The sequence below is a fragment of the Falco rusticolus genome, chromosome 14, assembly GCF_015220075.1.
Source record: "Falco rusticolus isolate bFalRus1 chromosome 14, bFalRus1.pri, whole genome shotgun sequence".
NCBI lineage: Eukaryota > Metazoa > Chordata > Aves > Falconiformes > Falconidae > Falco > Falco rusticolus.
This window is the reverse complement of record NC_051200.1, coordinates 22,684,037-22,754,325: the sequence shown is the minus strand read 5'-3', so window position 1 is coordinate 22,754,325 and position 70,289 is coordinate 22,684,037. Positions and strand designations below refer to the sequence as shown.

The window sequence follows — 70,289 nt, the reverse complement described above, 5'->3', positions numbered from 1 at the left end:
ATAAATAACAATAAAAGACCTGTTTGCCTCAGCCTTACAAGGAAGTGCAAGTTGGAAGCCATCAGCTGAAGATCCAGGAGCCCAGACGCTTCGCAGAGCAGCAGGGGGTGGAGGGGAGGTTGAAACCCCCAGTAACACTAATTACACCAATCACAAAGCTGCAAGGGGCTCAGGAGCTGTCACAATCTTCCAGGGGCTCCTCCAGGTCTCTCAGCCTCCTCACCACACGCCACAGCATGCTCTCACCCCAGGCTCCTGGTGAGCTTGGAGATTTGCCATGCAAGCTCCTGGCTGGGGCTGCTAGCTCTCCCTGGGGACCTGGGAACCCACAGGGGTGGCAGGACCTCGAGGCACAGACTGGGAGCCAGACTCACTGGCAGAAGGACTGATGGCCCCATGGTACAGATGGGGACTGTGTCATGAGACATCTGTGCAGGAGCATCCTGCTCATCACCTCGCACAAGGGATGTCGGCAGGGTCTGTCTCCATGTTTACAGGCTCATTGAGGTCCCAAGCTGCTGGGGACATGGGACAGCAATGTCCCACCATCACCCATCCTTGCCAGCCACCGGAATCCTCTGCCAAGGAGAGAATCAGCAGTGCTGCAGGCAGGGCTCTGTCCTTCCCACGCTGCCCCTGCCTTCTCACTCCCTCTTGAGAGAGGGGTCTGAGCAGGGAGGGAAGGAGAGGCTCAACTCCCCGGCAAAGGCAGGGTGACCCTGTCCTGGGGCACAATTGCCCCCAGATCCCCCCCTGACAGTGGCAAGCAGGACCTGGACCCCCTCTACCCTGGTGCATATGCGAGAAGATGGGTGGGGAGAAGGAATCCAACCTGCTCCAAACCAGGCTGACTCCCGTTGTCTTCCAGGTGGCCGAGCTGCCAGCCAAGGAGGATGCTGAGAGCTGCAGGACCCTTCTGCTCCTCCCGGAAAGAAACCACAGTTTCACACCAGGTGTGAGCATTTGGAGGCCGGAGAGGAGAGCTGCTGGGGCTTGCTGTGCCGGCAGCACCCAGTGCTGTCCCCCTGTCCCTGCAGTGAGGGACGTCAGCCGATTGCCATTTCTGTCCCCTGCCAGCTGATGGCTTGTCCCATGGCCAGCGGGACAGAGCTGCGCTGCTGCCTCCAATTAATATTTTATGCCTGCAGCTCAGCCAAGCCTGACCAGGCATTCAAGAGAGAGATCTTCAGCTGGCCACAAGCATCTCCCCCATTGCTCCAAGTTCCTGAATCACCTGCTCGGCTCCTGCTGTCAGCTTGGGGCTGGAGGAGAGCAGACGTGGGGACAGGGAGGATGCAAAGGGCTGTAAATACTCTCCCATACCTGGAATGACTCAGAAGCATCTCTGCCCTGAGTGCCCAGGCACCCCGGTCATGAGGACTGCTCTCTGCCTGGCTCCGGGGCCCCTCCGGACCTTCCCGGCTGGCAGAGGGAAACTGTGCCTGGGCTCGCTGGGACTCAGCACGCCATCAGTGCTAACAATAGTGAGGAAGAGTTGGCTCCCACTGGCGCCGCAAATCCTGGGCAGCCCGGCTCACCACCCACAGCACAAAAGCAATTAAAAGTTGCACACAGAGGCCACTGTGAAGAATGAGGGCACGTAGCCATGTCACTGCTGCAGCATTCACGCCTGTCACACCAGCGGAGCCAGTCCCGGGGGACACAGCTGCCCTGGAGGTGCTGGGGAGTGCTGAGGATGTGCTGGTCTGGTGGGGACGAGGCGTGGGCAACAGTCAGGAGTGGGTACAAAGCGGGTCGTGTAACCCAGGCACAAGCAGAGCTTCCTCCTCCACCACCACCTCCATCAGCCACGGCTCAGGTGGTCCCAGCCTATAAGGCCAGTGACCGACAGAGAATCCTCAGTGACCGCCACAGCATCCTCGTGGAAAGCCCCACAGAGAGGAGCAGAAAGCAAAGCAGCCAAGCAAGATGATGCACACCAATTTGCAACCCGGGTGCAGGAAGCCCTCTCTGTGCAGCATGGGCCCTGGCACAACCCGGGGCGTGTGTCTGTGCAGGGGGGGCCCAGTCCCCGCAGTGCCTCGGCCCCCCGCCTCCCCACCGCAGCCCCATTGTATAACATGGCTGGGCCGTCAGGCTGCATCTCGTCAGTCCGTGCGTCCACGTCGCCCCCCCGGGAGCCGGCGGCAGCAGCTGCCAGCACGCATTAGGCAGCGCTGCCTGTGCCCGTCGAGGCAGGCAGGGTGCAGGCAGGGGCAGAGCGGGGAGAAGGGGGTCAGGCTTGGCTCACATGGGAGCCCCTTGTTTTCTCCCCAGGGAGCATCACTCTGCCACCCACCCTGCCACCAGCCTGGCCCCAGGGGTGCCGGTGGGGAAGGGGGGCACTGGGAAGCCCACCAAGGAGAGAGGGCGAGTCAGTGGTGGAGTGGGGCACATCCCTAGGGACTCCCATCCCCACGGCCAATGCTGTCTCCCTTGCCAGCTTTGCTACTACAGCATCTTCCCAGCCAGGAGGTTTCACACGTGGTGGGGGGTAAAACGCCACTCGCCTGAGCCCCCCAGCCACCCTGCACCAGCCCCCACTCCCCAGCACCGCTGCTGCTCACCACCCCCACCCTGGGGCTCAGCACTGCCAGGTGAGAGCTCCTCTGCCACAGAGGACACGCATCCCACCGCCCTCCAAACACCAGCCAACCCCCCAGGGGGCTGTCGGTGGGAGGCGATGCTCCGAACCCCTTCTTCTGATAAATACCAGGCGGTAATGAGCCACCACGGAACAGCACAGCAGAAAATCCCACTGCAACAAGAACTGTGAAAATAACTGACCTGGGGTTTCCTTCAGCAACCAAATAATAAAAAAACCAAATAATTTTGAGTAACCCAGAGCAAACAAGACACACCACAAAAGCAAACGCTGTTGTCTCCACAAGGGTAAACAAACAAATGCACATTAAATAGAGCCAAAGGAAAAGCAAAGGAAAAAAGGGGAAGGGAGAATTATCTTTTAAAAAATGTTCCATATACCTTCACCTGATCTCCCAGTTTTTACTCCAAAGGCAAAGCCAAAATATTTTATTTTAAACATGTCAGTGTGAGACATTTTTATATTTTTAAAAATCCATTATTTTGGCAACAAACCCAGAATGTATGAATACTTTAGGCTGGTCCAAAACTGCATATTTTTGTTGAGCAAAGCATTCATCGGAAATGTTTCACCCTGCTCTGTTAGAAACAAAAGCGGGTGCAGTGAAGCCGCTTCCATCGTCCATGTTGGAAGGGGGAGGAGATGGGCAAAGCAGCCCCAGTGCTGGGCAGTAAATTGGCTGTTTGCAGCCCATTGCACTTCTCTGAGCGAGGAGGTGGGTAGTGACACAGTAAAGGGGGCTGGTAGGAAATTTTAATATATATGATTTATACAGCAGAAGCATTTATTTAAAAACCTGCAGGCGAGGGAGGGAGGAGGGAGGCAGAAGGATCGCTTTGCCGACGGCTGGTTGCTGGTGAGGAGGCTGAGAGCTGGGGAGAGCCAAGCACCCCACAGAGACCCTCTGCTGCTGCTGCCCCAGCACCTCCCAGCTGTTGGGGTGATGCTGGGAGCAATCCCAGCTGCCTGGTCCTGCTCCAGAGACCTGGCAGACGAAGCCCAGGCAGCTGAATAGCCTGCTCGCTCCCACCAGCATCCTACCCGCAGCACATGATGCTGCCGTGCTGGAGGGGACCCACAGGCTGTGGTGAACCACCGAAATGCCCAGCCTGGCTGGCCTTTGCGATGGCATTCAGCACCAGCTTTGTGCCGCTGCCTGAGCTGGAGGGAGGCTGTGGGCAGGAGATGACTGGAATGTGGCAATGCTGCAGGAGGATGGAGGGGGGACACCCCATCCACAGTCAGAACAGCCCTGGTGCTGAGTCAGGATGCTGCAAAGCGTCCAGCTAACCCATGCCAGCTGCAAGTCAGGGGCCTCCATCTTCCCTTGCTTTGCAAATGTTACTCCCCCTGGGGCTCACAAAACCCCCTCTGTGCATCCAGCCACGGTACAGCAGGGTGGTGGGGGCATAGGCCAGCACCCACCTCTCTGCCCACACCGCGCTGGGCACGGGGACCTCCCCGCGGGCCCCAGCCGCATGGCGTGCATGGCTGCGTTCCCTGAAAGGCCCTTTCTCTCCCATTCACACTGGCCATGGCAGGATTCACCCGGTCACTGCTGTGCACAGGCCCTCCCCACCACGCACGCATCCAGGCTTGCACACAAGCCAGCAGTGCCGTGGGGAAGAGCAGAGGGAGCACGGGAAGAAGCAACACCAGAGCATCTCACCAAGGCAGGGCACACTGGGAAACCCACCGCCGCTCCGGGGAAGCCTTTTTGACTGCTGCCAAGCCCCCTGTGTCATGCCCAGCTGAATGATGGGGCTGCCAACATGCAAAGTGCATTCATGGGTTGGAGCAAAGCCCTGCAGCCCCTCCCAGCCTGCACAAGGGTCCTGCTCCCGCAAACCCACCTCCAGCAGCTGGGACTGCCTGGTAAGGTGCAAACCTGACTCTGGCAACATATAAACCCTGTAGGACACAGAACAAAATCCATCTTCCCGACCTCAAGGCTTCACTCCCTTTGCCTGAGCTGTGAGATGCTTACTGCCTGGGCATATTATTGGGGTGCAGGATGAGCTCCCCAGCCCTCAGCTGCCCTGTGGCTCCCAGGCACTGCACACCCCACAGACACCCATCGCTTTGCACCACTTGGCATCCCCTCCAAGGATGGCAGGGCTCATCTTTCCCTTTATTAAGAGCTAATTATGCCTCTATTAGTTTGGGGAAGGATAGTGGTGATGTTTGTAAAATCAGCATTCATTAACCCTTTCACCCCAGCCTGGGATTAATTTCCTGCTGACCCTGTGCTGGGCGATGCGCGCCCAGGGGAGCGCGGCCAGCCGCAGACAGTGGGGCTTTGTTCGGCCGCGCAGGCTGCGGCTGTTGACGGAGTATCGCCTTTCGTGTCGAGCGCTCCAGCCCCACTCCCGGCGTCCAAGAGCAGCAAAGCCCAGCAGGCACCGGGATTATTATTGGAAGTCCGGGGAGGGCAAGGAGACGCATCAGGTTTTGGCAAGGCTACGGCCATGGGTTCGTGGGAGGGACCTCACCGGTGGGAGGGTGGGAGTGGGTGGTGTGGGGAGGGGGAAGGGCAGGGCTGGGGGCAGCAGCGGGACCCACACCTTCCCCCCCTTGGCTGTCCAGACCTGCCTTCTCCCGCTGGGACGAAGCTCAGCCCTTCCCATGCATCCCCTGGAAAACCTCTTCCCTTGCAGCACAGCTCTGGCTTTATGGCTCAGCCCTCTCCATGATCCAGTCACTGGCTCCTCGAGGTTCCTCCCCAGGCTGGCCTGTTAAGCACATAATTAATGGCCAACACCTTATTACATTAAGCAGTAGGATGCCAAAGTTCATCACACATCTTTCTTGCAGGCTGCTTTCTCATTTAGAGCCAGTCCAAAGCAATGCAGGGACAGGAGCTGCCATCCTTGCAAGGTCCTGCAACGCTGGCACAGAACTGGCACAGCACCGGCACACAGAGTGAGCTGCGCACCTGCCAAGGTCACACAAAAGATGGAACAGGGCTGCCCACAGGTAATGGCTGAAAAGCTGTGGCCAGGGTGCCGCTGGCATGCACTGAGACATCTCTCCTTGGGAGAGCATGCCAGGTGGCTTCCTCCACTGCCCTGTGCCATGCCCTGCACTCGCCATCACTGCTCAGGGCCGTGGCTGCTGCCGGCACTGTCTGGCATTCATCTATCAGTTTCTCCATGGTCCCAAGGCAGCGAGGAAGATTGCCCAAGGGGAAGCTCCAGTGTTGATGAGCGATGCAGCGCTGGCCTGCAGCCTGTACAGGCAGCTCTGAGGATCAGCGTTTTGGGATGCTGCAGGCATGGAGCTGGGTATCACTGCCCAGGAGCTGCAGGTTCAGCGGTGGGAGGGCACGGCCCCCAGCCCCTGCTCCTTGGCCAGCTCCAGTGCCCACAGCTGAGCACCAGGACCACAGCTGGTCTTGCAAGAGCATCATCCCAGGGCCAGCCAGGGAAACGGCACCTTCTTTCTCAAGAGGAAGCCTGCGCCCAGATTTTCCCATCCAAGGTATGAGGGAGCCCCAGCTTTGCTCATGGAGAGGGGCCACATCCACAGCCAGCAAAGCCCCTGGGGGTCCCAAGGGGACAGTGGCCACAGGAGCCACCCTGGCTCCTAAGAGCCAAGCCCCCAGGCAGGGCAGCAGGCAGCACTGGGCACAAGCCACCTGCCAGCAGCCCAGACAGTCCCTGCCACGGGGCCAGGGCAGCAGGAAGCCTCCTGGTGCTTTTCTCTCATTAATGCAAAGGAAAATAAATGCTGCAAGCAGCTGCCTTTTTGCTCCTGGCTCCGGCCGACATGCTGCAGTTTTACCCACAGGTTCATCTCCTCAGATTTTTCCCTGTATCCCTCCCCCACCTCCACCCTCACCACCGTGGCATTGCATTGCTGTAAGATGGGAAGGACAAAGACACCACGGAGAGGAGGAGAAGCCCACCTCCAGCTGGGCCATGTCCCAGGCAACGAGAGAAGCCTCTTGGCTCCTGCTGCTGGGCAGGGCTGGCACACCACGGGCATCCCATCCCCTGCCCCACACCTCAGGGCTGGCCCCACACCAGCCCCCCAGCAGCATTCAGGGCTTTTTCCACCCCATGCCAGACACCAGCTGGGCCACATCCCCACCTGAGGTCTCCTGTCTCTGTCTCCCCCCTCAGCGTGGGTGGAAGTGAGCAAAGCCCCCCCCCCCCAGCCCCTGCTCTTTTGAATTGTCGGCTCTCTTTTCTTTCTGGCTCAGCTACCTTACAAAGACCCCAGAGCCACAGCAAGAGCCAATTTCCAGCAGGAACCTGGCGCTGGGCTCACTCAGGAGGATTACACCAGGCTGCAGGAATTAGAGGCGGGGGGAGCCCGGCTGAAACCGAAGCCTCTCTCAGCCCTTCCCAGCCAGGGCAGGGAGTGTAGGTTGAAGGCTGGAGGCGATGGCTGGGACGGGGACAGGGGCTGCAGGAGACCTACCAGGCATTGCCCTAGCACAGGGCTCTTTGTCATGGCTCTGCCCAAACTGCATCCCTGTGCTCTGGGTGCTGGCCTTGGGGGATGCAGGAGGTGGCAGGAAAGGCTCACCCACATCTCCCTATGGGGTGGGATGAAGTGATGGGTGCATGGCTCACACCACCGCCCCAGGACACATCCACCCTGCAGTCACAGTCACAGTCCTTATTCCCCTGTGCCCCTGGGGATAGGTCACTGCCACGCAGGTAGAAGTGCAGAGCAACCAAATAGATGCAGCAACCACCGCTGGCTGGCTGAGGGGCTGGATCCACCCCCACCCCGGCTCACAGGGCGGCCGCAGTGTGACATTTCATGTTTACCTCTCATCCTCTGTCAAGACAAGAGAAAGGAAAATCTCTCTTGTTTCCTTCAGACCCTGCTCCAGCAGCCAGGGGACCCTCTCCAAGGGTTGTGTTTCAGTAACATTAAAACCTTGCACATAATTAATTTATGTTTGCTGTAGTGCAAAACTTGTATTCATTCCTTTTTAATGAATGAAAAACTACTGGATTTATCCCGAAGCTCCCTGTTTTGCTGGGCCTCATGCTGCTGGAAGCAAACTCCCTTCCTTGTTTCTCCCCAGCGTTCCAGCACGCTCCCAAGGGTCCTTTGCCTTTCCCAGCCCTGCTGTCCCTGCAGCCCATCCCTTTCCTCATGGTTGCCCTACCAGGGTGCTGGCAACCTGGGGGGACATGCATGGGAGCCGCTGCATGGCTGTGTGTGTCCCAGCTGGCTAGCTCTTCCCTCCCCATGCACAGGCTCCCCACCGGGATACATCCAGGGAAAAGCCATTTCAGGATGCTGGAAGCCCTGGCAGGGAAACACGGCTGCAGCCATCACCCTGGCATCGGGCCTGCCTGTGGAGAAAAAAACCTTGGCAGCATGTGACGCTTTTCGTAGAGCACTTGAGATCAGCTGGTTTTAGCTACAGAAAACTGCCGGTCTTTTGTGTCGAGCCTGGGCTGGGCTTTTCCTCGTCCCAGATTTGCTCTGCCTTGGGGCACAGATGGCCTGACTATCGCGAAGGATGGTGCTGCTTGCTGGCTGCTGCACAGCAGCACCGAGCAAGAACTGGATCCCAACTCAGTGCCCTGCCAGCGTGAACCATGCTCTCTTCTTCCTCTTTCTCTGCCTCGTCCTCCTCCTCCTCCCCTCCCATGCAGCACCTAGTGCAGAGCAAGCCCGGAGCAGTGGCCAGCCCCAGGACAGGGACCGCTGTCCCACACGCCCCGGCACCTTCCCTGCTGCCCACACGACAGGCCGGTGACAAACAGCCCCCCAGTGCATTGCCGTTATTGCTCTCCTTATGGAGCCCGCGGGACTCATTGCATACCACGACAGCCTAATGGATCTTCCAGGCTCCTCTCCGTGTGAGCGTGGAAACCAGGTGCAGCCGAGTCTGTGGATGCCGCAGAAACCGTGGCTGTGAGAAAAGCCCATCGCCTCAACCAGGGGAACCTGTTAGTTATTTTGGATATACTACAGGGAAAACAAGGATAAACTTCCCAATCCTCATTGCAGCAGCTGGCCCAGCCAAGGTTTATTAAAAGGGATTGCTGTTATATAGTCTCTTACAGGATGGGGTTTCTCAGATGTTCCCCTTGGAGTGGAAACGCTGGAAGGAGGAGGCTGAGCAGGCTGGGAAGGGCCGGGAAAAGGCTGCAGCAAGTGAGGGTGATGGAGTGTGATAACGGAAAGAGAACTTGGAGCATCCATGAGAACTGGGGCTCCACCATGCTGCTTACCCTTGACCCAGCTGAGAATCAAGGCAGCAGAGCTGAGGCCGGGATGAGCAAAGGGCTGGAGGCACTGGTGCTCCAGCTCCATCCCTGCTGCCTCCCGGGGCCGGCTGACCGCATGCATGTGCAGCAGAAACTGCTGCTCAGGGCCTTGCAGGGAAAGGGAAGCTCCAGGGGAAGCGACACCTTGGCAGTACTGGAAATAGCAGGGCGAAGAGCAGCGGGGAGGGTGGGTGCAGTTGTGAGAGCACCCTGCAAAGCACCAGTGCCACCAGCACAGCACCAGTGCATGGAGCTGCTGCTGCAGGCTTAGTCCCCCCAGTGCTGCTGCCTCCCCTGCTTGCACCCCCCCAGCATGCCGGGACAAACTGGGTGATTCTCAGGAGACGCCTACATAAACGGAGAGATCAGAATACACCAAAAACATCTGAAAAGCATCAAGTCTCTCTCTGCGGTCTGCTTTCCATTCAGGGAGGTTGCTGCCAGGTTACATGGACCCGCTGGTATGCGAGTCTGTGGCTACGAGGCCAGAGGTGGCCCGGGAAGCCTCCGCTCTGATCTCCCCATCCGTAACAGCCCAGCCCTCCTCGGCAGCACAGGGATGCTGCGGGGTGTGCGGCCGGAGAGGTGATGCTGCAGCCCTGGTGCCAGGAGCTGTGCCCCACGCAAGCGTCGGCCCCGCACCCGGCAGCCTCAGACGGTGCCCTGGGCACCCTGGGGGCCACCCGGGCTGTGCCTGCCCGGGCTGCGGCTGCATGGCAGCTCCTGCATCCTGCTGAGCCTTGTCGCAAACCGGGGCTGGGACCTGATCACCTGCCACCCAGGTGCTTTGAACCTCCCGTCATTTAACCAGGTTGTACAGGTGCTTCCCATGTAGGCTCCCCCCTCCATGGCACACGGCAAGCTCACATGGGGTGCCACCCTGGCCGTGCCACCCAGCAGGCCAGCTCCTGCACCAGGGCCACGGTGCACCCCAGCATCCAGCCTCCCCGCAGCCACCACGCAGCCGTCACACGCGCTCCGGCTCTGCTGACCTGGCAGCTGCTTCAGATCCAAGTGGGATCTGGCCAAGGGTGAGTTAATAAACTTGACAGAAAGCTCCTTTATGTTAAATAATTAAAATAACTTCTCCGGTCCTGATGGACATCCAAAAACATCAGCAGCTTTGCAGCTTTAATGAACTTTCCAGATCTGGAGGCTCCTGGGTGAGATCCCACCGATCCCCCTGGCTGCCAGCCGGCCTTGGGGAGCAGAGCTGCCGCATGCTCGTGTGCCCTCAGCTCCCATGTCCCTGTGGGCACTGGCACCTGTGGCTTCACCGCCTCTCTCCCCACCACCAGCAACAGCAATGATGGTCCCCAGCAACGCCCCTCCCAGCCCGGCTGCTTTTGCAGGACGTTGAACCAGGGTGCGAGCAGAAGGGGAGTGTGGCAGCTCCCCGAGCCCCATGCAACTGGGACGATGCAGCTCCATTGCATCCATGCCCCATGGGACCCTGCTCTGCAGCAGCCTTGGGACACACACAGGTAGGGGCACCAGGGGACGTCCCACGGGTTTGACAGGGTCTGTCCCACCAGGCCTTGATGTGGGTGTCCCTGAGCCCTTGCTGGGTCCCCAGCTGGGCCCAGCCGGAGCAGCCCTGGAGCCGGGGGGAACCCGCTGCATTCCTGCTCCCTGGCCGGGTGCTGGGTTACAGGAACCTGTTAAAGTGCTTTTCTTTTTCTCTGGCAGGTCCGAGCAAGTTTGGCACTTACAGTTTTACCCTTTGGGCATCAGGGACCAGAGAAGCTGTTTAAAATTAAAAGCATTATTTAATTCACTCTGGGATCAAAGCACGCAGAGAAGGATGATTTTCAAACCAGCAAACCACATATAAGCACGTCTGTCACACCCAAAGGCCCACTCCCCTCACCCTGACCCCGATCCCAAGCAGCCCCTGCTTGCTCCTGCAGACGTCTTGGCATGGTCCCTGCGGCTTGGGCTGCACCCAAGCACCTCTGAAACAGCCTGCTGCATTTGATCTCCTCGGCCCACCTTGTCTCTCACCCCTCACATGTTGGCCAAGAAGAAGTCCATTCCCCACCCTCTCTTGGTGCCTCAACCTCACTTTTCCTCTGAGACCCCATAAACCTGATGCATCCCTTCACACATCTCTGCAGTAACCATGCAATCCAGCATCTGCAACCCCTGATGGGACAACCTGGACTGATGCAGACGTGTTTTACACCAGGCGGGCTGAGCTTACAGTCCTCTGTCCTCTCCTGGAGGAGGCTTGATCGTTGTAGCAGGTTGCTAAAAGCCTTCCTCTACTCTGGACTGGAGGCTGGCGAGGCTGTGGTGCCCCAGCCTCCGCACCATCATGCCGGTCCCCTGGGATCCACAGGGAGGGAGCACCCAGAGACTGCAGCCTCTGCCCAGGACCTCAGCAGCCAGCACTCACACTCTCACATTGCCTCGAGCCCAGCTTGACGCGGAAGCAACGCAACCCCTTCCCCATACTTCTGCTCCATCCCCAGCCTGCATCCCACCTCCCATGTCCTGTGTCCTGCACCCAGCATCCTGCATCCTCCATCCTGCATCCCACATCACATCCCACATTCTACATCTCAGATTCACATCAGCAATGAGGACGACACGGAACTGCTCCATCACTGCCCTTTGCCCAAGACCTTCCTTCTTCAGCCGTCCCAGACTCCCCAAGTTGCCTCCATGCTACCTGCTGTCCTGGGCTGCCCAACTACTGTCCCTGGGAAGGGCCATCTTCAGAGGAGGCATCAGCTGTCACCAAGGGGCTGCACTCACCAGAACAGGCAGAGAGGGCAGAGGCGCGGTCCTATCCCTGCAGCAAAGAGATGTCCAAAGTCCAGCAAAATCAGAAATCCAGGCTCTGGGCTGAGCAACATGGCTGGACAGACTCTCACCAAGCGTTCCCCATCCACTCCCCACTTCTCATTCAGTGTCCTGCGTTGCGTGGTACTTTATAGCGAGGCAAAATGCCATAGGAAAGCTGGTTATAAAAAGCAAGAGCAATGACTGTGGTGGAGCCCATTTTGGAGCCAGCAAAAGCACCATCTGTTAAGGATTTATTACCATCCCATTTCCTAAAATTACTTTTTAATAACTTATCAAATGAAGGTACATTGAGGAGTGACTAAATAAGTATCAATCACCAGATGGGACGAACATGACTGCCTTGAGCCGTCCACAAAGAGCTCCTGTGAGGCTCTGCCTGCTCCCCAGGGCAGAGGCAGTCCCTCGAGCTCCCGGGGGATGGGGGCCACCGGGCACCCCACGAGCCCAGGGACCGTGCTGGCACAGTGGCTGGGCAGGCAGCTCTGCTCCCAGGAGCAAGGCAGGGGGCATGCACCCAGGGGAGCTGATGGCCTCGGAGGAACCTCCAGCTGCAGGGACAGAGCCACAGAATCGTAAACTCACTGAGGTTGGAAAAAGAGCTTTAAGATCATCAAATGCAACTGTATCCGTTGAGTATCCAACCATATCCATCCGTATCCAGCCCTAGGTCCATCCAGTCACTGGGGCCATGTGAGATGCTGAAACTATTGGACAAAAATCTCCAAATTTTTAAAGCTGACCAAAACGAACCCAACAGCTCCCTCCGACACCAGCAGAAAAAGCCGGCGATGAACTGTGTGAACTAACTTGTCCCAGATCTCTTCAGACCAGGCTGCAATTTCAACAGACAACCTGGGGCAGCAAAAAAGCACACAGGACACAGCCAGCTTTCCATAGGAAAAAAACCCTTTTATTTAACAATATATCAGGTTCCATCATGGCTCCATGGAGTTCAGATGCCACAGAGCTGGTTACCGATGCCGATGATATGCTACTGGGCGGGAGAGCCAGGGAGAAGGCAAAAGGAATCAAAAAGAGGAACATGACACCAAGAAAGAAAAGTCTGCAGCGCCGGGGAGCACGGCCGACGGGACCCCGATGCCCAGCACTGCCAGAGCCCTACCGGGAGCCAAGGACGATCAACCAGCGTGGGATTGCGGAGTCCCACTCTGGGATATGCCCCTGAAGCAGCCTGGGGACCAGCCACCCCCCGAAGAGGTCCTGGCACCGAGGGTCCTCATTCCCTCCGTGCCACAGCTGAAGCCCCAGCGTCCCCGTGCACCACCGAGCTGTGAGGTGCCCAAACTGCTCCTGCTGCCCACCAGCGGCGATTCCCAGCCCTTGGCCGAAGTCCCCATCCCACGTGCCCTGCACCGGCAGCGGGACCAGCTGCATCCGGGCTCCAAGTCCAAATCCACCTCTCAGAGGACGGACAAGAGAAATCCAGCAGCCCGGATGGTCCAGTGGTGCCAGCACCGTAGCAAGGGCAGCCAGGCACGGGGTTGGGGCAGCAGCCCCACGGCTGGTTGATCGCGCGATGCTGAGCCGCCCAGGAACGCTGGGACTTTCCCCACCTCGGGATGCGGGACCACGGCGAGGGTGCGGATGCGACACTGTGGGATGTAGATGTGGTCACAGCTCTGAAATGTGGGAGCGTGTGTGCTGGTGCGCAGCGCAGCCGGGACGGAGGGAGGGAGGACCAGCCCTGCTCCAGCACCTCCAACCCCCCCAGGGCAGCAGAGGCTGTGGCAGCCCCCAGTCACTCCCTGCTGATATAATGCGGATTCTCAGATAACTGCCCGGGCTCCTGTGGGCAACTGAAACTACAAGGAGCTTCCAGCTGCCTTCCAGCTGCCAGGCATGACGGTGACACCAGAGATGGCTTCAGTGGGTACGGCCACCTCCCTGAGGGCAGGGACCCTTGGCACAAAATGTGGGGGCTGCTGGAGAGGAGCGAGCCACCCCGAGCCAGGCACCAAGCAGAGATTGGGCTACGGGGTGCTTGTCATTGGCAACTGGAAAATAGGGATAACGGGCAAAAAGGATCTGCAACAAGAGCAGCTCCACAGGTCTGGAAAAGCGGATCAGGATCTCAGGATGCTGCACCGAGTTATACATCCTGAGGTTTGGGTGGTTTTTTGGTTAAAGATTACAAAAAGGAGATAAATTTGGTGCTCCTTTAGCTCACCCCATGTTACCAAGTCTCTTGCCCGTGACCAGGCCGGGGCTGAAAGCTCTGCCCAGACCCAGGGCAGCCAGAAACTCGCTGGGAATTAGCCAGGTCCAACCCTGTGGCGGGCACAGAGCCGGTGCTCCCGGCCTCGCTCTCTGCTTGGCGCCCGGCAGATCCTGCATTATATTGAGGGCACGGCCCCTACCCTGACCTGACCCCCCCCAGGGGCGGCCAAGCCCCTCCACAGCCATTCTGCCCGGTGGCACCTGCACACCAGCACAGCCCCACGGGGCAGCTCCAGGGCTGAGCACAGTATGACAATGTTTTACACCCGTTCTTGTGGTTTTTTTTCTTTTTTTTTTTTTTTTTTAGTTCTTGTTTGTTTTTCTAAGAAAAAGCAACCAGAAAATAATTCAGAGTTTATACAAAACATCTTTACATTATTTCTTCCAAAAAAGACTAGTATTTACACAAACAAAAGGAGGGGGGGGGACGGGAGGGGGAGGGGGCCAAAAAAAAAAAAAAAAAAAAAAAAAAAGAAAAAAACAACCAAACTTCAATGCTTTCAATGAAAAGAACCAAATGGACACACTCCATTTCAGGACCCAGCAGACCGAGGTGCTCAGCAAAAACCAAGAGTTCAGATTTCACCCTTTCTTCACATATTTACAAGGTTTCTCAGCTGCCCCCAGCAACAGGAGTGGAGCTGACGGGGCCGCGGAGCTGCAGCCCAGCTGGGGACAGCCACCATGCCAGGGGAGCCACCATGGGAAGCAACCCAGCGCCATCAGTTTGATTCTGGTACAACCCAAGGCCAGAATCTGCCCCTTCTCCTCCAAAACCAAACCAAAACTCAATCATGCCCCAACTGCCTCCTCAACGCCAGCTGCCGCTCCCTGGGCTGCGGGAAGAATCTCCCAGTTGATAAAGCATCTTCCACCGCCACCGTCACCGCTGCCACCACCGCCCAGCTGGGGCTGTGCCCATTTTGGGAACTGCAGGTCAGGACTTGGCAGATGGAAAAGGGCACCAGTGAGGGAAAGGGGGATTTTCTTTAAGACAACGTTTTCCGTGATTTTTGAAAGCAGACCCCAGTGCCCGGCAGGGAGCATAGGGTCCCAGCTGGGGTGGCTCCCGGCCCTTCAGCAGCAGCCCAGGGTGGGCAGTGCTGGCACAAATGCTGCGGAGAGGGGGCTGAAAGGTGCTGCACAGGGGGGCTGTGGCAGTGGGGGCCGGGGGAGCAGGGACGAGAGCCGGGCAGGGGGTGCACCGGCTGTGACTCTTCTCTCCCAGGGACAGTAGCTGGTTTTGGGCACAGGAAGCCATCCTCGCCTTGGGATGCTGAGGGCGGGAGGAGAGCCTGGGCAGCCTGCTCCTCTCCAGCGCAAACTCCTGCCTTTAAAAAAAAACAACAAACAAAAACCAACAATGCGACTCCAAGGGATGCTCCCATCCCACTGAGGACCACAGCCAAACCCCCAGCACAGCACCCGAGCTGCTGGGTTTCACTGTCCCCTGCTCTGCCCCTCCTGCCGCCCCTGCCCACTCCTCATCAAGGCACTTTTGCAGAGCAGCTCTCTCGCTCTTTGGGCACTTCCTAGCGCGGGTTTCGGGGCCCTGGCGACAGGTGAGGACAAACCGGGCCAGGCAGCCCCGTGCCACTGCAAACCTACCGCTGGCAGCATGGCGAGCCACCTTGGCAGAGCAGCACCACCTGCCCCACGCTTGCTCCCTGAGCAAAAGCAGCTACTTCTGAAAGGAAAAGAAAGCGAGGAAGGAGAGGGTGGCCGCCGGCCCCCTGGCTGGGACAGCCCGAGGACAGGCAGGTGGCACGACACCGTCAGCCCCACCACGCTCACTGGCATCACCTACAGCGCTGGTGGGTCCTCCTGGGAAGAGGGATCTGAGAATGATCCCACCAGAGGAGCGCAAGGCTCAACCCCTTCCAGTTTTGGGCAGGAGATGGGCAAGGCAAGGGCAGAGCGAGCCCAGGCTACGCGACCCCCGGGAGGGGGCACAGCGGGGGGATGTTCCTGTGCCGGGAGCACCGTGGGCAGGGGCAGGCGCTGCTGGGGGCCGGTCCCCAAAGGCAGGTCCCGCAGATGGACACCAGGTTGTCCTGGTAAATCAGGCGGGTGGAGAAGCCTTCGGCTCAGCTCCCAGCCAAGCCAAGCCTGGTGCCACGGCCAGCCCGAGGTACACCTCACCTCCCAGGGGCCTTCCAGCCTGGCACCCCCAGCCCCCCAGCAGGAGCTGCGGGTCGGGAACATTTGTTTTCCAGTTTTCCTTTCCAAGGACTGCCACCCGCAGCATCACCAGCCGGGGAATGGGACTGGGGGCTGCAGCTACCCTCTGCCCTTCCGCCCCCCTCCGCTTCAGTTCCAGCAGGCTCAGCCCCAGCCTGGTGGAACCCCTCAGTAAAGGCTTTTCTCTGCAGTGGGACCCCCTCGGAGGTCAGGAAGAGCTGCCGGGACAAGGCTGCTGCTCCGCATGGGGCAGGAGGAGCACCCGGACTCTCGCGCACTGAATGCTTCAGACATGGTATAGATATTTTTTTTTTTCTTTCTTTCTTTTTATAAAGAGACTAAAACAAGAGTCAACAGCTACGAACACAAAAGTTTAAAAGGGCAGCGGCGGGAGCAGCGGGGTCTGCCCCACGGCCGGCGGGCCGGTGTGCTGGAAGGAGGCGGCGGGCCGGAGTCCCGCCCGGAATTCACAAAAATAAAATTGTTACAAAAAATTAAAATAATTATAATAATAATAATAGTAGTAGTAGTAAATCGGGTTTGCCAGCTTCCTCCCTGCACAGTTGTCTGCATCTTGGCACCTAGGCAAAGCATCCTCCTCCTCCCCCCACGGCTGCTCACTCCTCCTTGGACCGCGGCTCCTCGCCACGGCCCCAGCGTCGGTCCAGGCTCCGGGACCCAAGTGGCGGCCGATGCGGCGCCAGGCACACGGGCACTTCACGCAAGGACATAGGGGTGACGAAGGGAAATCCCAAAATGAAAAGGGGAAGTGGAGTCTCCAGGTTTGCCGGCGGAGTCCAAGTGAGCACGGAAGGCACGGCACCCACCCCCTGGCCGGCCACAGTCTGGAGAAGAAGAGGAGGATGCTGAAGGCTCACCCTCGAGTCTCGGGATTACAAAAGCTGAGAACTACAAAACTAAATACAAAGGGGAGGATCAGCACACGAGCGTGCGAGCGAGCCATCCGCTCTCCAGCGCCGGACCCTGCTGCTCCCCGCGCCGTGCCGTGGGGTTCGTTTCGCTTCCTCCCTGCCGGCGCCAGACCGCCCGTGGGGAGACCCGGGGGGTGGCTGCCCCCCACACTCGGCACTCCCGTGCTCCTGCATCGGCGGCTTGCCCAGGCTGCTCCTCACACCTTGTAGTAAATGTTGGCTGGGCTCTGGGGGGGCATCTCCTGGACAATGTAGACGGGGTGCCCGTAGTCCCCGCTCACCTTCTCATAGTGTGGGCAGTAGTTGTTCTCTGTAGTCCGTAAGGGGATGATGATGTCGCTGGGCTCAGAGCCCGCGTTCCCGCTGCATTTCGGGCTGGCCAAGGTGCTGAGGGACAAGGCTGCAGCTCGCTGCTGCGTGTGCTTCCGGTGCCGCTTGCGGATCTTGATCAGGAGGACGACGAGGAAGATGATGATGAGGATGAAGATGACGCAGCCGGCACCGATCGCTGCAAAGACAGCCACCTTGGAGCTCAAGAAGCCGTCGCTGGGACCTTGGGTCTCCTGGCCGTCCTGGTTGACAGAGCCTGCAAGGCAAGGGGAGGCGGCGTCAGACCCTGGCAGGCAGCCTGCGCCCCTTCTCTGCAGGGGGCTCTGCGCAGCTGGTTCTGTGCTCCATCCACGCACAGATCACATCTGAGGGCAAGCCATCCACTGGAGCCCCTCTCTGCCCCCAAAGTCTGGTACAGCACCTTCCCCTGGTGCTGCCTGGGGAGGGGAGCAGCCTCTTCACCTCCAAGGGGACAGCAGCATTGCCCCACCTTCCCACTCCAGTTAGACCCACACATTCCATTCAGGCCAGCCCACAGGCACTGGGCAGGAACCCTGGGCACCCACAGAGGAGGGACCGTGCACCCTCTCCCCCACCCTATATTGCTGCTCCCCTTTCCCATCTCCCAGGCAATGGAGCAGAGCGCTGCTTGCGTCCGGGTGATGACCAGCTTGGACCCTGGGAGCCTTCGCTCTCCGCAACAGACCTGGATGCCCTGGTGAAAGTGGGTTCTGATACCCGGAGCCCCGTGATATCCGATTACTGACCCCCGAGCTGGGGAAGCCCCAGCCCCCCAAGGGGAGAGCACTTGGCTGGCCATGCCGGGCGAGAAGAAAGAGCAACTCTTCCCTACATCATCTGATTTCACTTTCCTCTCAGCAGGGTCAGGAACTCAGGAAATCACCTTCAAAGGGCTTTCACACTGGCTCAGCTCAAAAACTCGAGGACCTCACCTCCCCCAAGCCATCTCAGATGTACTCGGAAGAACAGATGGGCAGTGAGGAGGAGGAGGAGAGTGCTGAAACAGCACTTCCCTGCAAAGCTCCTGCCAGGACATACCGGAGCTGGGAAAACAAACCCGAGCTGCTCTGCATCGCAGCCTGGCTGTCTGCACCATGTCCCAAGCAGTCCATAGCCAGAAGGTGCAGGGCTGAGGTGAGGAGATGCTGTGAGCAGCGGGGTTGGCAGGAACAGGCGCAACGCTTATGGGAACCCATCTGGATCCTTGCTCTGGAGCCCCCAGTATCCCCAGCATCCATGTAACAAGCCCAGCTCACAGACGCTCTGCCGGCAGCAGCTGCCTGCCACCCTCCTAACCCTGCAGAGCCCCCATCCCTCTCCTGGGGTGTTGTCCCCAGCGAAACTCACCTGGCTTGCCGGGCTCCTCCACGGCAGGGACCTTGCTGCGTGGGCTCTGCGTGATGATTTTCACGGTGTTGTCGGACTCCTTGCTTGGCCGACTCGTTGTCAGCTGCTCTGGAATTACTGCATTCGGATCTGCAGAGAGGGAAGGGACGGATGAGAAGCCTCAATTCATCTTGGGACAACAGCAGCTCACCCCTCTGCCTAAAGAACAACTGCCCCCGAAATCCCAGCTGGCCCCCCTCCCGGGGCGCAAGGGAGGTGCAGGAGCAACTGGGGATGCCAAGAGCAGCAGAGCGAGGCTGAGCTACTTCAGGGCTTGTGGGCAGCAGCTTCCCCACCTGACCACCCCCCCCTCCCCACTTTTATGTTTTCTGAGTTCCCGTGCACAGGTTGGGGCAAATTTCTTGCACGGGCAGCAGGAGGAAGGGAAGGGAAGGCAGCCTGCCAAGGCTGTAGCACTGCTTCTTCTGTTTATTATAAATATTGGCCTCAAAATGAAAAAACAATAATGAAAAGCAGCCACCAGGAGCTGTGCATCCGAGTCGGGGGCCAAAATGAGCTGGGAGCATTGCTGGGGCTGGGAGGCACCAGGCAGCTGGGGATGGGAGGTGTCGCGGGGCCACCTCCAGACTCTGCCACAGCAGCACCATCGGCAGCAATGATGTCTGTCCCTTGGTGTTTGTCCCATCCCCACTGCTGACCAGTGTTCTCCCCACAGCATGGCAGCCACCACTGCTGAGAGCTGCAGGGACCACGCTGAGCCCAAGCACTAATGCCTGCCCAGCTCAAACCCCCCCTCAGGTGCCCAGCAAGTCCCAGGGGCATTTGCTGTGCCAACTCCCCCGCCGATGCACTTGCATGGTTCACGGGTCCCGCACTGCTCTAACTTCCCACCAGGACACAAACCAGGAGGTAACACAGAACAATTACTCCATTTTAATCCAATGCACAAAACATGTGCAAGCATTGGCTAAAGAAAAAAGGGAGGAAAAAAAATATCCAAAAATGAAATTCTGCTGAACTAATCCTGGGGGCCTCCCGGGCTCCCGGGACCAGCTGACCTGGCCTCTGTTTCTCCAGAACCCAGACCCCTTCCTAACCAGAGCAGGTCAGGGGTCCTGGTTCAGGGGCCGTTTTGCAGGGCGAAGGTGTTTCGGTGCCAGCAGACCCCAGGGCACAGAGGGACTCACCCTGCCCCACTTTCATGACAATCTTCATGGAGCGTGTCTGGCAGACCCCTCCTTCCCGGTTTTCCAGGCCATCCAGCGTCCCATTGGAAGTGGCTGTAAGAAAAGAGGGAACATTAGGCAGGGCTCCTGGGAGCTGCAAGGGCACTGCTGGGCAGGTCCCTGCTGTCCCCAGGCACTACGAGGGACCTGGCAGGAGCTTGGCACCTCTCAACATGGGGGCTCACTCCTGACCCCCCACTGTAGGCACCTTCTTCATGTCCCAGTCCGGAGCCCACCACAAGCGTTTAATACAGCGAGTTCTCATTTTCTGCACCCTCCAAAGATGTTTGCAGTGGTGAGGATGTGATCCCTCCAGCTTCCCCTTGCTGCCACATCCACACAAGTGAGCCATTCTCCGTGCCTGCACCCGCCTCTCCCCCTTTAATTCCTGGATAATTTCCTTTGCTCCTTGGTGTATAATAGGAACACATGCATATGCACAGTTTAAATTATACATATATAATTACACACTGTGCCTCAGTAAAGAATGTAAACTCAGAGCCCCAATGGGGTTGCGTGGCTTTAATTGCAGGGCAGAAGTCAGTTAAATTCACATTAACTTTTCGCTTTAGCCGGCACAGATTTTTAAGTCTTTCAAATCCTGTAGGAGCACAGGGAGTGCACATCTCCCACTGCCACCACGCAGGAAAGACCCCCCACCCACATGCCCGCCAAGGCTCTGCCACAGCATGGAAGGCTCAGGACAGGGTGGAACACACAAGGAAAAAAACCAAAACCAGCAGATTACAGGATTAAGCACCTAAATGGCAGATTCTGTTAAACACACTCAAAAACCTGGCTTCTGACCCCAAAAGAACCCAGGCCACTGGCTGCAGCAAGCTCCCCGATGATGCTGTGGTGAGCAGACTGGTGATGCGCCGGGCACAGGGCGGCTCTGGCACACAGCTGGCTCTTCCCACTCACCAGGGACGGTTCTCAAGCCGGTACCTCCCTCCATCAGGCCAACGCAAATCATCCCAGTGCCCCACTGAATCCAGGCATGGGGATTTATTCACCCAGGGAAGCAACAAAACCTGGGAGGAGCACAGCAATGGCATATGGCATGAGCAGGGCTCAGGAAAGGCGATGCAATGGAGAATCACGAAGCTACAGGGATAATTTTACAGACAAGGCAGTGAAATAAAGCAGGATTTGGCCAGCGCAGCGCAGCCAACACCTACCCCAAGCCTCAATGCCAAAACTCAGCCCTGGGTTTCAGGTTGCCTGTGCAGCCCAATTCCTGCCTCCAGCCCGCAAAAACCCTGGGTTTGGGGCAGGCGGGTGACTGGTGGTCAGTGGAGATGAATCCATTAGACCCTGCTGGGTGTTGGGGAGGTGATGGGAAGAGGCCGGGTTACGGTGCAAGGTCTTTCTTTTCCTTCTGCCCTCCCTTTACCACAGCAGGACCCCTGGGGCCTCGATGAGGACTCAGTGCTGGGCTATGCTGGCAAGTGAGCCTGGATCATGCCGGAATGCAGGCTCAAAGTCCATCGGCTCTGTCCAAACGCTTCTGTGCAATCAAGGCTCTCGTGTGAAACACCACCAAATGTTTTACTAATCAGAAAATCATTGGGTCGTTTGCTGAGGTATCACCTCTCCCGTGGCGGGGTTTCGCCTGCCAGCAGCTCCCTGGACGGAGCTAACATCCACGCATCTGGGATTCGCTGGCGGGTGTTTTGACAGGAGCACTGTCAGCACAAATCCCAGTGCAAACGCCTGGGAAAGCAGAGAAACGCCCCTTAACAGCACAAGCTCTGCTTAACCTGAACAGCAGGGGCCTGAGCTCAAACTCCCCATAAAATCACCTCATGGAGCCAACTCCGGCAGAAGGCACAGCAGCCCAGTTCTCCCAGGCCAGAGGCACTGGTTTGGGATTGAAATAAGCCGATACGTCCCAGCTCATGGCCCTGAAGCACTTGCATGAGCAGCTTCCCAGCTTCCTAGCAGCATGCCATGGGGTTGCTCCATCTCAAACAGAATTCACCCATTCACACTGCAACACAGCGCAGCAGGGGAAAACAGAGCAGTCTGTAAAAACCAGCGAGACCTCGTGAGGTCTTATTTTTAAGGTAACAACCTAGTTAGATCAGAACGATTTACAAAGTATGTCTCAAGTGTGAGGAACCAGGAGATACTGCAAAGGTGAAGCACATGGTAGTAACAGGAAAGAGCAGTTTGTCCAAAATGACGACGGAGACATTGCATTCAGATACGACAAAAATATTAAAGGTCCAAAGAGGACAGAGGAATGGCAGCTGGAGTCGCAGGGACGGACAAGAGGATGCAGCTGAGCATCCTTCCTCCCATGCCGCACACAGGACTTTGTTCAAGAAGCCTCTTCTTGTTCTGATCATAATGATGATGAGGGGAGAAAGCAGCTTTGAAAGGGAACAGCATGAAACAGTTATCTGAGGCAACATAAAAAGGGGCAGCTAAAAGGGTAAAACGCTTGCAAAAACCATGGCGATAGTCTCCAGTACAGCCTCTTGAAACAAGGACACACATTGCCACACTCTGTATAGATCCAAAATGGGCCAAAGCAAAGCAAAGCAAGATACTCCATACAGCTGGTCGGGCTTCCAAAAGTCAAAATCTCATCCAAACGGTTAAAAGAGTACAACTTCAGGTGGGTTTTATATAGACACACAGGACAGACTGATGTGTTGCTAAGCAGCAGGTCCAGAGGTGGGCAGGGGGCTGCGGCCAGGGGGTCCCCACTGACCCATGGGCACATGGGCAGGGGGCTGCGGCGACAGCACTTGCAGGCTTCTCCATCGTCCTCCACTGCAAGGTCAGAGATGGAGAGCTGATCCTCCCGTTCTGTTTCTGGCTTTCACAGGGTAAGATTCACCAGCAGAAGGCCAGACGATTTGGCCGGCACTGCTCAAGCAGAGACGTGCGATCCAGGAGGCACATGGTGAGCGGTGAGCCCAAAGCACCTGCGGTACTTGCTGCTGCACTCACGGGAGGGTGGCAGAGGCACCACTGATCCTCAACGGCAGATGAAATCCAGCATCAACAAATGGATGGTAACGCAGGGAAGAGAAATGTTAAATCCAGAGGCATGACAGTGGGCTGCAGTGAAAGGCGAGAGGCAGCCCTGAGCCTGGGAGGGATGGCTGCAGGGCAGGAGCATGATGCAGAGCTGTAAGATGATGAACAAAGACAGGCAGGGAGCTGGGGATAGCCAAGGGAATAGGACATGGCAGGTCTCGAACAATGGCCGTGATCTCCACACGCCGCGTTTGCAACGTGCGGTTCCACCACACCAGCGAGGCTCGATCTGGCCAGCCCCAGCAACACAGAGTGTACCGGAGCATTTTCCTGCCCCGCTTCCATTTGGGCGGGACTTAACAGTTTGGCTGCAGGACCAGGAGAGCAAAAGCAGCCTCTGGACAGATGACTTCTACTGAGGCTTAAAGAAAAGGCAGCTCCCAGCCCTGAGAGCTATTAGATGCCTTTGCCTTAATGAAGCATTAAGCCTCAGGCTGCTGAGTGATGAGGACTTAGCATTGATACCATTAACCATGTAATTGCTTGTCAGTTTAGAAGAGATGCTCAGCCTTCATGGAAGCACAGGCAAGACCTCCAATTGCTGGCACAACTCATCCCGGTCTTCAGGCATCAAAGCAGCAGAACACCAAGTCCCAGCCCGGTGACATGCAACCCATCTGGGACAGATGTCCCTGCGGGGAGGAGAGTCCCAACAACCCCATGTTTCTACCTTCAGCAGTGTGCTGTCCTCGCTGCGTCACACCCTGCCTGCCCACTGCTAGCACTCAGACTGTCACTGCAGCTTTTCTTCCTCCCCTAAAAATAATTCAAATGAGAACTTGGGTTTTGGCAGATGGGAGACTCTGGAAGTAATACCTGGCAGCAGATGAAGGCAAGGGTCTCTTAAATGGTCAGCTCTGGACAGAGCGAGACGTTTGGTTTCTCTTCTGGATTCCCTCTAGCAGGACTCCGTTATGATTTGGGCCCCAAAGCACAATTAAAGTGCTGAGACTGTAGCGAATCCAAGTCTCTTTCCTTTTATTATTCTTAATTACTCTTCCATCTGTGCACCACAGCCCTGCTCCAGACGCAGCCAGGCGCTGCGTGGATGCAGCCTGGACACCCTCCCCACAATCCCCCCTCACCCCCGGACCTGTCCAAGATTCACGTTTCCACCGCAGGGCTTTAGGCGGAGGCAGCAGCATCCCGCCGGCACCCACCGCCGCTCCCTGCCAGGGCTCCGGGTGCCCCCACAGCCTGAGCCCGATCCCGACCGACCCTGCCGAGGGGCAGCCGGTGCAGAGCAGCCACAGCTCAGCCAGGACACTCACAACAGGCTCGAAGACCCAGGTAAAGACCCAGGGATGGCCCTGAAGTTGTGCCTCACACATCCACGCTGCGCTCAGACACCGCACCAGCAGACCCTCACACGAATCCACAACCAGACTCTATTTAAAATGAAAATCTAGCTCACACCACCTTCCCTATCCACCAAGTCTTTCAAGTTGTTTTATGCACCCCCAGTACTGAGGGATGGGTGCTGCACTAGTACGAGCACCACGCTGGTATGGGTGGTGTACCAGTATGGGTGCTGCACTGGTGCCCAGCCTCATCCTGGGCATCAGGCTCCTTCCTCCCCCCGTCCTGGCCAGGGCTGGCACTCCGGGGGGGACCCATGGAGCCACTTCCAAGTCACCGAGCAGAGGCACCCGCCTGCTGCACCACACACAGCCACCCTGGGGGGCTTGGTGGCTGCCCCTTCTCCTCCTCTGCGGCTGAGCTGGGAGGCAGCACACAGCCTGTGCTGACGGTATCACCATTATTATTAATATTATTATTATTTCCTTGCTGGGCCCCGCTGAAGGGAGGCGAGCCCGCCGCTCCCCCCACACACACACCACCCCCGAGCCCTTTCCATCAGCTCCGGCACATTCGCTGGGTCAGCTGCCAGAGCAAGGGCAGGGGCTGCGCGGGGGGAGCCGAGCCCCACGCTGTCACGCTGCCAGCGAGGCCAGCAGCAGCCTTCCAGCCCAGAGGCAGCTGCAGCGGGAAGGGGCCCTAAAGCCCCAGAAATGCGTGTGCTAGCCAGCCCAGCCCTGTCCCGTTCCTAAACGGCTGCAGGAGGTGCAAGGCTAGGGTTTCACACACCCTCCCGGCTGCTCAAGAGCTGCTCCAGCCTCCCAGTCTGCTACAGAAAGAAAAAACACCCTGCGGGTGCTTGGGGTGCAGGGGCTGCCCCCTCCCCAGCTCACCGCCCCAGCATCAGAGGGCACTGCTGGGCTCATGCAGCCAGCCAGGACCACCAATGCCACAGTGACAACTGGGATTCTTCCGTCCCCCCACACCTATACTGGACAGGCAAAAGAGCCTGGTATTGCGGGCCAGCCTGCAGACAGCCCACACAGCCCCTGGACCTTTCTGCCCATCTCCAGTGGGCACCAGGAGACGACCACCGTGAACAGGGATCCTGCCTGCCTGGCAGCTGCCACCATCCCCTACTCCGTTACCCAAAGAAACCCTTCTGGCAGGAAAAACCTCTGCTCCGGGCTGCTCCACGCACGGCACTGGCTGCTGCCAAGGGGTGGGAAACACGCAGCGATCCTCAGAGCTGGGGGCAAGCACCACGACCTTCCCGCTCTGACCTTCCAAAGACCCAAACCAAAGTTTCAGAAGCAACACCCTCCCTGTTCACTATCTGGATCCTCCTCTTTGCTCCTCAGGGTTTACTGTCTCAAGGTCCCAAAACCACAAATCACTCAGAGAAATATGTGGGTGTTTGCTAGAAAACAGCCCATCCCAGGGCTGCTGGGGTTTCCAAGCACCAAGCCCTCCTCATGTCACAGCAATCCGTACCAGGTTCCCTCCGCCTGCAGCACGGCAGCTCTTGAGGTCAAGGAAACAGCACGGAAGGGACACAGAGCTCGTGTCCTCCCCTCCCACAGGGATGAACAGGGGTCCTGGCACATTGCGCCCACGGAACCGAGTGTTGACCACTGCAGGCTGCTGGAGAAGCAGCAGCAGGACCCACACCAGTGCCCACTGGGTGGTGGCATGCCAAGGTTCATGGCCACACTGTTCCTCTGGCACAGCCATGAAGCCTTCCACCGCTACAGACCGCTTCATGGGCGCAGGCAGATTGCCTCCACAGCCCCCTCCAGCCCACGGCTCCATTTTTGCTGATGGCCTCAAGACCCTGGAGCAGCAGGGAGCTGCGAGCAGAAGTGGCTCTTAGGGCTCAGCCGGCATGGCCGGAGCCGCCGCAGCGCAGCACACTCCCAACCCACCTCCTGCGGGCGCAGCTGCACCAGCCCATCTGCCAGCGTACACCCACGCTGAGCAGGGTGCGGGGCTGGAGGGGCACACGGCAAACCCAGTTACAAAGGTCCCATTTATGGCTGTGGGTTTTGCCAGGGATTTTGGTTCCTTGAAGTGCCACAACCTTCTGGGAAGCCCTGGAGCACCCAAGTGCGGCTGGAGAGGAGGAGGATGCTAACACCCACCAGCACTGCGCACTCAGTCCTGGAACCGCCTGGCTAAATAAATAGATGTTATATATAAAAACAACATGACTCACGCTGCACGGGGGAGGGAAATGCCAGCATCCATCCCACAGCCTTGGACTGAGCCCTTCCGTCAAGGGGGAGCAAGCAGCTATGGCCAAGCCCTGGTGGGTCTCCAAAGCAAGGCATGAGGAAACAACCTCGTGGTGCCGATTCAGGCTGAATTTACTATAGTATTTATTTTGTGTTGTTGCAAAACCCTACAGATTTTTGCTGCTGAAGGGAGAACCTGGTGTGCTGCTCTGGTCCTCTCCTGCCATCCAGGGCCAAGGCACAGCAGAGGAACCCAGGGCTTCACCTCCATCCTCCCCAAGCATGTGGCAAGGTGGGGACACACGGTGTGACTGCAGAAGACAGACCACTTGTCACACACCCTGGGGAAACCAGACATCCCAGCCCACGCTTGCTGCTCCAGCAAACACACCTTCATGTGAAAAATCACCAAGTTCAAACACACTTCTGGAAACAGGACTGAAAATGACAGCACTGGGTCTAGCTGGGATGGAGTCGTCCTTCTCCTGGCCAGGGTCAGCTGCCCAGAAAGATAAATAAAATTACTAAATTAGCCCCATCCCTTGTAAAAAACAGCAGCTACATTTGCGAAGGGCAGGGTCCAGCAGCACCAGCCAAGTTAAAGGAGTGTCAGGAGGGAGGACACCACACACCCACACTCATCCTCGTGTGCTACAGCACCACTGCCACACCAAAGCACTGCTTTGGGACTGTCAAGGGTGCTTCCCTGGGGTGACAGAACAAACCTTGAAGCACTACATAGAAAAAAAGACACTTTAACACAAGTAATGCTTAAATAAAACCCCTGATTTCTCATTAAAACAGCTTTCCGATGGAAAAAAAATATAGCCAACCCTAATTAGCATCATAATTAAGAGTCACAGCTCCATTGCACTTCTTGGTTACAAGACCACTGCTTGCTTGCAAGCCCTTTCGCACCAACGCTGCTGAGACATCCGCGCAGACAAAGTGTGCAAGCTCCCAGTGTCCCCATCCCATGCCGGGGAGCACACACAGCCTCGCTCCCCACACAGCTTGGAGGGGGACCAGGGCGCTCAATAAAGCCTTTGCCTGCAGGTCTACCCACCCCCTTCCAAAAAAAAAGAGCGTCAGTGGAAGAGAAAGATTATTTGCACAGTTTCTGCAGTAGCCCTAAGCAACTGCTTACAGGTCAGAAAAAAAGTGCCATGTAATTCTCCACCTGATGCTCTGCCAGAGTCATTTGTGGGCCCCGCTGGGAGCAGGAGAGGAGGAAAGCACTTACTGCATTTTAACAGGGTGTAAATCTCTTCAGTTAGGTAGCAAAACATCTGCGACCCTGACTGAGGAATCTGTTGTGACGGGGATGGAGAGGGACACGCAGGGGGACAGTGCCACCCCCCCCATCGTCAAGGCCAATGCCAAACACCAGCTCCTCACATGTGAGATGCGGCACGGAGGTGGGCAGTGGCTGCAGCAACAGCTCAGCCTAGGCTACACCCTCGCTGCCCGGGTGCCGGAATGGAGGCGGCTCAGAGAAAAATCAAAGTTATCAGGGACCAGGGAGGCTGATCCACGTGCAAATCTTCTGCAAGTTCAAGCTGCCTGAGAGAGCATGGGGAGCCGAGGAGGTGCAGGGCAGTGGGGAGGGACAGACAGGAGCTCAGGGTGTGCTGTGGGACAGCTGGGAGGAAACCCTACTGCAATTAAAGGTAAGCTTTGCATAAGCATCGGGAATCTGCCGGCAGCAGGGAAGTTCACATTGGTGCAACTCCTGGCTCAGAGTTGCAAATAACCCCACAGCTGGGAATGGAGTCAGCGCAGGCACTGCTCCTGCCAGGGGAGCGGCCGTGCTGCCACGCACCCACCGGTGCAGCACCCGCTCAGGGACTGAGCCCGGCTGGGAGCAGGATCCCCCTCGGCTCACATCCCACAGCAGCGAGGAGGGGCTCGCCGGACACCTCTGCACAGCAGTGCCCACAGCTCCCCGGGCAGCAAGCACGGCAGCACCCACGCTGCCCTAGCCAGAGGGCACCAGCTGCAGAGCTGACACATCGCCCTCGGGTCCCAGCAAGACCCCAGCAGGTGGTCTCAGCCCTCTGCTCCAGGAGGACACCAGCACGTGGACCTAATGGTCTCCAGCAACACTCTGACTTACGGGATTCGGACATTTCCAACATATGCTAAATAAAGCCGACTATCCACATGAGGACTTGCCCCCTCACTGAGTAAAGGCTGGAGGAAGGGGCCTCTCTGCCCCCCAGGTCATGGCTGCCCCCCCCTGCAGAGCAGTGAGCAGCCACCCCCAGACCCCACTGCTCCCCGCCAGCCCACCACAGCTGGCTCTCAATTAGCTGTGTTAACACCAACTCCATGCTGCCAGGTGGGATCAAAGAGCACAGTCATTACACAGCAGCAGCAGAAAAACCATCATTCCTAGGGCAAAGAAACTTCAAATGGCAGTAAAACCAATTCTCCCCAGAAAGGCAGGCTCTTAAAGGTGCCGCACGCAACCTGGGCAGCCCTCCCCAGCACAGCCAGCCTGTCGAGTGGCATTCAAAACACCCGTCATGAGAAATCAGGGATGGAGAAGGACTGCGCATTGCAATTCCTTAACGCCAAACCCGCTTGTACCCTGCACGTCTCACAGTCCAAGCGTGGTGATGCTTTTTGGAGCCCCCAGCATGCTCTTGGTCCCAAGAGGCAGCATCCTCCGCCGCGCTGGCACAGCCCAGTGATTGCCCAGCAGCCCAGCACACGATGCAGCCTTTCACACCGGGGCAGAGCTGTGGAGGTGCCTGCAAGCATCTTCCCAGCACCTGGGCAGCAAGAAAGCACCGTAGGTATGGGCACAGCAGAGCACAGCGGGCACCCCAGGGGAAAAGCTCAGGTCTCTACTGGAAGTTTAGTTCAAAGGAAGCCAACTTTTAATCTCTTCCAGCATTACAGAGGAAGCCCTCGGAGATGACCATCGCTAAAGAGCAGGGTCCCCATGGTCTGTGCGCCTGCAGCTCCAGGAGGTTCCCTGGGGTCCCTGTATCCCGCCGTTGCAGAGGTGCTGGGGGAAGCAGGGGCTGGAAGAGGAGGAAGGGGACAGGGGCAGGGGTACAACCATGGTAATGCACCATGAAACCGAACAGACTGTTTTAGCGCTGGCCCCCCACCACAGATGCAAGGGGAGCAACTTTGTGGGGGGGACAGGACACAGACGGAGGCACCCTACACCAGCAACGTGGAGAGGCGATGCACGGGTGCCAGCTGGATGTCACCTCCTTGCTGCCATCGCCCAGGCTGCGTGTCACCTCTGCACGTCACCTCAGTTTTCAGGAGCACTGAGGAGTTAAATACGTTTTATTTTCTGCTAATGGGTCGTGTCAGAGTTAAAGAGACACCCTTGGAAATCATTTCTCCTGGGGAAGAGCATCCTGGGATGCAGGCAGCCCACTCCCCAGCCAGACACAGCCCGGTGGCTGGCTCCCTGCAGCCGGCAGATCCCTTGTCCACGCCGGAGCTGCGGGCAGCTGCCTGCCGGGTACAGGCAGGGGCCGGGCTGCCCAGCAGCCAGAGAGTTAAGTGGGCACCGGCACCCCGGCCTCGGTCTTTGTTGCAGGCAGGGCCCCCCTCTCCCTGGCCCAGGAGCTGATCAAAGCGCTGGGTATTTACCTCCTGGCCGGGTGCGGGACACTGGCCCTTTCTGATAGCGCTTTTCATCCCTATTAGAGCCGTGAAAGGCTGAGCTATGAGATCAGCTGCCAGGGGCTGTCCGGGGACAGCGCTGAGCCGAAAAGGTCAGGAGGGAGGAGGAGAAGAGAAAAGAGGCAGAGGCTTAAGGGACAGGGCTCAACAAAATCGCATTTACTGTGGTCACGGTCTTCAGACAAGCCTCCAAGACAAGGAACCGCGTGTTGTCTAAGGGCCATTATTTGGGTTTGACATGTCCAGCGCCCGGGCTTTGAAGTTGGGAGTGGGACACCGTTAGAGACCCGTTTGTCTACAGTGCAAGCCCGCCGGCTCCCACACAGCATCTCCCACGGGCAGAGGGTCTCATCCACCCTCAGCCACCAGCTCCCAGCAGGACAGGGACAGAAGAGGAAAGCCAGCCCCCAAACCCAAATGGTTACGCCACCAGGATGGCTTTGCTTTGCCCAGGCTTTCTGTGTTGCCGCAGGTATATTGCAAGCTGTTGGGATGAGGATGCGTGCATCCACAGAGCACCAGCCCATTTGGGTGAAGAATGAGGAAGCAGGTTAATTTGGTTTTTATCAGCAGAAGTTCATAGCTCTCATCACAGCATCAAACGGCACTTTTGCTTTCAACTCATCTTCACCAAACAAGTTGTGGGACGGAAGATGAGGAGCACATGAAAGTGGCCACATTCAAATGCAATCAGCAAAGAAAGCCAGCAAAGAGCTGGCAGGCTGACAAACCGCCCTGGGGGGCTGCGCCTGGCCCCCCCCCCAGCACAGCACCCATCGGGTATGGGCAGCCAGCACGGCACTCATCAGGGAAGAAGGAACCAGGAGGAAATGATTAAATACCAAGGGCTGCAGAAAAGAAGCTCAAGTGGCTCCGCAGCCACTCTCACACATGCTGGCGTGAGCTAAAGTCTTCCCAAACAGCTATTTCGGAAGCTGGAGGAGCACAGCCAGAAAAGCAAGTATGGCAACATGTCCCAAAGAAAAAAAAAAAAAAAAAAAAAAGAGGATGATTTTGGCAGTTGGCAGCACATAGGTGACCCTTTTCTCCACACTGAAGTGCAAGCTGTAGAAAAATGCTGATGCAGGAAGGTCCAGGGACAAAGCCCACATCGCAGACGCAGCAATGGTTTACAACAAATAATTCTTGCCAGGTTAAGTCTAATTGCATCTAAAAACAGAAATGCAAGACAAGAGGTTTAAAGAAACAGGGTAATATATCTGGTCTCACTGAATCCTGCTGCCAAAAAGCATTAGATTGGATTACGAACATTATTACATCAAAAATGGATTGAAGGGCTTAAAGACTAACAATAAACAGCGAATGTATTAGATTTATGGGGCAAACATGTACCAGGGCCTCACTTTTACTTCAGCGTTTTCATCAAACGAGGTCTCCTTGCCTTAAACAGGCTCCCAGGAGAGGAGAGGCACTGCGGCCATGACCAGGGACCTGGCAGAGGGGTGGGCAAGAGATCCCATCTGGAAAACCATCACAGCACTGGCTGGCCAAGGCACTGCCCATCACATCTGCAAACAGCTGCCTGGAAAGGCTTTGCTTGAGGGTCTGCGCTCTCCATGGCACCAGTGCCTCCCAGCCACCAAACCAAACGAACTGGAGACCCATGCCCAGGGATGAAGCCAGCACTGGGCTGAGGAGCAGCTCGTGGCACAGCACAGACAGGGCACGGCCATGCCGCATCCACAGCTCCTGCGTGGTTGGGAGCGCAGGCAGCTCCTCCTCACGCCGCCCGCCCGCTGCCAGGACAGCAGGATTAATGCATCTCTATCTAGGCACCTCATTACCAGAGATAGTAAAACTGGAGCAAGTTCAAAGAGTAGCAGCAAATGCAATTAAGAGCTGGAGTGAATTAGGAGGGGAGGTGGAGAGAGCCAAACCGGCATGGCTGGCTAAGCTGGGGGGCGGGGGGGGGGGGAGCCTGGAGCTGCCCACCAGCATCCCAGAAGCATAGACCATAGACACCAGGGACGGGGGGAAGGCTACTTGAGTGGGACACAGACAACCAAGGAAGCAGAGAGAATCATCAGAAATTGGTAAAAACCAAAGCTGAGGAGAAATGTTGGCACGGTCAGGCTCTCAGAGCTGGGGCAGATGACCTGCAGGCACAAAGCTGGACCCCCAGCCCACCTCTAGGACAGCACCTTCCCAAAACAGCCTTCAGTTTTCATCTTCCCATTGCCTTTTGCTCCTGCTAGCCCAAAAAGCAATGGGACAAATAATTTTTAAGCACTTGGACACATTCTTCCTTCCCATTTCAGCCATTCACAAGCAACCAGCTTCTCTACCAGTTCTGCAGGGGCAAAGGGAGGAGCGATCACACGCCTGCTGATGAGCCAAAAGCACCTTCTGCCTCAATGAGGACGGTGCGAGCGATCCAGCCCTCCTTGCTGGCCCAGGGAATGGCAGCAGCACTCTCATCCACACACAGCTCTGCAAGTATAAGCCACCCTGGGGTCCCCAACGACCTTTCCAGCAGCCTGCCCGCAGCTTTGTGCTTGGCCAAGAACCCCCAAAAGGACTTTCTTTTGGGGCAAAAAGCAAGAATTCATTCCAGGAGCTACCACATCTTGTTCTTTATAAAAAGGCTTAGGAAGAAGCATCACCTTCCCCTGCCCAGCCCTGGGAGAAAAGACGCTTTTAATGAAAGCCTGGGGCTGGCGCGGGGGAGCCCAGTGCAAGGCTTCGGAGAGGACGGGGAGAGGTTACGTTCTCTTTCAAAAGCTTTTTTCATTGTTAAGCCCAGGGCTGGGGCTGTGTCCCTCCATGATAAAAGTGGCCCCAAACAAAGCTTGGCATATCCAAGGCGAAGGCGGGGAGCAGCCCTGAATGGGGAGGGACCCCAGGAAGCCCCCTGGCTCTGGCAGAGAGGCTTTCCAGCCGCCTGGGGAAGGTGGGGGCCAAGCGGCACACGTCCTGCTGCTGCCCTGCTCCCCTCTGCTTCAGCATCGCTTCCCCAGCTTAGGGCCGCCAGCAAATGAAAAAGAAGAAAAAAAATCTTTTGTGTGTCACAGCAAAGCTTGGGGAGAGGGAGGGGAAGGGGAAAAAAAAAAAAAAAAGGGAAAAAAAAAAAGAAGAAAAAAAAAGACAACACGTGGGTGGTCTGCTCAGGAGACTTTTGACTTTGTTTTTTTGGCTATTTTATTTCTTGGCAGAAAGAGCTCCTGGGGCTACTCAACAGAGGGTACAGCCAGATCACAGGAGCATCCTCAGCCCACCCAGGGGCCAAAGTTCAGCTGGCAGCGGCTGCTGGCTCCCAGCACTGAGGGGGCTCGCATCAAAGCGCAGAGGAGTCAAGAGAAATTAAAGTCAGAAACGGTCCATGGAGGGGGCAGAGGGCACTGCCGGCTGCCGGAGAAAGGGGGGACCCCACAGGGATGCTCTGAGCACCCCACTCACTGCATCTCTACTCCAGCCCTAGTCAGGCTCCAAGATGCTGCAATGGGAGACTAGGATGGGGAAATAAAAAGATAAATGGGATTTTATGGCCATCTCTTGGGAGATCCTCCCGCCTTGGGAAGAAAGCAGGATTGCATTACACATATAGAAAAAACTTCTAGATACGGGAGAAGATCCACATTGCTAGTAGCAGAGTCATAAAAAAAAGATTGGGCAAAAATGCAACGCATTTAAAAGCCTCAGCCAAACCTCCGACGGGATGTGCAGCTGAGATTTTGCAAGCTGCGCCATGCCGGCAAGCCAGCACGGCGGAGCTTGCAAAATCCTGGCTGTGCATCCCGTCGGAGCTGCAACAAGCCGGAGCAATGGTGACCCAGGTGTGCTGGCAGCGCTGGCCAGGAGCTGGCACCAGCTCAAAGCCATGGGGGCTCTTGGGGAGCCCCGTTTGTACTCGGCAGCGTGCCGTCGGCCGCTTGTGGAAACGCCACTAAAAGCTACAGGAGGTTGATTTAACTTAAGCAAGAGCTTTCATGTGAAATGCAAAGCAGCTCCTTAAAACTTGTGCAATTCAGAGCCTGGTAAATCCTCCTGCCTGCTATGCCTGCACCTCCCTGCCGGACTGCGTTGCAACACAATGGACCCCACATTTCTCCACCCCGGCACTTCATTAGGCTCCTGAGCTTGTTTTGGGGAATCTATTTGTCTTTGGAGACTATTTGCAGCCTGAGGGTCCCACAGGATGTAGCGTGGGGGCGTGAGGTGGGACTCTGCTTTCAGCCCTTGTTGCTGCTTGAACTTGACCCCTAAGCACAGAGGAGCCACTGACCGAGTGCTTCAAGATGTTTGCCTGACATACAAAAGGCAGACTCACGGCTGTGCTCTTAGCCCCTTCTCCCCCCTCTTTGCCCACACTGCAGGGAAAGCTTTGCCTCAGCTGAGGGACAGCAGACGGACTGACCTTTTGGGTCCCAGAGCCACCAGGCTGGTACCAGCCACAGCTACTCACGGTGAGGGAGACAGGAGCCTGCCGAGGAGCTATGCCAGGGCTTTTGGCATCCCCAGCCCATCCCCGGGGCACCTGGGCTTGCAGCCAGGGTTTTCCTGCACCCCCGACAGCTGCAAAGCTGGTGACCCCACCTGTGCCCCCCAAGTGACACTGGATAGACGGCCTCAGATCCGGGCAGCAAGGATGACCAAGTGATGGCAGCTCTCGAGAGAGACCGGCCCCGTCAAACAGTGACTCAGCCCTGTGCAGCCCGCGGTCTCTGCTGGCACCACCACCATGCTGAGCCGGCTGAGTGGGTTGTTGCACCAGGTCCTCCCCACCCATCACCCCTCCTACAGACACGTGGTGCCAGGCGCAGGCAACCAGAAACCCCTGCCAGCCCCTTTGTCACTACCCTGCACTCAGCCACACGCTAAGAAGCACTAAGCAAAATTTACCACAAAGGAAGCAAGGGTGGGCTCAGGGCTGACCTGCCGGAGCACATCCCGGCTGCTTTCTGTGCACCGGGTTTGCTCAAATCACCACAGCACCGTGCTACGACAGAGCACCTCCTGCCCCCCGCTGCCCACAACATCCTCGCCACCCCTCCGAGGGTGAAGATTTCGGGCTAAAAATACATTGTTTACCGACTGGAAAGCACCAGCTCCCACAGCTCAGCGCTCACCTCCCACGTGGGCAGCTGACCTCTGCACCCAGCCGCCTGCCGGCGAGCCCACGGCATGTGACGGCCAGGGGAGAGATGAGCCGCATGGCCACCGTGCCCTTTGCCGGTTGCTCCGCCGCGGGTTCACACGCGATGTGCTGAGCGAGGCTGAGAAGATGAGCCAGGGAAGCGCGAGCTGGCAGGCACTGCCCAGCCCAGTGCTGCCGAGGGACGGCCGAGCTCCCCGGTGTCCTCCCTCCATCTGCACCGGAGCTGGCACAGGCAGAGACATCCCTGGGCAATGGTCCCCTGCACACTCGGACCACCGGCTCCAAGAAAATCCAGCCCTCCTTCCCTCTCCACTCCATAAAGCCATGGTATTCCAAGAAACAAGAGGAACAGGCCAGTGTGCAGAATTTTACAGCCATTTAGACCACAGCAAGCACTGAGCACCGCCGGTGGCTTCCCAGGGAGGAGGACGAGCATCTCCTCAGACACCGCTCCTCCTGATCCTGACTGATCCCACCAGGAGCTCCCCAGATGCAGGGCAAAGCCCTGCAAGAAATGCCCTGCAACACCTCCAGCAAAGACGGCAGCGAAAATGAAGCTCCGGGTGTGATGGTGCTCCAGACACAGGCTGCCCCTCCTTGCCAGGGCTGACCCCGGCCGGGGGGCATGCTCCTGCTCCCGCTCCCGGCTGCAGGCAGGGCAGGGGACACAGCACTGCAGCCAGATACGGGCTGGTGACCCGCTTGGCCAGTGACACATTCCTCCCCTTTCTCCCATCCAGCAGGAAATATTTTCCGTACGTGTCAGCTCTCTGCACTGGCCAAGTTGTGAACAAGCGCCTGGCGACACTCTCCAGGCCCCCACGGCCCCCCTGAGCCAGGGACGGCAGTGAGGAAGAGGAGGGCGACTCACATGTGATGAAGTAATCCTGCTGCCGCTTGAACTCCAGGCCCATGTAGTTGGGGCTGAACTCCTGAAACTTGATGGTGAAGCGGATCTCCTGCTCCGGCCGATTGCACGTCACTAGCACGTTGGGGTCCATGACGGTGCTGCAGGCATCTGCCTGGTCTTTCTTTACCAGGTACAGCTTGTAGTACTCGTAAGGCTTGGACGGCTCTGCCTTGGGGCAGATAATGTCCAGTTTATCCCCAATCTCCGGGTAGATGACCAGCCCCTTCCCAGTCATGAACCTGGAAGAGAGGAGGGCGAGAGGTTAGCCACACAGCGGAGCCCGTCCCACCCCGTGCAGAGCCCCACTCTCACACCATTTATGTCATGCTTAAACTCCACCGCTTTCCCTCTGCAGGATGTTTTCTGACACCAGAATAAAGTCCTCCTCTTCCTTCACCACCGCTGCACACGCAAGGAGCCAGATCAGGCTCCCACCGACAAAAACAGGGGCCTGCTTGGCTCGGTGCCACTCCCCAGCCCTCCCACCACAACAAGGGCGAGCGCCCTTCCCAGCCCCAAGCCTGGCACCCGAAAGGGAATGGAGTCTTCCCACAAAGGGCTGTGGAGCGGGCTGGAGACGTCGTGGCTCTGCCCGACGGCCAGGCAAGGAGCTTCCTGCAGGGACAGGCAATAATTAGGTATGGGGAGAAGTCCTGACAATGGGGTGCAGGGAGGGATCCCTTCCACGCCCCGGCTCCCCGAGGAACTCCTGTCCTTAAATGGAAGGGAGGGAAGCATCCTGCAGGACAACTTCCACCAAGCCAGGCTCAACAGCGTGCCCAGGAGCGTGGGAGGACCGGATGGAGAGGAGCAAGGAGGGAGGAAAGCTATTTGGGGCTGGAAGGCAGGGCATTGCAAAGGGAAGGAAGGCAATATGCTGATAATTAGCATTCAGATTTCATTATTGTGGAGCAACACTCTGATTTTATTTTTTTTTCAGTGTGAAGTAGAGGATTAGGGCAACAAGGAGGGAAGCAGCAGATCATCTACTTTGATGTAGGCAACGTAGCACGTTCTTGATGGAAGATAAGGTTGAATGGATGCTCCCGCAGAGTTATCTCTCCTGCAACTCCCTCATGTAATTTGGGCACGGCGAAAACCGAAGCATGTGTTTTGGCAGGCTGCACATCCGCGGCTTTCCCTTCCCGCTCTCAGACATGGCCGGGCCCTGCCCCATCCCACCCTGGCACTTGGATGGGGGGACAGGACAGCTTCTCCACCAGCCAGCTGTGCCGGCTGGGGCTGCAGGCACCACAGAAGGAAGATCAAATACACAGGACCAACCTGCTCCGTGGCTCTGGTACAAGTCTTAGCAAGAAGCCACAGAGCTGACACCAGCGCTGAGCAGCCCAGGCTCCAGGCCTCTGGCTGCAGGAGCCCCGGCAGCTCTGCACGCCAGCCGGCCAGGCTGGGAGCAGGCAGGCACAGCCTGAGCCCACGCACACCCCGATGCCCTTGGCAATGGCTCCAGAGATCGGTGCCAGCTGTAACAGCGGGAGGGATGGGCAGGACGGACAGACAGACAGACATTGACTGCCCCTCTCCGTCAGCTCGTCGGGTCGGAGGGGGCAGCCGCAGCAGAGGAGGCAAGGCAGAGGGGCAGTGGGTATGATCCCCCTCAACCATGAGCTGAGTTCAGGTGGGTTATCTGCCCCATGCCTGGCTGCGGCTCTGCCCCCTCCACCACGCCGGCTCCGGCGGTACCCAAAGCAGCACCACGGGGCATCGGGCACGGCGGGGACAGTCGGGATCATCCTAAACCCAGCACCGCCGGCAGAGTGGCTGTGCCTTTGCCACGCAAGCTTGTGGGAGTGATTAAGTTTTGTAAAAATCGTGACTTCTGGAAGGAGGCGACGCAGCAGCCTGATGGAAGAGCAGGAAACTCGGTGCAGGTGGGATGCTGCAGCGTGCTGCTGGCACGGAGGAGCCCGGCTCCGATCCCGGCGCTGCCGGCAGGTGAGCCACGCACTTTGCCTGAATGCTACCAAGTAGGTCAGCTGGCCCCTGGCCAGCACACGGCTTCCAAAGCCTTGGGAGCGATAAAGGCTTCCCCCACCCACAGCCGGAGCCCTGACGCAATCCCAGGAGCCGTGCAGCAGGAGATGCAAAGGAGCCCCTGCCCCTCCCTCCCCACCCCGCGCCAGCCCGCAGACATGCGGCACAAGTGCACACTTGCACGCTCGCTCACGGGTTCCCACCCTGAGAGGCAGCTGGATCCCACATTCGTTTCTCCACGGCTGGGCTGAGTCAGAGGTTCTGGCACAGGACTCCCAAGTGACTCAAATTCCCTCCTCCAGCCCCTCCTGCCAGCTCCCTCCTGCCCAGAAGATGCCAAACAGGAAGCCACAAACAAGTCAAGCAGATGTCTTGCAACGCCGGAGCAGGAGGAGAAGGCTCCTATCCATCCACCATCTCCATACCAGCAGGACCTATCACACCTCCTTGGCCAAAGCCTTGCCCAACACCTGCAAACCAACCAGTCCACGCGACACCAGCCTGCGCTGACGGCATGGCTGGCTGGCACCAGGTCAAGCTGAGTTTTAACCAGGGGAGAGGCCATAAAGCAATCAAGGCAGTTGAGAACATCCCAGCACCACATCCTGCTGGCACTCCTTCATCCTAGAAAACTCAGAAAGGTGGCCTATGGTTATTTGTTTCAAGGATAAAATGACGAGACGCATTTCTTCTACGAACACTCAGTCTCCGCTTCGGAAGCACACAGCTTCTGCCTGGGAATCAGCCCAGGAACCTCTTCCAGATCTCCCAACACCAACACCAAGCAAGACAGACTACCAGCCAAAGCCGACAGCCCTTCACGGCACACAGCTGCAATGCTGCACGGGGCTTTTTGGGGTGGTCCTCCCACCACTGCGCCCCCTCAGCTGCACACCTGCCCGCACACATGTCTTTTACCCTTTGCACCTCCGATTTCCCTGATTTTTTTCTCCTCCATTTCCCCCTTAGCGTCCTCCCTCTCCTCTCTACAAGTAGGGCTCTTTCCCAGCTGACAGTCCAGGCAGCATAAGCGGTGGAGATAAACCCCCAACGCATATGCCTTCGAAACCCCTCTCGCTGCTCTTTGGGCTCTTAACCACACATGGAGGTTTCCCTTTTCCCCCCCCCAAAAAAAAATCTGCTTTGTCACAAGCAACAGCTTATGATGACCATCCTAGGGAAGACTGACAACAGTTCCCATCACACAAGAATCCGTCTCTCCAGGAAATTCTCCTTTAAAATACAGAAGGTGAAAAGCAACATTTATCGCAAGAACAGCAGAGGAAATAAAAGCACCCAAAAATTGTCACAAGTTGCCTGTACGCAGTATTACAGCAAGTTCCGAGCATGAGAAATTTTACTTCAGAAGGACCATTGAAGGCAAAAAAGAATTACAGTCTTGACTTGTCTTTACAAGGACACATCTTCAAATTTATCTTAACTGGGAGGAATGAACAGATCTCCTTTTAAATTAATAGGGAAATTCATCGTGCCCTCAGAGTACACACTGTAATTTCAGGGCGGGGGGGCAGGATCTGCTGTATCCTCCACACATTACAGTTTGATTTCCCCGTTTTAAGGTGCGGAGGGGGAAAGAAAGAAAAAATAAAAATTCAAATCAACCTTAATGCTGAAACTAAGACTGACACCCGTACAAAAACAGGCCGCGGGACACAGCCCCAGACACACACTCTATTAGACAACTCGAATCCAGGTCCAGCAGCGTGGCAGGGCACCAAGGACAACCTGCTGCTCCAAGCAGTAACCTCCCAAAACCCCAGTTTCTGATCCCATTCCTGGGACACGAGCAGCTCCCTGCCCACCACCTGCCCCAGCAAGCCCCTGCCCGGCCTGCCCCATGCAATGGGATGCACAGTGACCCACCACCAGTGGCTGCTCAGCACTTTCAGGGCTAATCCTGCATGGCATGTGCTGGAGCTTTGCTGTGGAAGGCAACCAGTGGGTGCTGGGTGCACCCCAACCAGCCACGGTGTCTCCCCCAAACCACTCTGCTTCCCCCACCACTTAGGAGGAGGATGAGGATGGTAGCTCTAGTTTTATTTATTTAGCATCAGTACTATCACCAGTTAGGAGCTCACAGACAAGCATCCTTTCTCCCGATGTCAAAGGTGGTGGGAAAGATTAACTATAGCCATTAAAGCTTAAATATATATATATATATCTATCTTTTTTTGCCCCTGCTGCAAACTGCAGCCAGCTGAGCAGTGTGCCAGGTGGGGAGCACCAGCCTCCAACAGTTAGCAGCAACTTAAAGCCCCTCAAGGTGATTTTGGGGTGGCACCTGCGGCTGCCCACCCGCCAAGGAACATCCCAGCCAGGCATCCCCGCTGCTGCACCCCCGGCCTCCAGCTCCCGGCCCCGCAGGTTCCTTGGGAGCGATCAGATGGCAGCGTCCAATTTCCTCATTGTTTCGGGAGGTGTTTTCTGATGGGAAAGGTGAAAAGGGTATTTGTGAGCCTTGTAAACCAATTCCTCCGAGTTGGGTAAACAAGGGGAGCTCTGTTGGCAGCGGGATGCCGGAGCAGAGAGAAGGGATTAAAGAGCAGCCTCTCCCCCTGCCCCAAGTTGGGGGGCCACCAGGGAGGGGCCCCCAACCCCCTGCGAAGCAGGCAGCCCCCCCTCTCTACAGCACAGAAGGCTAGGCTCCCTTCAGGGGTCCCAAAAGCACCAGTGGGGCCTGATGGAGTGACCCAAGGGCTACAAGTGGAACCTGCTGGAAGGGCCACGCACTTGGCCAGTGCCTGCTATCAGAGGCAGCCGCCCTGGCAGCACGGAGGCAGTTTGCTGGCAGGGGGAGAGCGGGCGGTTAAGAGGTTGTAATCCCTTGAAATATGCAGAAGGCCTGCCCTGGGTCCAGGCAGGGGCTGCAGCCCTCACACCCCTGGGCTGTGCCTAGGCAGGAGGTCAAGCTGCCCCACAGCACCGGCACAGTCCCCGGGCAAGCACAGACCAGCCCCACGGTGCCAACTTCTCCTTCAGTTCCACCCCGACGTGGCTGGGCACAGACCCACCCGACAGCTCCGCACACTGAGGGTGCCCGGGGACCCCGGTGCCACCGCCAGCAGAGAGATGCCATCCTTCCACGGGCAGCTGAGAAGCTCACGCCTCACCTCCGAGGAAGAGCAGCTATGTGGGAGGGTGGCAGGGCTCCCGGCAAACTGCTTGCCAGATCACAAGACCACAGCTATCCGGGCTGGCCCACATGCACCAGCCACACTGAGGATCTCGGGCAGCAGTGGCGCTCCTGCAACCGGCACATCCCAGTGGGCATCGCACAGGGATGACCTGCGCCATCCCGCTGCTGCTCGAGGATCAACAAGCCTAGGAACATGGGGTAAAATGGAAAACCATGTGAGTTTGGTCAGAGCAAGCTCAGGACTCGTGCTGGGAATGATACCTCACTCCTCCAGATGCACACACCATGCCGGCTCCTCTTCTCCATGCAGGCACGCTTGGGCTAGCAGGCTGGGTCAGAGTTAAACATGGACAAGCTAACACGTTCACAGCAATAGCTGCAGACACAAGTGTCCTGCAGATACGATATCAGCACCTTTACAAACATGCTAGCAGTCCTTCAGCTATTCCTCAGGGAGAGCACGAGCAGTAAATTGCCTGAAAATCTAATTTTTTTAAAAAGAATGGGTTGATGCACTTTCCAACAACCTCTCTCCCCCCAAGCCCAGGCATTCCTTGCACCACATGAACTGCAAAATCTTTGGGGCAGCATCACCCTCCTCCATGCCCAAGAAACACGATGTACCTCACCTTACTGTAGACTTTGCAGAAAACAGAACAACATCTAACAACAGTCTCCTCCTTGGAAGAGATGCTCTAAAGCATTAACGTTGACATACATACAAGACGACATATGCTAAATGCTGTTTTCTTCAAAGAAATCCAAAAATAACTCTATCTTACAAGAGGACATCTCCTTCTGGCAGCGAAGGCTGCAGGAAGGCTGCTGATGCCCAGCAAAGCGCGGCGCTGTGAGGGGAGGGCAGTGATAACCGAGGTGCATGTGGCATTTTCTAGTATGCAGGAGCCATGCGCTTTCCTGGTGCCTGGTCAGTTGGAGAGCAGGCTGGCACCGCTCTCCTACCAAGAGAGCGTACGGGTCCTTCCAGCAGGACCACAGCTCCTGCGAGCCACTGCAACTACAGAAACCCAGTTTGAAAGCCAAAACTCCCTGTACAAACTGGGCACGTACTCCTGACAAACACTTCCGAAACCTGCGAGAGCGCTGCCAGTGCCCAACTGCACACACACAATAAAGTGCCTGCCTCTCTGCCTTATTCTTGTTTGCTTTTCTAGGGCACAGCATCGTTGTTTCATGGCAGCTGCCAGGCACAGGGGACTCTCTGCCCAGGACACTTGGCTAACAGCTAGGAGAAATCCCCGGAGGAGACCTCCAGATCCCCTGGTGCCACAGAGCCAGGTCACGCTCCAGCCATCAGAGGGTCCCTCCAGAGCTCAGTCTGACCATCGCTCCAAAGCCCCTCCGGTGATGCCAGCCACCTCTGCACTTGCCAAAACCTGTACTGCCACCACACACGAGACATCAGGGGGTTAGCAGCAAATACTGGGACCTTGCTCAGTACCGTGGCTGAAGTCAAGCAGCAGCATCAGACAGGGACAACTGCATGGTCCCCCCTGAGCTCAAATGAGACATCAGACATCCCGTTCCATGGTGACAGGAACAGGTTTTCCCTACGATACCCCCAGCAGGGCTGCCCGCACATGCTGGCACATCAGTGGGGGTCCCTGGCCAGCCCTGCAGGACACCACAGCCCACCACCCAACTCACTTCACCATTCAAGAGCTGAGGACAAAACAGAGTAATTACGTACTTAACCCAATGGCCCACCGCATCCCAGCACACCATCCCAGTACACCAGCAGCAGCCACAGCCCTGTCCCAGAGCGGTGCCAGCACCCTGAGGCAGAGGACCCTTTTTCTCCTTTTTGACTCCTGTTAAATTCCTGGGAACAAAGATAACTCGCGGAAGGAAGTTAATTACAGCTTGAATAAAAAGGTTCCCCGCTCTCCTCTGCCTCCCATCTGTATCTGTCTCCTTCTTGCTCGTTCAGTTGAGTTACTCATCACTGCAAGAGAGGGTAAATAGAAGCACGCGAATCCCCACACTTTTAGATCCCACTTCTTTTATGTGATCTTCTATTATTAGCCTCCTTTAAAAAGAGACTTCGATCTTTTTTTTTCCCCCTGCTGATCTATGTATAATTATTTTCATTGCCCTTCTGCAGACCTCTTCTATTTCTGCTGCATTCTTTTGGAGCCGAGGTGGCCAGCACAGAACACGGCAATTTCAGGTAACTCTTTCTGGTAACTGCCTCCAATCTCCTTCACTCCTTTGGCCTCCCTCAAAAAGACACTTTCCAGCTATTTACGGCACCTTGTAGCCCCCCCAGCTTCCCTTTCTGCCCCCAGGCAGGGGGAACCGCCTCTGCTGAGCCCCACGGGCCCATCTCGTCCCATCCCATCCCCCTCCTGGGTACACTCTAAGGCCCTTTTTCCACATCTTGGGTTTAATGAGGCCCATTCAACCCTCCCAAAGACAAAAGGCCCTTCTCGTTTCCAAACGGATTTACACGATGCATCAGTGAGGCATAAACGAGTCGCCATGGCAACCCACACCCCAACCCCCCCCAGCACGGGGATGCCATTTTCTAACTCCGCTGCTCCCCAAAAACCCTTTGTTGCTTTAATGCCAGCTGTAAGGCTCGTCACCGGCTGGTAAAAACACCCACTCACCCACCCAAAAGTGACCTCCCTCCCCGGATAACAGGGATGCCATTTTTTGAGATGGAGCTAAGAGATGCTCAAGGCAGTGCCATGCCGGCGCAGGCACCCCAGCAAGCTCTGCACCATGAGTGGCTCTGGGTCACGGTCAAGCTGGGGTTCCAATTAAGCAGAAGGCACGTAAACACCAGCCATGGGGGCAATGAAACCAAAACACCCCTCTTTCTGCCCAAAGAGGTGTGATGCTCAGACGGCGCAGGTGAGTCCACACTCAAGTGCCAGCCCAGACCTGGCTCCCTGTGTCTCCACAGGGAAGCCAGTGGCTTTGGCCATGCCAGGAGGCCGCTCCAATGCTTTGCACGGAGGTTTGGTAACCACGAGCCTCACAGTCAATGCTTTGCACCGTAACTCTCCCTAACCAGCTTCAGTCACTGGAGGCCAGGAGAGCATCTCGCTTAACCCATGCGGAGCTGCCCACACCAGGCGGGAAGCAGGAGAGATCCCATCGTGGCTCTTTGAGCTCTGTTCGCAAGTTCCACAGGCACTGCTATAACTCCAATGACCAACCTATTTTATCGTGACAACACACATTACCTGCAGCGTCTTCCTGCAATGGGAAGCCAGGAAGATCCAGGTGACAACTACAAACCTGCAGCCTGCAGAAGGGGCTCGTCTCCCTCCTTCAGCCCAGACCCCTTCTCCTTGGGGAGGAGTCCAGAGCAACAGCAAGGGCCAGCTGCACACCTCACCTGCTACTACACCCCAGCATGCTAGCATCCACTAGCAGAGGTGCCCTTCAGCCAAAAAAGCCACCCACCGAGCAGCAACACTGCCCCTCTGTACAGATTATGCCTTCAGTGTCCCCGCACCAGATGCCACAGCAGGGGAGGTGTACATGAGGGACAACTAGCAGAGGCTAAAGAGGCCACCAGGGCAAAAGGACGATCCCCATGGCTCTGCTCTGCCCTCTACGCCAGCCCTCCTGCGGGTCAGCCTGCCCTGCTGTCGAGGGCTTTTGGACCCGGCAGTTCCAGCAGCGGTGACACCATGGTTAGTACGAAGCAAGAAGAAACCGAGCAGAAGTCGGCTCCAGCCACCAAAGATGCTGCAGAGAACAGGGCAGCAGCCAGGCTTCAGGAAAGCAGCACAGGCACGGGCCATAACTCGGCGCCCATGGCCGGCGCCTCCCATTGCAGCCAGCAACTGCCCCAGCCCCATGGCCAGCCCCACTGCTCTGGAGCCCTCCTGTGCCACAGAAGGGCTTTCTCCCTGAGCCGTCCAGGTAATCAAAGCGTGGCGAAGGTACGGGCCACGGGAAAGCATCTGAGCCAAAGACCCCCCCACTGGCCCCAAGGAGGACGGGCGATGGAGACCCATGGCACTGGCTGACCACAGGTGGACACCAAAGCACCCAGCCAGGCAGGGAACCTGGGGAGAAAGCTCTGCCATCCCCTCTCATGGCAGGGACTGTCAAGTCTGCCTTTCCAGCTGCCTCTCCTCCTGCCCCATCCCAACTGCGGCCCATGGGCCACCCACAAACACCTAGAAGAGGTTGGGTGGCTTTGGGCTTTACCCCACAGAGGCCAAAGCATGCCCCAGCGATAGCAGAGCCACTGCAGAAACTAGTGGCCATGCCGGGGCTCGCCGGAGAGGGGTACCCGTTCCAGACCTTGAGCCACTGGGTGCCCCCTGCACACTGTCAATACACCCTCTCAAGCAGGATGGGGAGCTTGAGGCTTTTACCACCTCCCAGCACCCTGCCCAGGCACCTGCTGGTGGTGGGTGCTGACGGGGACCCCCAGCCTGCCACGGCAACAGGGCTGGGTGCTGCCAAAGGCAGGTGGCAGCACCCACCAAAAGGCAAAGATTTTCCTTTGTCACCTCACAGGCTCAGCCAGGATTGCCTCCCGACACTCGACCACCACTGAAGGGGGATGGCTGCTGACTGCCCCAATGCCCCGAGGAGGAGGAAGAGGAGGAAGGCTCAAAGCCTTTGCAGCCAGGCGCTGATGTGAGCAGCCACGTGCTGTTCCATCTTCCCACCTTCGCGCAGCACCCCATGCGTTCAGATGTTGCACCCAAACCATGCAAACAAATTATATTAATTCAAACCCGGCAAGAGAGGGGGTATTAGAAAATAAATAAATAAATAAAGCTGGTAAATGAGCGAGTTTGAGAAATTTAATTGGGGCCGGAGCAGTGGCGCAGGCTGCTGCTGCCACCTGCAGCACTCTCCGCAGCCGGTGGCGTGCGGCTCCGGGGACCCCAGGCTCCTGCCGGCGCCGTCCCGGGGTGCAGGTGCCGTTTGGACAGAATAAGGAGCGCTGGGGTTCCCCTGGGCTCCCCCCTGCGCAGTCATTATTTCTCAGTGCAATAAGCAACTCGGCCAGTGATGGAACCAAGAGCTTGGCCAAAAAATATAAAGAGTGAAGGGGGGGGGGAAAAAAAGCACTATATTTTCTCCCTCAAGTAATATCATCCCGCACCTCCCCTCGGAGAAATAAAGACGAGCAGGGTTATCTAATTAATGCTGGCAAGAAGTGGGGAGGCCGGGGGCCGGGGGGCTGCCGGCGGCCCACAAAGGCAGCATGGGGAGCGGTCTCCCCGTCGCCGCCGCCGGCATCCCCGTCAATGGGGCCCCACGCTGGGAGTGAGGTAAGAGGGGATTCAAAGGGGGGTTTGTCAGGGGTTTTGTTTTTGAAAACGGGGGAGGGGAAGGGGACAGGGCTTGACAAGAGCTGACAGACAACTGAACAAAACCATAAGGGCCATGAATGGCAACACGGCTCTTTAATTGGCGTAGGAATGGAGAGAGAAGTGAGACAATGAGGCGCGGGCGGCGGCGGGCCGAGGCGTGGGCAGCCTGCGCTCACCTTCTGCCTGCCCGCACCACGAGCCCCCCGCCGTGCCTGCCTGGCCAGAGGTTGGCAGCTGGATGCTGCACCCGCAACCGCCACACCCCCCAAAAGCCACCCAAACCCCCAAGGAAATGGGCAAACAGTAAGCAGAGCCCAGCAGCCCAGCAGGCATGGCTGAAGCCAGGCGGCACCAGAAGCGGCACGAGCCCCGTGGCTGAGGCGAGATGCTGCAGCTGCTCACCCAGCCAGCGCAACCCAGTCGGGTTCCCCGCTCGGCCCCGCGTGTTTCCCCGCTTCGGTTTGGATGCTGGTGCCCTGGCTGCAGCCCCACTCATCTGGAGGACAGGGGGCCAGGAGGGGGGGAGGCAGGTTAAAAGGGAACAAGGTTGGATCAGCAGGGTTCCCGCTCCTTCCCTGACCCCTCCGAAATAAGATGGAGGAGATTTCGCCTCCCAGTTCCAAAGCAAAGAATTACTTTGGCAGGGGACGCGGCGACGGCTGGGCGCCCAGTTGGAAGGGAAAGCGGCAGGAATATGCCCAAGGAACCCAAGCCCCACTAATTGTCATGCAGATTAATCCCCAGCCGGGACAGAAAGGAGGCAAATTGCAGCCCTCCACAATACGGGGCTGGGGGGCGCAGGGGAAGGGGGGGGGGGGAGCGGCTCTGCCCACCAGACCCAATACCAACCCCAGTGTTTTCCGAAGACCCTTCCCCCTTCCCACCTCTCACTTTTCCAGCCCGGTCGGAAAAACGAAGAACTGAAAGCAAACAGCCAAGAGATGAAGTTACAGCCTGTGGTTAGTCCTTGGGCAAGAGGAAGCCCCTTCCTCCCTGCACCCCAGTAGTGATATCCCGGGCAACTTTGCACCCCACAAACCCAGTTTGACACTGGGAGCCTCAAATCAGCCACCTGCCCACGCTCCTGCACCCCGACCCAGCCAGCACCAAGGGTCCCCAGACCCCTTGGCTCCACGGCCACCTCTGAACCAAGGGAGAGGAGCAGCCAGCCTCACCCATTTTCCTGAGGACTTCCACAAAAATAAAGCCCACGCGTGCCCTGGGAAACAATGGCAGCGGGGACCTCCCGGCTGTGGCCAGGTCCCTAGGAAGCCCCTTCCCCAGCCCCCAGCAGCCCCTGATGCTATGCCTCCATCCCCGGAGACCCCACGGAGAGCTAGGGGACAGCCCTAGGGCACCGACCCCACTTGCCAGCAGGTCCCACGGGGGGGCTGGGGCTCAGGCTCGCCCCAGGGAAGCAATGCTGTGGTTTGAAGGATTAATCCCAACATTAGGAACTGGGGAGGGAGAAATCCCTGCAGATGGTTACCTGCAGCCCGGCTGCAGGATGCCCTGCCCTGCACCAACAGGTCTCCCGGGTTTCACCAGCCTCGCCGGTGGCAGCTGCCAGCCCCCTTGGTCCCAGCATCACCCCTCACCGCGCCGCCGTGACTCACTGCTGGGCCCTTTGATCTCCCGGCTCCCAGATGTGGCCAAACGAGTTCTGTCCTGGTTCGGTCTGGAAGTGCCATCTTCCCAGGCAGCTGCAAATCCCCAGCCCTCAACTCTCGTGTCATTACCGGGAACTCGCTCAACAGCAGCCCGCCTTGTAACTTATTAAGACCTTCTCAACCACCCCATCAGAAGGAAGTGCGAGTACAGCTGCCCCGAGAGCTGCCGCTGCGGCCGTGCCGCAGGTGCCCCAGTAACCAGGTCACACAGTATTCCTCACCGCTGAGTCAGCCCTGCCACCCTCACGCTGCGCTGGGCTGTAAAGGACCTCCAGCTCCACACCATGGGGGTGGATGGGGTCTGGTTTAGGTCTCAAAGAAAAAGCTAAAGATGAGTCACGGGACCTCAAAAGATTCTTTTTTTCCGCCTGTTTTCCTCCTGCACACAAACTGTGAGAGGTCACCAAAGCCTAGTGAGCAAGCTCCACCAGAAAGCGTGAATCCAGCTCCTACTCTAGGCTGGGCTCCTGGGTGTCACTCAGCAGGGGACAAAGGTGTCCCCTTCGCCCCAAAACATCGTCCTAGCGCTGCCCACATTCCCTCTTTACTGAGGAGTCCTGTTCAGGCACAAAAGCCCCAGTTTTCTATGTTATCTACAGCCTGCAGTGAAGAGAAAGACCCTCCTAACGGCTTCACCACTGGAAGGTGCTGGGATGGCCTGTGCTCCCCCTGTCCGCTCCTCCGCTGCTCCCAGTTTACCCAGTCCAGGGCTGGTCGGCACAGCAGAGCGGTGAGAGGGGCCAGGAGAGAGGCCAGCGTAGCACTCGGGTGTCAGGTTTAAGCCTCTCCTGCTGACAGAGCTGGCTCGTACTTGCCTTTATTTTTAGGCCAGATACACATACAGCTGAACTTTAATAAAATGTACAACCTCCAGCTGGGTAGAGGAGAAGGAGAGGAACCAGAAAGGCCATTGCTGTCTCAGGTGTCACAGACACTGCCAGACCCGGAGATCTTGGGACAGGTGCTCCTCTCCAGCCCCTTCCCCAGGGATGTCCCCAGGCCCTCCTGGGACACCCAGCCCCTGCTCCCGGCAGGAGCTTTAACAAGATGCTAAGGAAAGCTCGGGGTTTAAACCTAAAAATAAACCAGCCCTTGGGCCTGGGGAGGAGGATAGAGCACCAGCCGGCCGCTCCAGCGCCGGCCCAACGCGCAGCAGTTTCCAGTTGCCTGCGGACAGGGAGCGCTCCCACCCTCCCCCTCCTAGAGTCGAAAACCTCCAACTTGCCACCCACGCACATGGAAGAAGGCTGACGAGATGCCGCAGGAGAAACCCAAGTCTCCCCCCAACCACATCCTCCCCCTCCGCTTTGCTGCCAGATGCGATTCCCCAGAGCCTTGCCCCAAAATCCCGCTAGCTCAGGCGTTCCCGCTGCGGTCCTCACCCCACCACACGCTGTGCCACCAAGCTGGGGACACATCGCAGCCATGCCACAGTGCTGGGAGCCACGAGAGGGCTGATGCTGCCAACCCTTTTACTGCAGCAGGGAGTTTATTGCAAAGCACCCGCTGCATGAATGGGGCTGCTGGGGTCTGCCCGGCTCCGGGCACGCGGCTGTCCCCCCGCTGTCCCCCCCGTACGCCCCCAGCTGCAGGCCGGGCGAGGGGGTCTGGGTGCTGAGAGGACGCACGCCACCGGCAGATGTTCGCAGAGGGCTGCAACCGGGTGGCACGCTCCCAGCAAACCCCAACGCTGAGCACCACCACTCCAAGCAACCGGAGCTGCGAAAGCAGAGATCAAACGCCCACCGTGCACGCGCCGGGCAGGGATGGTTTCGGCACATCCATCAGGAAAGGGTTTCATTATTTCCCATGCCTTAAACTGAGCACAAGTGCTGCTGTAGAACCCCCTTAGTCCTGCCCTGCAGCCCCCAGGACCCAGGCAGGACTTGCCCCCACTCCACACAAACCTCACCACCTGCTCTTGCTTGCTGGACCCCAAATCACCCCTGCAGTCCCCCGGGGACCCTCAGCCCTTCCTCTCCTCTGTCCTCCGTTCTGAAGGGCTCCACCCTCCAACCGCCCTGCTTTACTCGGACGAGCTAAATACATTGTAGCCTTGCTTGCATTTAAGGTGCTTTTTCTTTTTAACTTATTAAGGAGAAAGTTCAAAACGTTTTCAGCGACTGCAACGCACTAATTTGGAACTTACTGCGGTGTCGACATTGCATTAAGTATTTCTGTCAACCGTGAGGACACACCATGTCTATGTAAGAAATTACACTAGCAATTATAGCTAAAGAGGCATGTAAAATTTCAAAAAAAAATTTAATGTATTCAGAAATGATAACTGACATTCTTATTAGGATTAATCTAATTTTAGTAGAGTCATTTATATCCTGCTTCTGGATAAAAAATGAATTTCAATTTTAAAACCTGGATGAAAACTGGCATTTTAAAAAAGTACTTTTAGAAGACACCCTGCATGATTAAGCGTGATGATAATATGAGAAAGCTTAACAAAAAGCTCTGCCATTAAGGAAGATATTTGTTAAACAAAACAGAAACAGAGATTTTTATCAACTCGAGCAGACTATTTCAGCCTAACTCAGGACCCGGCACTGTCGGGTGTTGTTTGCGGTCACAGGTTAGTGGAGAGCAAACTGGCAGCTGCAGATAACAGGGAAGGGTTGGGAAGATGCTCAGGGCTGGGTCAGAATTTTGCCTCTGGATGCTGGGAGCACAGGATGCATCCTGCACCCACGAGCAGGGAACCACCAGGCACCAGCAAGAGCGATACTGCCCACCCACAGCCTGGACAAGTGATGCTGCCCACCCATAGCCACAGACATCAGACATGGATGGGGAACAGCTGCAAAGCACAGAAATGATTCAAAGACTGGAAAAACACTGGGGGGAAAACCCATAAAACATTGGGGTTTAGCTTATCCAAAAAAGAAAAAGCAAGAGATTTAACACCAAGGTCCTACGCAAGGAGAAGCTACAGAGCACTGAGGTTTGCTTTAACACCGAGCGGGGCTAATGCAGCTGTAGCATAGCCCATGCCACCCAGCGAACCACGCAGGCTCCTCTGCGGCTCTGGCATAGATTACTTGTCTTATAGAAGAATGTGCAGTTGGCCTCATGCACTGGTGTCAGTACTGTTGTAACTCGATGGAAACTGATAGTTTGAGTGATAAAGGTCCTGGCAGTCTCCATTTCCCACAAGCAGGCACAAGGAGCCTCTTTGCACCCTTCCCGATCGACCCAAGGAGGCCGCCTTTCCACAGCATACTGTTCCTGTTACGTACATCTCTAACAACAAAACAACCCCAAAAAGCATGTGTCACTCACAGGACCCAGCTAATGCAGGCGAGAAACCAGCTGAGGTGCCTCCTCCAGGCACACACAGTGTTCCAGTCCCCCTGTTCACATCCACCACACCCATGGCTGTGACCGCACCAACTAGATGTTCAGCCTGCCCAGGACGGGGAGGCAGGGGGGTGTGCGGGAACAGGAGGGCATGGGGAACCTGCCCCAGGCAGGGATGGGAGCCAAGGCACCCAGCACCAACCAGGGCTGGACACCCCTCCTCTCACCCACAGTCCCCCAGGTACAAAGGCATTAAGTATGTAGGCAAGACAGAGAATGATTTAAGAATATGTGGAAGGAGTCACATGCCAAGGGGGGGGGGGGGGAGGGGGGGGGGAAAGTCCCGAGCTGATTATTTTATTTTCTACTGACAGTTTCAGCCACAATGGCCAATAAATCCCAATTACGGATTTTAAAAATGCTTCCTGCAGACACTTGGACCATCAAGGCAATTCTGGGCTCCCATAACTCCTGGTTTATGATGGTCATACATGTCAATCCTTTGCAGAGCCAAGCATTTCAATAAAGATGACCATAAACCTACATTAGAGATTAAAGGACTGACTCAGAAGTTTGTCAGAGGAAGAAACAAGTTTCCCTGCAATCGCCTTGCCATTTTTACAGACTAACAGTTCTGGTTTTTGATGGTTTTATACCAGTAGTAAATTTTCGGACTGCCGACAGCTTGGTGCGCAGGACAACAACTGAAGGAAGGCGAACACAGCAGCGGGGAGGTGCAGGGAGGACACGAGCTCAGCCACGGGCTCAGCTGACAACATGGAGATGAGAAGTGACAGGTCTCCTCTTGGGCTACCCATCACCTGCGACGGCACGGGGACATGCGATGCCAGCTCCGACCGACCTTCCCGGTTCTCCCCTCCCAGTCCCCTGGACCTGTCAGACTCAGAGAGCAGCGCTGTCCTCATTCCTCTTCCTCTCGCCTTGGCAGGGTCACTAGCTGCCAAGCAGAAGCATACGAGCACATGGGAAGGCAACAGGAGACCAGTGACACCCCCCACCGAGGGCTCCCCACCACTGGGCAGGACCAGGGACCCTGGGGCTGATGCGCACAGGGAGCACCCCCGGCTCCCCGACACCAGCAGCCACCCCTCACCACTGTCTATCAACGCAGCAGTGACAACCACGACGGAGATGCCTTTTAAACTATAAATGGCGGGTGTTTATTGTGCTCTTGTTTCCTGGATGAATGTGCTGCTTCCTTTCAGTAAGTGCTCTCTTAGGAGAAGGAAAAGGGAAAAATAAAAAAGCAGCAGAGAGGAAGGAGGATGACTCACAATGAAGCCACAACTCCACGAACACAGGAGAGCTGCCGAGACGATGCCAAGGACGAGGGCTGGGATCAAAAGGATGAGAGCGGATCAAACACGCGCCCTCCCCAGGGAGGGGACCAGCTGGCAGCAGCTGCTGGAGCAAGGAAGGTGGGATGGAGCCATGCCCCCCACCACCACCCCTGGTTTGCCCACTCGGCTGGCAAGAAGCCATCTCCCTTTCCCGAGGTTCTGCCGCTACTTTCCCATTTTGAACAGGACTCTCTACTTGTTTGACTTCATTAAGAAACGCACACAGGGCTGCTCCACACCAGAACGCGCGCGGGGATGGGGACGGGGAGGAGCTGTGGGTGCACCCAAGAGGGGATGAAAAAATGCCCTTTTCTCCAAGTAAATGAAAGAGCTGAGCCCAGCGCTCAGCGCACTGAAGGGGGCCGGTGCCCTTTCTGCCGGTGTCTCTCAAAGTCTATCAAAAAGTCCCATTTACATCAAAATGCCCTTCCAGACATGCTTCAATTTTACTTTTCCCCTTTCATCTCCTTCCACCCTCCCGCCCCACCTCGCAGCCCTATTGTACTCGCAGCATCTCGTGCGGTGGAGAGGGCAGAGTAGGCTGCCAGAGGAAAAGAAACAGGAGAGAAAGAAAAAAGCCTTAAGAGAGAAGCCGGAATCGCTCCTGGTCCCGCTCCAGCAGGAGCTGTGACCCCGTCTCCTCCCGCCCGCTGCTTGGCAGTTACCCCGGGGGGACAGCGCTGGCCGTGTCCCCACCATGGGGACAGGGACTCGGTCTGCCCCAGCCTCCGCTGCTGCCCAGGCTTTCTGGTCAGGCTCTGGTAACCACAGATGGTTTTAATGAGCTTTAACAAAAGCCTCGGGCAAGGCAAGGGTTGCGGAATTCTGCACCGCTCAGCACCCTCTCCTTGGCACCGCCGCCATCCCCGGCCAAGCAGCACCCTGCACACCCCACTCTCAGCAAGGCGGCTGCTGGTGGCACTGGGACAGCCTGACAAAGCACTCTGGGCACCGGCAGGACTGTGCATCCCAGCTTGGAAAACAAAGCATATGGAGTTTAAGTCCCTCCCTCTCCGGATCAGTCCTAAAAAATGCCAGGGGAGCTGGAACATTGCCACTCTGTGCCAGGCTCTCCTCTGCCAAAGCCCTGTCCCACCTGCCCTCCTCGAACAATTAGGATTTAACGAGCTGCTTTCTCCTCCCAGCCCTGGCCCCAACAGCACTGCACCCTCACTAACAAACTTTTGCAAGACCCTTGAAACCAGAGGCACTCTCCCCCCAGGCTGACTGACTGACATCCAAGCCCAAGAGCAAAATCCGCTCCAGGTTACAACAAGTGCAACCGAGGTTTAATTCCAGCCTAAGCCATTAAAGCCCAGCTCGAGCAGCGCACAATCCTGATGCCTTTTGCTGGGCTCTGTCCACCTCCCCTGTACACGGAGCTTTTCCAGTCCTCCTTTCCTATTGTCAGCATCTATTTTTAACCCCGAGCATTATTTCTCCCTGCGTGACTTCAGACACACTCCGGGGACAAGGTGGAATTGCTGAGCTGGTACCAGGCAAAGTGACTCAACTCTCACCTTCAGAAGCACTACAGAAATCACAGGACTAGGGAATTTTCCTCTGTTCACATCTTCCTTTCTCCTTCCTACCCAGGTTTGTCTGGGGCTAAAAAAGCAGGGGGAAACACAAGGAAGTCAAACCCGTGCCCATCGCCAGAACACGCTGGCAAGACATGTTGCTCCCTTTTCTTCCACTGCACCTTTATCATCAGCCAGATTTACCTCTACTGCGGTTACCTTGGGGAAAAAAAATCCTGCATCGACACCCATTGCTGGTGTAAATCAAGGTCAGAACCGTAACCTTAAAAGAGGTCTTATGAGTCGAGTCTCAGATCTACCAGGCACGGGGAACCAGCTTGATAAATATGCAGAGAGGCGCACACATCCCCGGTGCAACAGGGAGGAGGCGTTTTCCTCACGGGGCCCTGGCCAGGCTGAGCGCGCCGGATGACAATGCTTCATTACTCCCTTTCAGCTGGTCCTCCCGGCGCTGCAGAGCAGTAATTAACAAGAAGGTCAGCAGCAAAGCCCTTCAAGAATCTATCCCTTCAGGGGAGTTTATCAAAACAACCCACCATTTGCCTCCTTCTAACTCATAAAGCACTGAGACCCAACACCAAGCACTCGGAGATGTTGCATTGCATGGGCAACACGTGTGCTGCGTTAGCTAGATGTTTACATTATTTGGCATTAAGAACCAATAAATAATCATTAATAGTATCGCTAGCAAGGATGTTCTCTGCAAGTAAGTCCGGATGCCAAAAAACGCGGTGTTTACAGCACAAGCATCCCAAGGCGGAGCGAGCCGCGGCAAAGCCGGGCGCAGCAGAGGCAGTCTCCTCTGGTGCGGATCCGGGAGAGCCGCCTGCAGTGCACAATGCAGCCGCTGCTGCCAATTCCGGATCGCGTCCCCATTCCCATTTCTCATCCCATGCATTTCTCATCAAGCCCGAGCTCAGGGGTGGGCAGAACGAGGAAAGCCTCGTGTCCGCCGCTCAGGACCACGCCGGCTGCCAGAAGATGCCGTGAAATCAAGGGCCATCGCATCCCAAGTTGTTTGAAACTGCTCAGGCCAGCCCTGTTTTTTGGGCTGACTCCCTGGTTTTGCTCACTGGAGCTGGCAGGGCACTGGAACACCCACAGTCCCAGCAAGGAAGGGAGGCAGCATCTGGAAGCAATTATCCCACTGCTCTTGTATCTGTCACCCGCTCCCCACCCTCATGTAAGGAAACCATTCGTACTATCAACAAATCTCTGTAACAAACTAGGGAAGGGATTCTCACCCCCTCCCTGACACGAAGTAGGCAGCAGAGGCTGTCCCAACACAGAGCACAGGGCAGGCAAGGTGCCTCCTGCCCAGCTGCAGGCACACGGGGTGAACTGGGCACACCTGGGACAGGCACTTGCAGGTACCTTAAGGAGAAAGCGCTCTCGGATAAGCAATACAAAAATTTCTCTGCTCCATCTGTGCACTGGTATGATGCAGCAGCACATTAATGCTTTACTTTGCAAGTCTGATGCTTTACAAACCCCCAGCTGCTTTACAGGCACGGATGAACTCCTGGGAGCTCTGCGGGAATGGTCCATGCGCCTCCATCCTCAACCCACGCGGCTCCATCCTCAAAGAGGAAAATTAAGGAGGAAAGGGCCTCGTCTCAGAAAGCAGGAACCGGGGGGATCCCACGCAGCCCTTCCCCATCCCTGATGCCCCTCCCCAGGCTGGGGACAGCAGGAATGCCCCCACTCTCCCTGCCACTGCCCAGGCACAGCGAGCAGCCTGCACCCCGAAAGGAGTAAAACCCAGCCAAGAAGGGATGCTAGGCGGGCACCGGCGCTCCCTGGACGGGTGGCACAACCAGCGAACCCCCAGCACCGCTGCCTGCCTGGCACCCTGAAAGTGGGGGCACCCCCACCTGCCTTCCCAAGCGCATGGGCTCCACGCACAGCAAAGGGAGGTGGTTTGGGAAGGCTTTCGTGCCTCTCCTGGATGTTATGAAACCAGCCAAGGAGCATGAAACTGCCTGCCGTGGGTGGGAGCACCCAGGGCTATATGAAGAGCACTGTAGGATTCCTGCATGCTATGGGAAAGCACGCTGTGCTCCCCCACCCCGCACACACCCTTGCAGGGTATTTTTTTTTTCTTGAGAGAGAGACCAGGTAAGCACAAACAACCAGCACAGCCCCACATGAAGGGGGTAATTAGGGAAGCAGCACCCATCGCTAACCAAGTCAGGGCAGAGATCAAAAGCATCACCAAATGTTAAACCTCCCTGGGATTGGGAACCACTCCTGGGAAGGAACTCGCACGGGACCCCCTCTGTCCCCAGCCATGTGAGGTGGTCACTGGAGCCCGGTCCCTGGGGGGGCACTGGCTGCTCCCCACTGTTATGCCAGGGTGCCATCCTCCCTGGCCTTTTGGGGAAGAAATTTTAATTCTGCAAAAGAACACAGGAGGGAAAAGCCCAAGACGTGAAGCCAGGTAGCTGGCCTGTGCACCATCACGTGCCATTCCAAGTGCTCGCAGCCAAACTCCTTCTCTTCTTAGGGTGGCCCTGCAGAGCCTCCCCCCAGGATGCGGCACCCATCGTTTGGCAGGGAGGGAACACCAAGCCAAATCAGTGCCACCATCCCCAACATCACACGAGCAGGCTTTCCTTCATCCCCTAACCCCAACAACAAGTTTTCCTGTAGCTTGGGCAAGCGAAAAAAAGAAAAGAAAATAGGAAAAAGTTCTACTGTAGCAACACTACCAAAAGGCGCAAAGCCGGCCATACCGGTGCAGGACAGAGGGGTGGGAGAGGGCTGGCAAGGCCAGGAGACACGGCTGCACAAGGGACCCTCCTCTCCCCTTCCTCCACCAGCCCTGGCCTGGCACTGCTTCCTTGCCGGGCTGCTGCTGCCCAAATTATTTCGGCAATTAGCTACAGCTAACGGGCGCGTAGGGGTAGCGAGGCACGCCACCGGCAAGCACACACCGGCAGGGATGCGCAGGCAGGGGTGCGCAACCAGACCGTGCCCTGGCAGAATTTACACGAAGAAGAATAATACAAATCTAAAACCAAACACAGCTGAAGGGGAAATTCCAGCTGCCTCCAGTCCCTCACACCTCTGAACACCTTCCCGCAACCCCAATCTGGATGGGCCCCTGCTCCCTGGCCCCCTCAGCTCTGCCCAGCAAGAGGGAAGGGGGCTCTGCACCCCCAGACGGCACGGGGACAGCTCTTCCCCACCTCCTGGGGAAGCATCATCTCCTCCTCCCACTGCGAAGGAAGCTGGGAACAATGGGATGCACCAGTGCCAGCTCCAGAGGGGATGCTCATGGACCACCCGCCTGGCCGCCCAGGGACACACTGGGGCGGGGGGGACAGCCAGGTGCAGGGGGCACAGGGTGCGAGCCAGAGCAGAGGCAGCTGCCAAGACCCCATCTCTTGCTTGCTGCAAGGGGCAGCTCCCCATCCCGAACACAGTGGGGACACACCGGAGCTCATGGGCTGCAGGGAGAGGTCACTACGGCAGAGATCATGCAAAGCCCCCGCAGCTCGCCCCCCACCCCAGCGCTTCCCACAGGAGAGGGGCTGCAGCTGATGCACTGGCCTGAGATTAAAAAAAAAATAAATAATTTAATATCTCTTCCTCCAAAATAACTGACTAATTGGCCAAGCCCCAGTGCCGTGCTGGGAGTGGAACCCAGGTTCACTCTTGCATGAAACATTTATTAAAGACATCAGAGGAGAGGAGGGCAAGGCAGAGCCCGGCAGGCCGTCGGAGCGGGGCGGTGCCCACAGCCAGGTGGAAATTTCCCATCACACCCAGAGGGAGGAAGCCCAAAAATCCATCCCGGCCATCCCCCGAGCAGGGCCCGAGTCAGCCAGGGTGAGCATCCCATCCCCGTGCCCACCGGAGCGTGCCGGAGCGTACGGGGCTCTGAGCACGTAAGAAAGAAGGGGGTCTGCTCCCCCGGCCCCACGGCTGCCCCCTCCTCTCCTGCCTTTAATCCCCAGCCCCAAAGCAGAGCCCTTTTAGGGGAAAGTGTAACGCAATACCTGGAAAATTTCTCCCACCCGCTCTCCGCTGCCGGCTGCCAAATTTAAAACATATTTGCTGCTCGGCCTTGAAGAAACGTAACCTGCTGCTTAATTCCAACACGTTTATTCTTTGGGGGCAACAAAGAAATTCGCGCTGCCGCTGGTGGCTCCTCTCCTTACACCCCACAGCTCTCAGGGGTGGGAGCTGCCAAAAAATTGCCTGGGAGCCGTCCGCCCCCACGCCAGCACCGAAATGCCGGGGAAGGGCAGGGAGCTTGCTCTGCCTATCCCATGGCACCGGTGCCGGCACGGCAGAGGTTTCTGCATGGCAAGTAGATGCCCTTCAGCCCCCAGCATCAGCTGGAGGTGCCACCGCCCTGAAATCCCTTAGGATACGGCACGGTCCAAGGCAATACAATGCCCCAGAGCACGGGAAGGGGCTGGGACCACCACCCACTCCGCAGGGAGAGGACCCCTCCTCAGCGACAGGGCCACCCCTCACCTTGCGCAGCCCCCGAGGGGGTCCCCACACAGCCCCCCACCAGCCGGGCTCCTCGGCCAGAGGAATTTTCCAGCAGGGTTGGGTTTGTGAGGGGAGGCTGGAGCGGTGGAAAGGGGCCGCGGCAGCACGGGGCTGGGGGAGGGCACAATGTGTTTAGCAGACTGAGCGATCCAACAGGGCCCATTAAAGGAAACAATTTGTAATACAATAATTATTATGTCGTTTCTCTGGACTCTTTCCTAAGCCTCTCTTTAAACAGTTAGAGGCTTGACGTGCCTGCATAAAGCAGACATGATCTGTAGGGCTGAGGATGCTTAAGTGCCCACATGGGCCAAGACAAGGCCGAGGGGTTGGGTGCACACCCTGCACCCAGCGGGACAGCATCGCACCCTGGTTTGCTCACAGCCCTCGAGGGATGGCAGGGGAACCACCGGGAACAGACGGGGCCCGGGGGAGTGATGCTCCCCAGCTGCAGGGCAAGATGCTGGCATACCCCCAGCACCGTCAGGTGAGGGGTCCTCTCCCCACGCGCTGCTGGGTCCAGAGCCGCCTTTGCTCAACACCATGGCAGGGACCACATCCTGGCAGCGCGGCCAGGACCCGCAGCTCCTCCAACTCTTCTTTTATGCTCTGAAGTTCTCGGCCGCACATCTGAAGAAAGCAGCGGCAGTGAACAACAGAGCGAGAGCAAGCAACACAAATCCCCAGGATAATGAGCCCGGAGGAGGGAGACGGTGGGCTCTATCTGAGGAAGGAGCCGTGCTTTTATTGGAGAGCCTAAAAGGGCTATAAATCCTCAGATTCAAAGGCAAACTCGAGCTCTTTCAAGTCTGAGGAAAGCCTGGGATGTGTCAGCCGGGAGGACTAACCACGCCGCGTCCCCTGCTGAAGTGGCCTCTTCAGCAAAGCCGCGCTACAGCCCGGGATATTACACCCAGATCCTTTCCATATGCTGCCTGCCCGGCTGCAGGCAGGGCACGCCATCACCCCTGCTGGCACCGGGGGAGCCCACCCTGGACCCCCACCCGGGCAAGGACCGGCCACACCCTGTCTTAAGGCGGGAAGTGCTTTTGCGCCCACTCCCCCTTCCGACGCCCGTCAGTAATTTGCTCCCCAAAACGCCAGTGGGAGTCGGGGGGGCTGCGAACCTCCCCCTCGCGTTCGGCTGCAATACTACAGTGAGCCCAGACAAAGAACGCCAGAGCCCAGCACCACCACATCCCCAAGCATCACTGCGTCCCCGAGCATCACTCCGCATTGCCACCAGACCCCAGGCTGCCGTCCCCGCGCGACAGCCCACGCGCCAGACTGCACTACAGGTTTCAGAAAAACCCATTAAAACACTCAAAGCGGGAGCAAAGAGAGGACAGTGTCGAGCCTCAGCCTTGCACTAATGCACGTGCAGCCGCTGACGTTTCCCAGCCTTAACGAGAAGGAAAACACACAAACGCTCAGTGATCAATATTAATGGTGTAAGGGTATTTATAGCTGATAAGCTGCAAAAATGCTTTTTCTGAAGCACCTACTTAGAAGCCATTTGATGCTGAAAGCCAGGCGGAGCAGACTGTTCCTGAGGCTGGGATCGTGCTGCAAGCCAGGGAGCCACCAGCCACAAGGAAAGGATTGCCGGGAAAAGGGACACTCATCTCCCATCACGGCACGTGGAGCACTGAGGCAGGCTCAGGTGCCACCAAAACCAGCCAGGACCCCCCTCGCAGGGACGGCACACACCCCAGGCCTCTGCAGGGGAGAGGGGCCTGGCCATCACGAGGAAGGCACTTCTGCAACGCCAGCCTGAAGGTGCTGGGACAGAGAGCTCGTCACTCAGCATCCCCTGGGCATCCTGTCCCCAGCACCTCCATGGTGGCATCACCGAGAGCCAACCCGCATCCAACCGCGTTGGCACGAAGCCTCTCACTGCAGCCCAAGCCCACCAGACACGGCACACATGGACATACGCACAAGCACAGCATCGCGGCAGGACAGACCCCTGGAAAACACTGAGGGCAGCTCACGGATGAACACTAACAAGCCCCCCTGCTCCAGCTCTCCATGCAGCCCCCACAGCAAAGCCCAGTGCCACGGCCTCGGAAAGGCGGAGCAGCCCACCTGGGAAGGGCCGGCTGCGGCTAGGAAAAGGTTATTCCAGAGCAGCCAAGCCAGGGTTATAAATAGCTGGCATTTTTGAAGCGCAGCTGCTCTGCTTGGCCGGGGTGCCACGCCGGCACCTGAGCCGGGTTCTGATCCTGCCCGGGGGTGCCGGTGGGGAGAACTCGCAGCAGAGAAGCCACCGCTCGCTGAAACACTGCGAGTAACCCCCCAAACCTGTCCCCCCATCCCCTGGCCCTCCCCAGGGAGGGGGATGCTGGAGCCCACCTTCCCCTCCAGGCATCACCCACAGCCTCCACAGGGTTTGGCTCCAGCCCCAGAGGAAGAACCCTGCTCCCCGAAAGCGCGGGGGCCGTGCAAACCCCACCCCGTGCCCAAACCCAGCCTAACCAAGCAGGACGTTTAGCCCCGGCTTGTCCAACTCATCAGGGACCAAGCCCAGACAGGCTGGCGGAACCGGGAGCACCAGGATCCCGAGGCTCCGGCACAGCCACAAGCAGAGCACCAGTGCTCCGACCGGAGACAATACACAAGGGGCAAGAAAAACCTCCGCGAAGGATGCCGGGTGCGTGCCAAGGGGTGCCGAACCTCTCTGTGAGCAGGCGAAACGCCCCCAGCACCCCTCCTTGCTTGCCGGAGGAGGTTTCTCTGCCACACCACCTGCCCCAGAGAGAGGGATGGAAGCAGAAAAAGCGTCAGAAAGCACCAGAAAGGACCCCGGCTCTTTTGAGGCAAGCACAACAAAAGCCCCGCAGCATGGCCGCCACATTCCTGCCCAGATGTGACGCCGAGATAGCGCAGAGCCCAGAGTCCTCCTCCTGCTCTCCCGATACAAGCAATCATTAATTAGACACAGAATGGATTTCAGCTTTGTTTCTCCCCACCCTGTTTCAGCTGCCAGACTCCAAGTAGCATGTGCTACTGATCGGTACAAGATGTATTCCCACCGGACCCCAGCGCTTCCCGGCAGTGCTGCCGCTGCTGTGCTGATGATGGGGTGCCCTGCCAGCGGGGCAGGGACCAGAGAGCCACAAGGGATCCGTGGGGCCAGCAGCACCCACAAATCCTACGTGGATAGAAGGGGTCTTCCCTATCGCCAAGCCCCCAGTTTCCAGGGGACAACCCAAACGTTCCCGACGTGTCGTGCAAGAGGCTGCACATGCACACTGGCTGGCTGCAATCCCCATGACCCGTATAAACATGTGCGGGGCTCATGGGGGACCCCTACCCACCCCATAAAGCTGCTTGGGGGGACTCCCACCCAACCTATAAAGCTGCTCAGGGGGGACAATCCCAGCTCACCCCATAAAACTGCTTGGGGGGGGAGACTCCTGCCCACCCCGTAGAGCTGCTCGGGGCAAACACCCCTGCCCACCCCGTAAAGCCGCTCGGCAGGGGGACCCCTGCCCACCCAGCCAGGGCTGCACCACATGAGGGCACATCCCACCCTGCTGCACGCAGCCTGTTTGGAATAGGGATCCCTGGAGCAGCTTATAAAACTAAAAGCGATGCAGCCGCTCAGGTGCGGCCGCGGAGGGAAGCAGCCCCCTGCCAGCTCCCTCCAGCCCTCCACAGCCAGAACAGGCACAAAAGCCCCATTCGTCCCCGCTGCCATGCGGCTCCAGGAGCTGCAGCAGCTGTTTTGCTCTGGAGAAAGCTACGGCTCCTTTTACAATCAATCAGCCACCCCATCACGGCTCTTTTTTTCTTTTAAAGGAAGCAGTTAAATCCATTTTATAGAATCCAGTGGTATTTACCCAGCTACTGCAATAGCCGCAGCGCTGCCTTCACTTTTTTTTTTTTTTTTTAATTTAAGTTAATGAAGTCATTCCTAAACAACACGCAAGGAGCCCTGGGTGCTCCTTTCCCCAGGCACAGCAAGAAGAGTAACCTTGCTCGTCACTGCCACATGGCCAGGCACGGGGGCTCTGCCCTGCGGAGAGCGAGAGCAGGAGCCCTCCATGCTGGGGGTGCACTCAGCCCAGCACCCAGCAAAGGGTCCCCCAGCACCCACCCAGCCACAACCGCCTGGCAGGCTTGGAAAGGGATCCTCCACTCACTCCAGAGGGCAACTCCAACCAGGACACAGAGCACCCAGGCTCGCCCAGCCCCCGGCAGCCTTTGGAGATGGAGCCAAGAGCCAGGGAGGCAGAGGCATGCGCAGGGGCCATCGGATCCCTCTCGGTACCATCCACACCCAACGGAGCCCCCACCTCTCCCCAGGAAGGGGGAGTCTCTGATGGCTCAGCCAGCCAAACGTGGCTCTTAATTAAAAATAAGCAGCATGCTTTCATTATTTCCCAACTCCTTATACTGTGAAGCGCCTCATGTGCCCACTGGTACAGTAATTAAATTACATCTGCTCCGACAAGTGTGAGCCCACCGATGCAGAGCTCCAGGCCAGCCATTCCCCTCGGAAACAACCTTCCAGCAAGCACTTTGTCTCCCGTAAAAGGCATTAAAAACGGCAAAGATACACCAGGCTTCAAACTCAGTGCTTACAGAATTCAATAGGACACCATAACGCCATTAAAGACAAAATAAAAATACCACAAAGGATTAGACTTTTGTCTGGTTTTCCCCTATTCGCCCTGCCTATTTTATTTATTTTTTACATAAATGCATTTATTTTGTTTTTAGAAAGTTGCAGCGCGGCTCCGCACAGCTAGCAAGCAAGTGGGGCCGAGTAAAACTTCATATAAAGAGAGAAAAGCGGAGCCGAAACGACCCGCTCTTCAGAGCTGCGCGGATGATGTGTCCCATTTCCCCCACCTCCTTATTAAAATACTTTCTGGAGAGGCAAATTCCAGCCTGAAATGAATTTTCCAAACCATATTTTATTAGGAATGCTTCCTTTTAACGGTCGGCACAGGAGCCCACCAGGGTCAATATTTCTCCAAAATTACAGCCAAGGGAGTACAGAAAGGATTTAGCCAGAATTTCTCCTGCAATTCCTGGCTGTCCAACAAGAGCACGCTTCCACCAACCCCCCAGCTGAGCAGCAAAGGGGCCGATTAAATCCCAGCAGCACCCTCCACCCCCCCAGTGACACAGTGGAATAAAATTAAAACCATATTGGCTCCCCGAGAGCCCATCCTGGGGCTCCACAGCCATCCTAGGGAAAGCTCACTCAGGGGGATCTAATTCAGCCTCAGCTGGTCCCAAGCACAGGTTTGTGACAATTACCACCTTTTATCCGGCAAAAGCATCTCCAGGCCTACATTTTTCCCCTTAAAAAAACACAGAATTATTCACAATAAGGAGACAGTGATGATTCCAGGGCTGGCTTTTGGCCACGCACCTAGGAGCCAAGGGGAACGCTTCCCCAGCACAGCACACGGCGCTACAGCTTAAGCCAGTCTTAACTCGATTAGGAAATCATTCCTTCCATCGGACGTGTTATCAGCATCCCTCCGATAACCACCACGAGATCAGGAACCTGCCGGTGATGCCCCAGTGAAGTTATAAGTTCAGGCTTTGTACGCGCGGCCCCAAGCTGCCCAGGGGAGGAAAGGGCAGAAAAATATTTTCCTTATTTACAGTGATACCACCAATGCCAGACATGCAACGCTTTCTTCTTCTATCTGTTGGAAAATTCCACTTAGCAACGTTATTTTTAAAGGCTTTAGCACTCTATTCTAAAAACAAGAGTTAGAGCTCAGAAAAGCGGGGCAGAGGGCTGGCACAGGCACGGCACTGCCCACAGAGCGCCGGAGGAAGGGCTGGAGAGCCCCAAGGATGGTGGTGAGCGCGTGTGGGGGCTTCCGTGGATCTCCGCAGAAGAGCTGTCCTGGTCTAACAAAGAGCACAGCTCTTCCCCAGACTGGACCCAGACCCCACACCACGCGCAACTCCCCAGACTGGTTTCCTCAACTGCATTTGACACCATGCAACCTGCAAATGTCAGAGGCGGGGGCATGAAGGCCTAAAAGAAAATGGGGGACCCTAAAAGACAGACCCCAAAAATGAGGCTCCAGGGTCAGACCGAGCAGGACCACAGCTGGGCATCAACAGCGACCACCAAGGCAAAACCCAGCCACGGCTCCCACCTCGCCGCTGGGATCCTCCCCAGCGCCCGTCCCACCCTGGCTGAGCCATTTCTGGGTGGGAACGCCAACATTTTGGGCACTTCCCACCTTCTCCCATCCCCGTGGGTACTGCTGGGCTGGGGCACCACCAGCACTGCCCTGCGCCCAGTACCGCTGGCAGCCGTCCCCATGCCGGGTGGTGGGCACCCAGAAAGCTGTGCCGAGGGCGGGCAGCCACCCAGCTCCAAACTGAGGGATACACACCTTGAGGTACCACCAGGAGACCACCGCAGGCAGCCACCCAGCAGATGGGGAGCACGGGGGGAGCCACTGGCATGCCAACCCTCCGGCTCCCAGCCTGCCGGCCGCCTGCCCCCAAATTCCCAGGCCAACGGTAAAGAGGACTGGGGTGACATGGCATCCCCCAATGCCACCCAGCCAAGGCCACTACCACCTCCAGCTGCCCTTTTATTTCAAATCAAAAGGGATTTTTCTGGATTTGCCTCTCTCTCACTGACACCTCAGAGTCACAAAGCAGCAGATCGATTCCCGACGGTAAAGGCTCTTTCTGCTCACAGCCACAGCTCCAAGAAGAGAAAAAAAACCCACACCAAGAAGGAGAATTTAACTTCGGGCAGCCCTCGTCCCAGCCTTCACAACGCACTGGCTGAAGCTCGGGAGCGTGCCTGCACACGCGTGTGCCTGCAAAGTGGCTTTTTTTTTCCCCTCCCTCACCAAAAAAAAAAAAAAATTATTTGGTTGGAATATAAGTGTCCAAGTGGGAATGTCGTCCAGATTGTTTCAGTTCTCTCCAACTGTTCAAAAACTCTTTTTTTTTTTTTTTTTTTGAAAAATGTGGTGGTGGTGGTGGGGAAAATATATCAAGCCAAAAGCAGGATTTTTTTTTTTTTCTTTTTTTAAACGGATAAGGGGCCGACACCAACAAACACGCTGTGATCTACAAGATCTACAAGCCCCCCAGCACAGGGGCTACCAGCACCACCCTGACACCAGCATCCCGGGTCAGGGGACCACGGCCGATCCTTCCACTCCTCCTCCTCCTTGCCCTTCAGCCCGGCGCGCTGGAAAAGCTCCTTCTCATTGTTCCTTTACCTCCGCCGGGGCAGACGCGTCCGCACACACAGCACATACAGATCTATACGTGCGTACAGCGGGCGGCAGCGCAGCCGGAGCGGGGCTGTGCAGGCACGCCGCGGCCCCGCCGCTTTGTTCGGACCCAGGCCGGGGGGTCCCACGCCGGCCCAACCCCCGCCCCCCGCCTTCCTCCGCGGCTTGCTTTGGAAAGAGAAAAGCCAGAAAAAATAGTAATAATTAAAAAAAAAAAAGAAAAAAAAAAGGGATAAATCCAACTCTAGCGTCGGCGAGGTAGAGAGTGCGGCGATCCGGCCCCCGGCACCCTCCAGAGCGCGGCCGGGCGAGGGGCGGCGGCGCCGGCGGAGCCTCCCCCCATCCAGGGGAAAAGGAAATAATAAAAAATGTAAAGGTAAAAATTATGTTAAAAAAAGGCAAAATCTAAAAAACGAAACACCTTTTGAAAAATGAAAAAAAAAAATTGAAAGGTAAGAAAACCTTCAAAAGCCAATAAATTTTTTAAAAATTGGGGGGTAAAAACGAGAAGTACATTGTTTTCAGAACCCGAAGGCACCAGCCCGCAGCAGCCGGGGCTCGGCGAGGTCCGTACTCCAGCCGGGGGTCGCTCCTCTCCGTCCGTCGACCAAAGCTCTTCGCGGTGCCCGCGCCGCTTCCCGGGGAGGGCTTTTTTTTCCTCAAAAATCCTGCGGTTTTGCTTAATTATTTTTTTTTTAATTTCTCCCGGGCCTACTTTTTTTTTTTTTGCCGGGGGGGTGCGAGGCGGGTTCCCCCCCCGTTCCCCCGCGCCCCCTCCGCCGCACGTACTTGGGGTTCCCGGCGCTCCAGGAGACCGGTTCCAGGCTCTTGGCGAGCGGCGCGGCCAAGCGGCACAGGGCGAGGAGGACGCCCAGCAACCACCGCCCGCCGCGGGGCCGCGCCATCGTCCCTCGGCGGCGGGACGGGACGGGCGTCAGGCGCCCATGCCGCTTCCCCGCCGCCTGCCTCCGTCTCCCGTCCCGCCGCCTCCGCCGCCGTCCCCTCCCGCACAGCGGCGCCGCCCGCCGCGACGATCGCTCTACTCCTCCGCGCAGGCAACGGAGCGGGCAGCCCGGCGCGGCACGGCCAATCGCTGAGCGGCGCGGGGGGGGCCTTGCGGGGCGGGGACACGCCCACTTTCGCTTCTTAAAGGGCGCGCGTACCTTTTTTTTTCCTCCAGACACCCCCCTCCCTTTTACCATCTCCCCCCAGTCAAGCGGTGAGAGGGGAAGGCGGGGGGGACGGGGGGCGCGGCCGTCGGGGTACCGTAGCTCCCCGACGGCCCGGCCCCCCCCGCGCCCCCCCCAGCCCTGTCTCGGCGCGGGATCCAGCCGCGGTCCAACAGCGCCGCCCAGCGGTCGCGCGTGGCCCCGCCCCCGCCCGCTGCTGGGGAGCGCGGAAGCGATCGGCGGAACCCGGCGGGGGGGCCGCGCGGCTCCGCGTGCGGTGGGTCTGCCCTGAAATACTCAATAGTCACCTTTGGGGGTAGGTTTTTAAATTTTTTCAAAATTTTTTACAATTTTTGAAGTTTTTTGTGAAGGTGGGGGGTTTTTTGGCAGGTTTTTGCAAATTCTGAAAGTTTTTGGAAGTTTTTACAGGGTTTTTTGAGTTTTGGGGGATTTGGGGGGGAAAGGAAGCGGGCGGAATCAGCCCGCTTTCGGAAAAAAAAATAATTAACAAAACCTCTGGAGTCTGTTTGCTTTCTGTTGCAAAAATAATAAAAAACCCCTCTGGAGTTAGTTTGATTTCTATTAATAAAATTATTAAAAAAACCAACCACCTCCGGAGTCAGTTCGCTTTTTATTAAGAAAATAAAAATAGTCACATCAGTTCACTTGATATTACAAAAATTAAAAACCCAAACCTTTGCAGTGAGTTTAATTTGTATTAAGAAAATTTTAAAATAAACACGTCTAGAGTCACTTCATGTTCTGTTACAAAAATAAACAAAAAAAGCTCCAGAGTCAGTTCTCAGTCTATTAAGAAAATTCAAATCAGAGCTCGAGTCAGTTCACTTTCTATTACAAAAATTTTTAAAAACCCTTCAGAGTCAGTTCAGTTTCTATTAAGAAAATTTTAAAAACCTCCAGAGTCAGTTTGCTTTCTGTTACAAAAATAAAAACAATATATATATACAAAAAAAAAAAACCACTTTGGAGTCTGTTCACTTTTTATTGAGAAGATCTAAAAATTCCAAAAATTGACGAAGAAATACCTCTGGAGTCGGTTTGCTTCCAACCGAGACCCTAAACGCCCTCATTTTGCGACACCCCGAGATGCATCCGTCTCTGTTCCTTGTTCTATTTATCCATTTCTGCGCTGCCCCGTGCGCAGCACAACTCGCAGAGGCTCCGCGGGTTTCTGCCATTTCTAACCCAAACCCTGGGTCCAGGCAGTGCACCTGGCACTGCTCTGGTGACACCGTAACGCAACAGAGGTGACAATAACTGAGGGAAGAGAAAAAATAAATATTACAATTCCCATTTTTTGGAGGGCGGATTGAGCCGGCGAGCTGCCCTGGCCTGGCAGGGTGCTGTGGCTCTGCTGCCTGCTGCCTGCCCGTGTCCCTGCCCTGCCATCATCTGCCGATGACATCACGATCGGTTGCTATGGCGATGCCGGCTCTCCCGGCACAGGCTTAGGTGGGGATCTAGAGCCCAGGAATCCTTCTGAACAGGGATGCTGTGCCCATGTGCCCCCTGTGCCCGAACTGCCCCGACGGGCAGGAGAAGGAGGCAGGATCCCTGTGGGTTTCCTTTGGGATCGGACCCCCTCACACCAGCAGAGCCCAGCTGGGTGCTGATGGGTGCTGGCACATCCCAGGGATGAGGGGAACCAATGTGCCAGCCAGGCGAGCACCATGGATTGGCAAAGGCACCAACAAGCATCCCAAGGTCACCCAGTGCCACAGTCCTGTGGGATGCAGTGGCACAGCCCCACCAGCACACTGGGACAGCTGCCCGCCGGTGCCAGTACCAGAGTGTCTCAGCAGACACCAAACCAAACCAAACCCCGCGAGGTGGGAAAAGGCACCGTGGCAAGGGGAGGGGTCTCATTCATGGCAGTGGGGCACCTCGGAGGGGTGAGCATTGTTCTAGGAGAACGGCAAAACCCCCTTCCCAACCTTTCCTAGCGTCGCTCCTGTGGCAGGAAACACCCACCCAGCACAGTCACTCAGAGACATAATCCTGCTTTTCCCACCCAGCCCTGGAATTGGTAGTGCCGAACCAGGGTGATTCCTTGGACAGTTCTGGGTAAAAAACCGACTAATTGGAAAATGGTTCCCAGCCTCAGCTGCACCAGTGACACTGGGGAGCTGGGCTGAGCTCCAGGTGGGAGCAGCAGCGGCAGCAGCCAGAGGGATTGCTCTCCTGGAGGGCCAAAGCAAGGGTGTGTAAGCAGCTGTGGGGCAGGTGCAGGGGAGCGACGACACTGCATACTTCTCCAAAAGTCCCGGGCTTTGGGAGCGACCCTCGAGCCTTCACACGGAGCTGGACGTGGGAGAGAAGTCACCAGAAAGCTGCTACCCTGCTCGTGCCCACCTGTCAGCCCAGGGAGCGATAGGAATTCAGGTTTCCCTTCCCTTTTTCTGCCCCTCTGCTTCCCCAGCGCGCTCCCCGAGCCGGCATGGACGCCCCGCACGCAACGCCTGGCCATGGGCACCACCTCGCACAGCCTGGGGAGCGAGCACAGGGAGTGCACAGAGAGCAACCATGCGTGGGGAGTGCATGCAGGGTGCACAGAGAGTGAGTGTGAACATGGAGAGTGCATGGAGAAAGCATGCATGGAGAGTGCGCATAGACAGCGTGCACGGAGAGTGTGCACAGAGAAAGCATGCAAGGGGCAAGTGTGCAGGGAGCGATCGCGCACGGAGAGCGCACACGGCTGTGGTGCACCTGCTAACAGCACTGGCTGAAGTTCAGGCGCTGCCACGGCAGTGTGTGACCAGACCCTCCCACCTGTCCAGAGGATTCGCATGCCATAC

General features: G+C 57.0%; 1 protein-coding gene across 1 annotated transcript; it reads right to left on the bottom strand.

The window, feature by feature from the left end:
- Positions 1-12,546: 12,546 nt before the first annotated feature.
- EFNB1 (ephrin B1) lies at positions 12,547-67,330 on the bottom strand. The gene is made up of 5 exons (XM_037408311.1): positions 67,094-67,330; positions 36,162-36,439; positions 19,895-19,987; positions 18,708-18,836; positions 12,547-17,595 (listed from the first exon to the last, which is right to left on the bottom strand). The coding sequence occupies exons 1-5, from the start codon at positions 67,207-67,209 to the stop codon at positions 17,207-17,209; spliced, it is 1,005 nt and encodes a 334-aa protein (XP_037264208.1). The 5' UTR covers positions 67,210-67,330; the 3' UTR covers positions 12,547-17,206.
- Positions 67,331-70,289: the final 2,959 nt, after the last annotated feature.

What these genes read in the sequence shown, in the direction of transcription:
- EFNB1 (XM_037408311.1), bottom strand. Translation starts at nt 67,209, where the DNA reads ATGGCGCGGCCCCGCGGCGGGCGGTGGTTGCTGGGCGTCCTCCTCGCC. An exon ending in GCAGGATTACTTCATCACAT is followed by an intron (nt 19,988 to 36,161) that starts GTGAGTCGCCCT and finishes CTTTTCTTACAG; the next exon opens with CCACTTCCAATGGGACGCTG. An exon ending in TGTCATGAAAGTGGGGCAGG is followed by an intron (nt 18,837 to 19,894) that starts GTGAGTCCCTCT and finishes CCCTCTCTGCAG; the next exon opens with ATCCGAATGCAGTAATTCCA.